Here is a 72089-nt window from a genome sequence, read left to right on the forward strand (position 1 = left end):
GATAAAATTTTCGACCTGCTTACGACATTATTACGTGCATGTTCGATAACACGGCAGGCACAACAAAAAACAACAGCGTTGAGATACTGCATTTCAGCGTATTGAAGGGAAACTAAAATTTACTCGAAAGTCTGACAAAAAAAAAAAGAAGAACCATTCCGTTATTAAGTTCGATTTCAAAAGAAGCCATCTTAGTCGAAAGGTATCCTCAGGAGGGGCCGGGTGTGTGTGAAAAAGTGAAAAAAAAAAAAAAATCCGTTCGAAAAGGAAACGTAAGGGTGGCTGAACGGGCTAGTTGGTAAATCATGTCTTGCAAAAAATCGGCTAAACTATGGGACACAGACGAAGGAGAGACCAGGCACCACAGCTCTGACCCAAATATAATTCTTTTATAGAACAGAAAACGGGTCGAGCGCTTATAGGTACTTACATTTTCAACGCTCGGTACTGAGTATGCAGTGAAACTAAGAGAAACCTAATTAGTGTTTTTCGCCTACAAAGGGCGAAACTAAGAAATTATGCAAGGGCAGCAGGCTCTGGGCACTACCGTGTTGGGATACAGCGCGCAATGAACACTAGTCGACGACATGCAGTACCTGTTTTATTCGTCCTTCAGAATGTAGGCGTTGTAGAAAACCATTGCAATCCACCAGCGCTCTGCGCATAGTTGCTATTAGTGACGATGCCCGCACATTTTTTGCATAGTAGTGTCGAAGCTAAGCGACACGCACTCAGTCACACGTAGTATCAGCCCCACAGGCAGGTGAAAACATCGAGCACCTTCATCTGCGCGCACGAGTGTTCCGCCTCCAACCGGTCGCGCCACGAAGGAAAGCCACAATTCCGCGACGACATGACAACGGCAAAGTACTTCAAAATGCCGGCGAATGAAACTTCTCAATCACAGAACAGGCGAGAAGGGGAGTGGTAGGGGGGTGACGTGTGACTGGAAATCCCTCGTGGCAGACGTTCCAGCAAAGCACGGCATTCGCGAACATCAAGGGACGCACTTGGACGGACTTCATATGCAAACATTCATCGAGCGCACGGCGCTGCTCTCGAGAAGTCAGAAAAAAAAAATAATAAAACAGAGTGGTCACTCAACTCGTTGCTTGGCTGCTGGCCGCTGCGTCGTCTTGTTTCCTCCGCGGTAAGCATGGAAGTAGAAGTTGCAGAACAGCGTGAGGAGAAGCAATGCCTGGATAAAGCCAATCCAGAGCATGACCCTGGGGTAGTTGCAGTCGTACACCATGGGCACCATAGCGTAGACCATGAAGAATGCCAGCTGGATGATCTGGATCTGTGTGAGGTACCGCTTCCACCAAAGGTACGGCTGCAGCTTCGGACCGAAGGACGAGAGGAAGTAATAAGAGTACATTACGACATGAACCATGCAGTTGATGCAGATGCAGATCATGATTTGCCCCTCAGCGCCGAACGTTAGGCCCACCCAGCCGTTCCAGACGACGATGCAGTGGTGGATAACGTGCAGCTTGGACACCTGCGAATTCTTCTTTCGGAGCACGAAAAACACCGTGTCGAGAAACTCGGCCATGCGCACGTGCAGGTACCACCAGCAACCGCTCAGCACCGTCATGGACTGCTCGGTGGGCCGGTAGTCGATGCCCGTACACAGCCAGCTGTAGTTGCCCCGGAGGTAAGTATTCCTGAAGAAGTGTATCATGAAGCCGAAGTTGAGCACCACCATGCTGATGTTGTAGAGCCTCATGATTCCGACTAGGGCGAAAGGCTTGCGGTCCTTCATCCACTCTGGCCCGCGGAACTTGACGAAGTACACGTACAATGCAAGAATGAGATGGATGGGGATTGGATTACCGGAGTAGAGCCAGCCCATGGTTCGGGGATCACGGGCTTGCTCGAGGGATCGAACGACTCCAATGAGTGGGGTGTGCTCCAGACCCATGTAACCCATGACTGCTGCAGTCGCTGCCGGATCCACGTGGCGCGCTTCGAAGTCGCGGATAACTTGCTTCAGCGGAAGACTGACAGGAACGCCGTTGGTTCTCGCGGCGATACTGACCACGGACTCAGTGGCGAACTGCTAAGCAACGTCGCTGCTCAAGTCAACGGGCGATGACGGCTTGCGCGACTGCCAGCCGCCGAATGAAGCGCGTGTGCCCGCCGTTTTTAAAAAGCCGCTCCCGCTCTCCCTGGCGGAAGTGGTGGCGCTGAATGTCGAGACAAGGTAAAGGCAAGGTCGCCTGTCCTCCTCGGCTGCGCCGCTTATGGCTGACTGTGGCGGATGCAGTTGAGATCTTCGACGACACAAAGGGGGTGAACGTCCACCCTTGCGAATACCGGTTTCCCTTCCTTTCACACTAAGCAGAATCGACGTTCGTCCTATGTCTGCGAAGAAAATGGGCGGCTCCTCACAAAGCCAGGAATGTGAGCGTATGACCTACAAGACCTCGATTGGCTGACAATAAAGAGTCGGATGGGTGAGCAGCTTTTTCTGCTCTGCCCTTTCCCTTCCCTTTTATTCCTTGCCGCACTTACTAGGAATCGGAGAACAATACCGTCCTCGAATCCTTCCGCTCGTTTCGGCCGTCGCGTATCGTGATGCCGGGATCCGGTGTTGGAGCAGTTTCTCGTCTGATGGTCCGTTGCAATCAAGGCTTCTTCCACCGCTGCTGCTTCACTTGTCGCACTCCAGACTCCAGGGCGGCGTTCGTTTTGTTATGCATTCACGTCTGGGGTGCCAAAGTGTCGAGTCCCGCAAGGTGGAACTGTGCCGTCCTTTCCGTTGCTTCTTCACGCGTGCTTTCCCCTGGAAATGAAAGGGGACACGAGGCGAAGGTCTGTTATGTTTACATACCATACAGCTTGGCACGCTGCTCTCAAGGAAAGCACTGACGCGTGAGGGTCGCCATGCCAGGCACTTAAGTTACACTACACTGCATGCATGTAGTACATCCCAGTTACCCAATGCAACTGCGCGATGCCTATAACGAAGTAATCGCAGGAATACGTGGCATGTGGCTGCTTACGGCAACCGGCGAAAAACGGTGCTTCTAGATCGGTTTCACAACGTTTCGAGCCACTGTCACAGCGAAAACTTTGTTAGAAAGTAGTGGAACCGCCATGAGGCTCCGTCGTTGTCCGCTGTTTTCTTTTTGTTTTCTTGTCAACCTTAAATATTTATGATATAGCAGTCTCGCTGTTTTGGTTGAGTATAGGAACGTTGTAACTCACAACTAAAGAAAAAAGAAAACACGTGATTCAAGTTGCGCATATTTATGACTGTCTTTTATCCCACCCTAAGCGTACGAAGTGTAAGAAAAGACGACACCAAGGAAAGTTCCCTTCAGAATAGGGAAACCCAAAAGAAAATGCCGAAAGGACAGACGCAGTTGCGCAAAAAAGTAGCGTCAAAGTGGGCGTTAGCAGTCAAAACCACCAAGAGGAGTATTCACAGTTGTGACTAAATGGGTAACCGGTGTTCGTAGTGTCAGTATTACAGGACATGCGTTACTCTTTCAGCGTTTACAAGACTTTTTACATTGAGAAAACGTGCTTTACATTTTCTGAGCACTTGATGCAGCACTGATTCCTTTTCTGACGCCTTAAGCATTCTTTATACCTCTACCGGCATGTGTTTTTTTTTTTTTTCGTTTTGTTTCTGCTAGATAGAGGTCGGCGATACACGCTTCGACGCAGTCATACGGAAATGTTTCCTCATCCTTAAGTGATCTATCGTTCGTATACATCATTAAATTACTTGATCTACGAACTCCTCAGTGATCAATGACGAACCGAGGCCAAATGAGCGCTTGCAAATCTAACCATTGCGACAGTCACTCATGGGTTTTGTTGAAGCCTGCGCAAACGTTTCAGGCGACACAGACCTGGAAGGGTAAAGCCGTACACAGCGACACAGACCCCCCCCCCCCCCCTTCCTCCTACCTGTATAAGTCCTACCACGCTTTGGGAAAAACACACGACACGTACACACTACAAGAGGTCCCAAGAAGCGCGCCAAGAACTTGCGGGCGAACATGGCGAGTCCTTGCTTGCGGTTGTTTGAGAGAAGACTGGGCACCGCGAGAGCTGTTGTGCACATCACTTAGCTCTGTGGCTTTGCGCGATGGCGTCGTAAATAACGCGCGCTGGCGTGGATGACGCGCGCGTCACAGCAGCCGTTGACATTATCATGTCTTCAAAACGAAAAGAGAAAGAAACTCAAGTGCACGGCTGCCACTTGTCGCGGCAAGGATGAAAACGACCATTATATAATGCGCGTGTCATGGTCGGATTATCATACATGCTGGCTGAATTATTCGGATGCGGGAGGTATAAAGGGTCCGGCTCGAAGCACACGCACATCTCTCAAGAAAACAAAATTGTGTTAGAAACAGTTGCAAAAATATAGAAACACGAATGCAGCTACGCCCTCGACCGTAGACGTTTCCCCTCTCTACGTGGTTTGCAAGTGGTCTCACCTCGTCAGTGCGCGGTGTACAGATGCGGAATAGCGAAAGTGCTGCCGTGATCACGTTTTTGCTTCGCTTCAGACGCTTGCCTCGCTCTCTCCTGCGACGAAGACCGCTACACGCTCGCTACGCTGGCAGCCCGTAAATAATCCCCGGCGCTCGGCAAAGGCGTGAAGGCGGGACGGACGAAACGAGTTCAAGGTGCAGTCACGTGTTGTGCGGCGCTCGACTCTGCCGATGGCTGCGACCACGGTTAGTAGTAGTGCTTCTGATGGCGATAACACTCCCGAGATTGGGCGACCCGTACGTGCAGACAACGCACGGGAAAATGGGCACATAGATCAGGCATAGCATTGCGATGATTGAGCTGATATAGTTCGAGTTAGTTCGATCCTTTAAGCTGACAGAAGACAAGGCGTCTGATTCGCGTCCGCTCTTGAGGCGTATGCGAAGCAAGCTGCAGTGGTGCCCGTTAGCCGTCTGATTTCGACTCACGTTGTCGCCGTTAGCGCTGCTTGTTTGAACGGGACGTGATCGAAAGTTGGAGGAAATAGAACGCACTGCAAACTGTCGCGCACTACTGGTGTTCAAGGTCTGCAAACCAGAGAGATGAGGAGAGAAAGCACTGCTGTAGTTGCGTTGGTTGAAGTTTTTGCACCTCGGTGCACCTATTGCGCTGACTGGGCAACTCTGGAGTGAGAAATAGTAAATCACATGCGTAAAGCCTTAGGCGGGAGTCTCTCACGTTGCAACCAGGTTTTGTTTGGTTTGCTCACGATCTGTGCACTTTGGACACCCGTGGTTAGATGGAACGAACATATCAGCCTGTCAGAAGCCAACGCTTCTTCGATACAGGAACACCTTGCCATGAAGAAGTTTCGCATCTTCTATGCTTACCTTGCAACGAAGAACAAAAGGTGAAAATTTGCCTGTTTTATGTTTCTCTGACCTGAGAGAGATGTTTCACCCTTTCTTTTTTTACATTTACCAGACCAGGGGCTCACTCTGCTTTCATCATGTTATCGCACTGAACAACTGAAGTTCGTCGACACATTAATTGAACATCTTCATTTATGACCAGTTGGCAACATTTTAATACACTCTAAATCAGAACCTTTTACTCCTCGCAATGGCTTACTCACACGTAGTTTTTTACGCGCATTATAATATTACCAGTTCACAAATCAGCTGATAAGTCTTGCCAATCAAATTACAGGCCTATTTCTCTTACTCGTACTTCCTGTAAATTGTTAGAACACATTATATTACAGAGTTCATATAATCAAACATTATTCTTCATCCTCACCAACACGGCTTCAGGTGCGGCCTGTACTGTCACACAACTTGTCGAGATTTTACACGATTTTGCTAAAGAAATAAATGACCAAACACAAATAGATGCACTCTTTCTAGATTCTCAAAAGCCTTCGATCGAGTGTGCCATGCTAAATTGCTACAGAAACTGAATGGGCCTATAGTACAATGGATCGCCAACTATTTTACTGATCGTCGCCAGTTCGCGTAACTCGGTGACCACATTTCAGATACTGTCCCGTTCCTTTCTGGTGTACCGCAGAGCTCTGTTCAAGCCCCAATTCTGTTCCTTCCCTTCATTAATGGCATTGCAAACCAGACAAAATCCAAACTAAGGCTGTTCGCTGATGATTACGTCTTGTACAGAGAAATAAAAAGCCGAGAAGATTAAATAAGCTTAATAAATGATATAGGAAAGATAGCCGAATGGTGTTCAGAATGGCAGATGACCTTTAACTTTGACAAAACAGTTTCTATGACTGTAACGAAAAAGACATCTAAATTGAGTTTTCCTTATGGCTATGGCAGCTTCACCCTCAAGACCGTTATCGAACATAAATACTTAGGCGTCATTATATATACCAACCTGGGGTGGACTACTCACGTGGAGCACGTGGCAAATAAAGCGATGCGAAAGCTCATGTTTTTTAAACGAGCCCTGCGGTATTCCACAAAGGAAGCCAAGCTTTTAGCCTACGTAACAATCATTCGCCCAATCCTAGAATACGCAAACGTCGCATAGTTTCCGCATACGCAAGATCACATAACTACACTTGAGGCTGTCCAGCGAAAAGGTGTGCGCTTTATCTACGACAGATATAAGCGCACCGATTCACCGACTCAGATGTTGTCTGAAATCGGCCTTGGTACGCTAGCTAGTCGTGCGACGTTTCACAGCCTGAAGTTTGTGTATATTGTGAAAGAAGGCCAGGTCCAGACGGCAAGGTCGTGAAGGCAAGGCAAGGTATGCCGTGTCGGCGTTTAATCTGATGGAGAAAACCGAAGCGCGCGCCGGAGCCGGCGCCACGGGACGATGATGATGGTATGTACAAGAGGAAGAAGAAGATCATGGTATGTACAAATGAAAGAAGATCCGTGGAGGGCTCACACAATCTGCCCGGGAGGTCGGAAGCAGCCAGCCTGGTCGCTACTAACCAACCGATGTACCGCGGCGCACAAACGGCTTCAAGCGAGATACATGAATTCCACGGTGGCGTCGGTCAGCTGGGGGATCAACAGGTGTGACTTGGTAGTTTACTGGGGAAGTTTGGTTGACTACCTTGTAGGGACCAAGATAGCGGCGCTCAAATTTATCACTAAGGCCAGGGGTGCGCAGTGGTGTATAGAGCAGTACTTCGTCACCAGGACAAAAAGAGACCACGCGATGCTTCGAATCGTAGCTACCCTTGCGGTCTTGCTGGCACGCTTCTGGGTTCTTGATTCTTATAGCGCTGAAGAAACACCACAGGAAGAAAGACACAAAAGGACAGAAGCGCTTCTGCGCTTCTGTCCTTTTGTGTCTTTCTTCCTGTGGTGTTTATTCAGCGCTGTAAGAATCAAGATCATGTACCAACTAACCCGTCAAAAAGTCCTGCTTCTGTGTTGAGGCGGGCAAGATGACGGCATCTGGCTACACGGGATATGAACTGGGCTGGTAATGATGAGGAGTAGTCGGGTGTAGAGAAGATGGAAGTGTCGAGGATTGTAGTGGGAGGACGGCCGAAAACGAGGAAAAATGGGGAGTAACCGGTAGTCCGCTGTACTGCAGTATTATAGGCGAATGTGACGAATGGTAGAACAGTGTCCCAATTTCGATGATCCGGTGTGATGTACATGGATATCATATCCGATAGGGTACGGTGAAATCGCTCAGTCAGACCGTTAGTCTGGGGATGGTAGCTTGAGGTTGTCTTATGGAGGGTGGATGACGCACGAAGAACTTCGGATACGATTGTCGATAAGAAGGCCGTCCCGCGGTCACTTAGAAGCACCCGAGGAGCGCCATGACGCAATACAATTGACCGCAAAAAGGAATTAGCTACCTCTTCAGCGGAACCAGTCGGTAAAGGGGCCGTCTCAGCATAGCGTGTAAGGTGGTCGACAGCTGTTATAATCCAATAATAACCCCCATTGGAGAGAGGTAGGGGACCATATAAGTCGATGCCGACTACGTCGAATGGTGTGGCGGGACAGGGAAGGGGCTGTAGAGGACCAGCGGGGGAAGAAGTAGGCCGCTTGCGACGTTGGCACAGGGGGCAGGAAGCAACGTATATAGCTACGGTGGTAGACAAGCCAGGCCAAAAGAATCGTCTTTTTACGCGGTCGTATGTTTTGTTAAAGCCAAGGTGACCTGCAGTAGCGTCATCGTGGAAAGCCGCTAGTATACGTGGGCGAAGCACACGCGGTACGACTGGGAGCCAGCGAGTTCCATCAGGATAATACATGTAGCGGCGTAGTATGCCATCTTCAAGCTTGAAATTGCGAAGCTGTTGGCGAAGCCTAGCGTTGGGTGGGCTCGAAGCGCCGATAAGGCGATCGATGATGGGCCGACAGTAGGCATCAGCTAATTGCTGTGAGCGGAGAGCGTGCTTGTTCTCAGAGTCGTCAAAAGAAACTGCAGTGATGTGCGTCGGTGGAAGCGATGATCAACTGTGGTCAGAGGTGGAAATGCATTGTGAAGAAAAACAGCAGGCTGATTCCGAAACCGGGCAGCGAGAAAGAGCGTCGGCGTCTTGGTGTTGGCGGCCCGATTTATAAACGACGTCGAAATGGTATTCTTGCAGGCGTAGAATCCAACGGCCAAGTCTGCCTGTCAAATTCTTGAGTGAAGATAACCAGCAAAGAGCATGGTGATCGGTCACAACTGTAAAATGCCGACCATATAGGTAAGGGCGAAACTTTTGAACAGCCCAGACGACGGCGAGACATTCCTGCTCGGTAATGGTGTAGTTTTTCTCAGCTGGAGTCATGGTCTGACTGGCGAAGGCAATCAATTTCTCACGTGAAGTTGCATCGCGCTGCAGAAGTACAGCACCAAGACCGTGACCACTGGCATCAGTATGCAGGATGGTAGGAGTGCTGTCGCTGAAGTGGCCAAGAACTGGATCTGATGTGAGGGCGTGCTTTAGGTCGTTAAAAGCAGTGTTGCACTGTTCAGTCCACACGAAAGGGCTGCGCGCTTTAAGTAGCTCATGAAGTGGCGCAGAAATAGTTGCAAAATGCCTTATAAATCGCCGGAAATAGGACGCCAGGCCGAGGAAACTGCGCAAATCTGTAGTCCGTTGCGGACGAGGAAAGTTCAAGACCGCGGTTATTTTTTCAGGGTCTGGGCGAATGCCGTCATGGCTAACCAGATGTCCTAATATTTTAATTTCCTTCTCTGCAAAGTGGCACTTCTTGGTGTTGAGCTGAAGGCCCGCTGAAGCAAGACGCGTGAGGACTTCATTCAGGCGCGTGAGATGGTGGGTAAAAGTTGACGAATAGATAACAATGTCATCCAAGTAACATAAACAGGTTCTCCATTTGAGGCCACGAAGTACAGTATCGATCATTCTTTCAAATGTTGCGGGTGCGTTACAAAGGCCGAAGGGCATAACATTAAACTCGTAAAGTCCGTCGGAAGCTGCGAAAACGGTTTTTTTCTTTGTCGTCCTCATGCATAGGTATTTGCCAATAACCTGAGCGGAGGTCTAAGGTCGAGAAATATTCGGCACCTTGGAGAGAGTCAAGGGCGTCATCAATACGCGACATCGGGTAGACGTCTTTGCGGGTAATTTTGTTGAGTGCGCGATAATCAAGACAAAATCGTACCGATCCGTCCCTTTTTTTAACTAATACTACTGGGGAGGACCATGGGCTTGTTGATGGACGAATAATATCGCGACGGAGCATGTCATTGACATTTTCTTCAATTACTTTTCGTTCCGAGAGAGAAACCCGATAAGGTCGTCGGCGTACAATTGAGTTACCTTCGATAAGGATGCGGTGATGTGCAACACTAGTCCTTCCCAGTGGTGGGGAAGTGGTATCAAAAATGGCTTGGTGGGCTTGAAGCAATTGCAGCAATTCTTGACGTTGGTGTGGCATGAGGTTCGGATTGATTGTCTTCGACAGCATGGAAAGAGACACTTTCGATGAATCACGTTGCGGAGGTAGCGGGGCAGTGAGCACCATCATGGATGTAGGGTGAGCATCCACTATGCATGGCAGGGAAGTTCCTTTAGTCAGCACGAGGGATTCACGGGAAGTGTTCGTGGCAGCTACTATTGCTGAGCTGCTGCGGAATCGTACAAGACTTGATGGGAAGGCGATTCCACGTGCAAGATGACGATGAGATGGTGCGATGAGTACATCCCCGTCACTGATGTGCTCGGAAACAACGGTAATACGTGTTTCGCACTGTGCAGACAATACAGTATCAGCTGCGGCAATGATGAAATGATGCCGTGCAGAAATGTCAGATGAAAAATCACTGTCTGTCATATGAATGACACGGTCGCCACAAGAAGTTAACGCTGAAGCGATTGACAAAAAATCCCATCCAAAAATCATCAAATGCGCACACGGTGAAAGCACAGCAAACTGCACATGGTGGCGAACGCCGTCTATAACAACTCGAACTGTACACTTTGCTGAAGGGTGCAGAGGGACGCCATTTGCTCCACGAAGTTCAGGTCCATCATATGGTGTCGTTACTTTCCGCAAACGGTGGTACAAATCAGCATGAATAACAAAGTGCAGCTCCTGTGTCAATCAAAGCTTCGACCGGTAATCCTTCAGCTAAAAGGGAAATCATATTATACGGGCGATGAGGAGGACTTTTTGTAAGTTCGCAAAGTGCAGTTTCTCCTCCGGAAACTGCATCGCTTAGTTTTCCGAATTACGTACAGGAACAGTTGTTGCTGGTCGAAGTGGCGAAATAGAGCGGCGGTATGGGGAAGGGGACCGGTGTCGGGATACATGAGCCCCACTTGGTTCAGACGAGGATACCGGCGGTGGAGAGAATCGACGAGGTTGGCTTGGAATTGGTCGTCGCTGATAATATGCAGGTATGTCACTTTCGAAGGCGTCATAACCACGTCGCTCGTTCTGAATGCGTCGGCGACAAAAGCGAGATATATGTCCTCGAATTCCACAATAATAGCACACTGGGCGAGAGGGGTGCCAAGGTGCGTAATAGGGTGCCGTAGGTTGAACCGTCTTCATGGCGTTGATGTGGTTGTAGGGTGGTGTTGGGGTGAGGGAACAAAAGGAGGAGGGGATGCAGCGACGTGAGCGTAGGCCGGTGCTGGGCGAGGTGCAGGAGGATCAGGTGTGACAGGGTGGTTGATAGTGGCCAACTCTTCTTTAATGATGTGGCGGAGGCCGGCGTCGTTAGAAGGAGGAGACGAATGATCGCACCCGTGCCGGCAAAAAGGGCTGAGGGCTTGGAGCTCCTCGCGGATTATCGCTCGAATCATGGCTCGTAGATCGAGGTCAGTAGAGGTCGGGGCAGTAGTGAAGCCGGGCTGCAATCGGGAGGACTGTAGCTGGTCGAGGCGTTGGCAGGTCGTTATAATGGAATCAACACTTGATGGATTTTGGGCAACTAGGGTGTTATAAGCCATTGAATTGATTCCCTTCAAGACATGGTGTACACGTTCAGATTCCGGCATGGTGGGACTGATACGCCGGCAGAGTGCCAGCACGGCCTCTATGTATGACGCATAGGACTCATCGGGACCTTGACGGCGGGTAGCGAGCTTGTTCCTTGCGATCTCCGTCCGAACAGCCGGGTCGGCGAAGTACTGTCGGAACTGCTGCTTGAAGGTGGGCCAGTTTGTGGTGTGGGGCTCACTGTTAATAAACCAATTTCTGGCGACCTCAATAAGGTAGAAAGATATGTTCAGGAATTTCAAAGCATCATCCCTCCGGTTGTAGGCACTGCAGCGTTCATAGGTGTCAAGCCAGTCATCGACGTCTTCGTTGCGATGACCAGCGAACAGCGGCGGGTCGCGTTGTCGTGTGGGCACTATCGGAGGCGGCGGTGTAGCCGAGGTAGAGGGTCCGGCCGGGTCGGGACTGCTCTCTGTTGACATGACGATGGTAGTTGTTAAACGGCGACCGGAACGTAGCTCCAGCGAGAGGCAGGGCACAAGGCAGCAAGGGGATCGAATTTCACCTCCACCACTTGTGAAAGAAGGCCAGGTCCAGACGGCAAGGTCGTGAAGGCAAAGCAAGGTATGCCGTGTCAACGTTTAATCTGATGGAGAAAACTCAAGCGCGCGCCGGAGCCGGTGCCGCGGGACGATGATGATGGTATGTACAAGAGGAAGAAGAAGAGCATGGTATGTACAAATGAAAGAAGATCCGTGGAGGGCTCACAATATGCTCTTGCATAACAAATTTAAAGTTGACTTTGATACCTACATTACCTTAAACTCTGCCAGAGAAACGCGTCACAAGAATAAACTCACACTAGAAGAATATTTCTGTGCAAATAACACGTTTATGGTTTCTTTTCTTCCGCGGGCTGTACGAGAGTGGAACTCGCTAGACGGTAAGGTGATTGCACAGCCAACAGTCGAGAAATTCTTAGAGATGGCTGGCAAAAATGTGTTGTCAGGAAACAAGACGTGATGTTCTTTTTTTTTTTTTTTTCATTCGGGGTACTTTCTGTGTATTTGTAATCTCATGAACATGCACAATGTGAAAGGGTGATGCTGTTTTATGCGTTTTCGTATTCTTTGGATTCTTTTTTCCAGTGCATTCCTTGTCGAAAAAAACTACAGACCTGTGTCAAAAATACGACAAAATATCCTGAGTTCTGTCGTAACCATCAGATCTTTCTGTAGTTCTGTAGTTTTTGTGTAGTATATTTCTGTTGTCTGTTGTTCTGTAGCACTTTTGTCTTGTAACCACAGAAATTTCTGTTGTTACTACAGAATGTTGTGTTGTCACAACAGGTTTCCCGTCAAAAACCGCACAGCAATTCTGCCGTAACATCAGAAAATTTTCTGTTTTTTTTTTCGACTGGGTTGTCATACTGCCTGAATATTTCCCAATGTTCTTAATATTTTTGACACAAAGTTATGCCTTGTCGACTGCATGTCCGCAACAATGAGCAAACTGACTCCTGTAAAAATCCCTCAAGGGATTGGCAATATTATTGAATAAAAATGGTTGGAATTACATCTTGACCCTACTCGTGCTGTACCTTTGAAATACCTTTTTTAATCTTGCGCGATTTGCAGATAACATGTTGTCCCTGTGCGTTGTCTTGTGCTTGCATTGTATCTCATATGCTGCAGATTAATGGGATTTGATTGTGCAGTCTTATCTCCTCCTGGAGTAGTTTTTTGCGGGGCTGCAGGATTATACTTTAATAATCAAAGCAAACCATGTCTACTACTACAAGCTCTTTTAGTACATTAACAACAATGAGTTACATAAAGCTTCAGATACAAACCCAAGTTAACAGTATTCTCTTCGCCGAGTACTCAGAAGGACGCAGCTGCCACAAGAACAAAGTACGGCCGGCAACATACAGACTACCCGACACCTTTTCTGTTGAATCGTGTAGATGCGCTCGTAAATTTCAACAAACCTGTTACTAACAAGTTTCTTAAAGCCCTATTGCACAAGCATGGCATCGCAATTGCATAGTTTAATTTTTGTTTCGTTTTGTGTTCTCCTTACTGTATCAAATACATGCGCTTTTCTTTATTATTTTACAGGTGCTCTATACTGTGTCACTAAATACAACAAACGGTTTCATTAATATCGCCTACAGCGGTATGTTTCATTGTTTCATTAACTGCAGTTTGCTTATTACAAAGCAATCGGCAATAAAATGCCAATCCTCTTTTTTTTCTATCCATAGTTATTTGGAGTGACTCAGTTTCATGCAACCAAATTTCTGCATCTGCGCATTGTGTTTATGATTCGGAGTGCTCTTTTGTATGTTTTTGAATACGTTCTTTAAACTGCACGCTGAACGTCAACCGGAGCGAAAGCCTTTGTCAGGCGCTGTAGCCTTTAGCTTTCGCTTCGCCTTTCTGTAATGGAAAGAAAGAAAGAAAGAAAGAAAGAAAGAAAGAAAGAAAGAAAGAAAGAAAGAAAGAAAGAAAGAAAGAAAGAAAGAAAGAAAGAAAGAAAGAAACTAATCACCTATGAACAGCTCGCTTCGACATCACAGTTAAATTGTTTATCAATAGGTAATGAACTGCCTTCTAGCACTGTGAAAACCTGGGATTTGACGCGGACATTTTCACTAAGCCAGTGATGGCTACGAGGCTCACTTTATTACAGCGCTTTTTAAACCCACTAAGTTATGTACCAGTTTTAGTAAATACCGCTATGCAGAGAAAAATCTAAGGAATGTGGGAAGATATCGACAATCCGCTCTTTCCTTCTTTCGCTCCTTTCCAGTCCCTTGTCCCGCTTTCCGATGAAAATTTTATTTTAGCAGCGGCAGCTAAAATAAAATTTTCATCGGAAAGCGAGTTGCAGAGTAAGGCACTGAAGGCAAAATGCTTTCGGATGTGCCTTGAGTGTTTTGCGAAACATTAGTGGGTACGACCAGTTTCGCGCAGCAGTGCAGAAGCTCTATATAAAAAAAATCTAAGCTTTGCTACTTAGGGCAGTGATTGCCAGATCATAAAAGTAGACACTGATCTATTTTTTCGTCACAAGATAACTTGGTGGGCAATGGCCCACGGCCAGGACGCAGCGTGTTGTCACTTAACGCAAAATAGAAAGAGAAAATACGTTACATTAAGTCAATCCAGAGTTAGGACGATGTTATGCCTTCCCAGACGTCCCAACAGGTCCCGCTCTTGCAGCATTTCGTCAGTCGTGGTCCCAAACCTAAAGTGAAAAAAAAAAAAATAAAAAATAACGGGGGGTGGCGGGGAAGGGGGGGGGGGAATCAATATTTCTCAACTTTAGAGAAGGAAGAAAAAATTATTCTATAGCTACACTCAATACCGGACAAAGTCCCAACAGAGTAGGCTTGCATCGTCGAAATTATACCGACAAATGCGTAGTAACCCATACTATTGCATTTTTAAATATACCATAAAGACGTTTTGCATAGATTCGATTAACAGAGCTTAACTCATATTTATTATAAGGTGCGCCCATCAATGCATTATTAACACGCTGAAGCTGCAATAAAAGCTTGCACATGCATGCATTACAGCAGTACTCCTCCCTAAAATAAATCTTCAATTAGCATGAGTTGTTATTCGATTCGATGAGGTCATTGCGTTACCAAACTGCACCAATTTCTTCAGATTCTACTACTGGAAATCCACGGTGATCGCGGGGGCTGCTGACGAAAGCACTCGGGATGCAACATACCCATGAGACACCCACCTGCCGAATCCCTCTCGTGGCTTCCTTGCCTGTGACAATCGGCAGTGGGTTTCTCTCAGGCGTGCCAACTCTCGACTTCTGTTCGCTTCTTGACGGGCAGACGCTTATTAGAAGGGCAGAGTCTGGTTGGATGCTGCTTTAAAAAATGCGATAACAGGAAAAGACAAGTTCTCGAGACTTCTCGCGCCCTTTCCTCCGCTTCCAGTACTTTCTCTTTTTTGTTTCAATTTTGCTTTGGGGAGCTTTTTGTTTTCCTAATGTTGTGTTCGTGTGTTCATTCGGAGGAGCCACCGCATTCAACGACCTTTCAGTAGACAAAAAAGAAAGCAGGGGCGCTCTTCTAAGCCAAAATGCGGCGTCGCGCACCAACAGAGCTTTACGCGCGACGCGCGCACGTCACAAGTTGACCGAGACCGACACCGAAGAAGGAATGCTTTTTTAAACTGCATTCATCTTTTCTTCGGGTCTTTCTTTCCTTTTCCGTATTGCTCTTTCTTCGCAAGGTTTCACGCCCTCCTGCGTATGGCGTCTGTGGACTACCTAGTGGCACTCGAACTCTGAGCACTGTCTTTCTACCCTATCTGCACGACAAAAGACCACCCACAGGAGCATCCGAAAAAAAGTGGTGAGACCAAAGAGGCGGGTGAGGCACAGCACGGTCTCGGAGTAAGCCTGCACAGCGAGACGTTTTGCAGGCATTCCAGTAGTATAGTACAACACACTCTATTCTTCCACGACAAAACGTAGTCAGTTGTTAGGGCTTTTCTAATTACGCAAATAAAAAGCTAACCATCTGAACAAATTAAGACGCCAAGAATTTCGATGGCTTTGGCTTCTTTGATATCACGAAATATCGAAAACTAATTCTGTTTACTGTTCAACAGATTCTGTTAAATACACACACCTTGTACTACTCACTTAGCAACTGCTGTTTTTTTTTTTTTTTAATTTGTATCCTACTATTGCGCTGTCGAAACTCAACGTAATTTGTTAGCTTTCGTGCGGGGCAGCAGTGAAACAGCCGAGCCTTTTCAGTCAGAGTGCTCCGTCCGTTGGTATGATGACGCCAGCAGAGGCCGCATCACCAGCGCCGCCGCACCGCACTCCCTGTGTAGTTCGTTTCCTTTAGTTTCTGTCAACCCGCAGTGACATCGTTGCGAGAATGGCATAGTGGGCGAATCAACGCCTGCTTTTATGCGGATTTCAACGAATTGAAAACCTGGATGTATACTAAAAAAAGAAAAAAAAAAGAAGACCTTGAAAACTGTAGGATGGCTTTATACGAGCAATCATGCATGTGTATGGCGGTCAAGAGGAAGCAATCGCTGCAGTTTGGCCGTCCGGTATCAGCGGCAAGTGCGTCGCGCAAGTTAAAAGTGTTGACTACGACATTCGCCTTGAGGTAAGCGAAATTCACAGCTGACAGGTAAATTTACAGGTTATTTAAAATGCGCTGTACAGCGGCTGAAATTGACTGCTTGCGAAAATTCGTCTGAGCTTCATTACAAGTATTTTTTTCCCAACTAAAATGGCTCGTTCCCCGAGGACACTCTCGCATTATTTGAAGAAGCGAAAAGAAGCAAGTTCCTCCTTCAACGTAAACCGAGGAATGTTTCTGGTCGACTGCAAGGTGACTCAGGGAGAGATTTCCAAAGGGTACAATAGTTAACTATTGTACTATTGTACCCTTTATTAGTAACATAGAGGATGAAGTCGATTGTCTAGCGCCTTGCTTCTCCAGCATGACTGGTTTCGGCCCATTCTTCACGCATCCGCCCTACGGCACGGCATGTAAGCGACTAACAAGTGCCTAATTGACCCAAACAAATCAGCTGTGTACCATACATTTACTGAATGGTCCATTACAGTTGCGTAAAACGCATTATTTCTATATGCAGGTAATGATAATGCTCTATTTACTGAGTACTGACACTGCTTTAATTTATATGTATTGTCCTCAAAGAAGCATAGCTCTAACCATAGAAAAAGACGAAGCGTTCTTGATGAGTATGTACCAATGTCAGAGGACGTTTTTTTTTTATTTATTTATTTTCCGAAAGCACTAATTAAATGAATCCCCTGCGGCATTATTATTTTGTACATAATGTAAAAAAACTCCCATGTCTTTTCATGCTATCGCTGCTTTGTATTTCTCTTCGTTATTATATTAATGCCCCCCCCCCCCCCCCCCCCCCCCCCCCCCCCCCCTTTTTTTTTCCGCCGGCCGCAGTTCGGGTGCTTTTGATATTAGACATCAATTTCCGCGGCAGGCAACCTGCTTTCCTTCTCTTTTTTTTTTTTTTAAATAAGTTATTACCAAGCCCCCTAATGAAACATTTTGGTTTATTTTCCTATTTAAATTACTTTGCTTTCAGAGATGATTTTATGATGTTGTTAAATGCAAGAACCAAATATACAAAGGTACAGACCACACTCTTTGTTTCTTTATATTGGTACAGAAAAGGGCTTAGTTATAGAGGATGTAAATAAATATGCCCCTTCATGGATCACTGCCTTGTCGTGGCGGAGGGGCTTGCGAAACTCGATGAAGTCGTGAGCTCTGCTGTGTAGGGCCACCCAAGATAGACAGGTCACGGCAGAGAGTTCTGACAAAATGTGATTCACTGGAGAAGGTAATGGCAACCCACTCCAGTATTTCCTGCCAAGAAAACCCTATGGCCAGTCACAATACCATTAATGATATGGCGCCGGAAGATGAGCCCCCCAGGTTGGAAGGCGTCCCACATGTTACTGGGGATGAACAAAGGGCGATTCCTAGTAGCTCCAGGACGAATGAAGCGGCTGGGCTAAAGCCAAAAGGACGCTCAGTTGTGAATGTGTCGGGAAGAAACCGTAAAGTCCGATGTTGCAAGGAGATATATCACATAGCAAATGGAGTGTACGATCTATGACGCAAGGTAAACTGGATGTCGTCAAGCGAGAAATGGACAGATTGAACATTGATATCTTGGGTATCAGCGAGCTCAAGTGGACCGGAATGGGAGAATTTAACTCCGGCGACCATTATGTCTTTTATTGTGGGCACGAATCCAAGAGAAGGAATGGGGTCGCTCTCATAGTAAACAGAAGAATGGGCAAAGCAGTGCTAGGATACAACCCCAAAAACGACCGAATGATTTCACTTCGGATCCAAGGTCACCCTTTCAACATAACAGTTATCCAAGTCTATGTACCGACCACTACTGCTGAAGAAGCTGACGTTGAGAGATTTTATGCGGACCTACAATGCCTTTTAGACCGCACCCCATCATCAGACGTCGTTTTTCTCATAGGAGACTGGAATGCTAAGGTAGGGAGTGAAGAAATATCCGGAATTACAGGCAAGTTCGGTCTTGGTGAGCCAAATGAAGCTGGGCAGAGGCTAGTAGAGTTTTGTCACGAAAACAACCTGACCATAGCGAATACTCATTTTCAACAGCACAAGAGGCGCCTGTACACAAGGACTTCACCGGACGGTCTGTACAGGAATCAGATCGATTATATTCTTTGCCGGCAGAGATGGAGAAGCGCTATACAAGCAGTAAAAACAAGGCCTGGGGCCGATTGTGGCACCGATCATCAGCTTCTTGTTGCCAAAATTAAGCTTCGATTGAGGAAAACGCAGAAAACTAGAAAGCCTTTCAGGTATGATCTGGATCAAATTCCATTAGAATATGCTGTGGAAGTGAGGAATTGATTTCATGAATTAGATCTAGAAGACAGAGAGCCCGAAGAGATGTGGACTGATGTTCGTGATATAATACAAGAAGTTGCTACTAAGGTAGTTCCAAAGCAAAAGAAATGCAAGAAAGCAAACTGGTTATCTGAAGAGGCTTTGCAAATAGCTGAGGAAAGGAGGATGGCAAAAGTTATGGGGGAAAGAGAAAGATACAAGGTTCTCAATGCGGATTTTCAGAAAATACCAAGGAGAGATGAGAATGCCTTCCTGAACATACAGTGCCAAGCAGTTGAGGACAACCGCCAATTAAGGAACACAAGAGCTCTGTATTAGACAATCAAAGATATCAAATGAAGCTTCTGTGCTAAGCTGGGCGTGATAAAGGACAAACGAGGCAAGGACCTCACTGAAGCCTCAGAGATAAAGAAGAGGTGGCAGGAATACACAGAAGAACTGTACAAGAAGGACCCGAATGTGCAAACCCAACATAAGACGGTTGTGATTACTGATCTCTAGCCGGGCATCCTGAAGAGTGAAGTTGAATGGGCCTTTGCCAGCCTTGCTAAGAACAAAGCTAGCGGAATTGATGGCATTTCAGCTGAGTTGCTTCAAAACCTCAAACATGACGTTGTTAACATTCTGCATACATTATGTCAGAAGATTTGGACAACCCTGCAGTGGCCACAGGATTGGAGGAGGTCAGTTTACATCCCCATTCCAAAGAAAGGCAGTGCCAAAGATTGTTCCAACTACCGCACGATCGCACTTATTTCGCATGCTAGCAAGGTGATGTTGAAAATCTTCCAAGGTAGGATGCAGCAGTATGTGGATCGGGAGCTTCCGGACGTGCAAGCTGGGTTTCGCAAGGGCAGAGGAACTAGAGACCAAATTGCCAACCTTCGCTGGATTATGGAAAAAGCAAGAAAGTTCCAGAAACCTATCTACTTCTGCTTTATTGATTATGCGAAAGCGTTTGACTGCGTAGATCACAGCAGATTGTGGCAAGCTCTCCAAGAGATGGGAGTTCCAATTCACCTCATCTGTCTCCTCAGGAACCTGTATGAAGGGCAAGAGGCCACAGTCAGAACTGGGCATGGTCTTACTGATTGGTTTCCGATCGAGAAAGGAGTGAGGCAAGGCTGCATACTGTCGCCCTGCCTACTTAACCTATATGCAGAGTGCATCATGAGGAAGGCTGGTCTGGACGAGCCTTCAGCTGGAGTGAAGATTGCTGGAAAACGTATCAACAACCTTAGATATGCGGATGATACCACTTTAATGGCAGAAACTGAAGTGGAACTCAAGAGACTTCTGATGCGTGTACAAGAAGAGAGTGAGAAGTTTGGGCTTAAACTGAACATTAAAAAGGCAAAGATCATGGCGTCTTGCCCTATCAAGTCCTGGAGCATCAATGGACAAGGCGTGGAAGCTGTGACTGATTTTCTGTCCTTGGGCTCCAAGATTATCTCGGAAGGAGACTGCAGCCATGAAATTAGGAGACGCTTGCTTCTGGGAAAGAGAGCAATGGTTAGTCTTGACCGCCTAGTAAAGAGCAGAGACGTAGAGAGCAGAGCAGAGACGAAAAGAAGAGTAGTCTGCCAACCAAGATCCGTATAACTCGTGCTATGGTCTTTCCAGCTGTGATGTATGGATGCGAGAGTTGGACTGTGAAAAAGGCTGACCGGCGAAGAATTTACGCGTTTGAATTGTGGTGCTGGCGAAGACTCTTGAGAGTTCCTTGGACTGCCAGAAGATCAAATCAGTCGATATTGTCGACCATAAACCCTGACTGCTCATTGGAAGGTCAAATTCTAAAGTTAAAGCTCAGCTACTTTGGTCATCTGAGGAGAAGAGAGGAGTCGCTGGAGAAAGATTTGATGTTGGGAAAGGTTGAGGGTCGCCGGAGAAGGGGTAGGCAGCGAACGCGATGGTTAGATGGCATCCTTGAGGCACTGCAGATGAAGTTATGTGATGTTAGGAAGATAGTGAGAGACCGGAAAGCGTGGCGTGACATTGTCTATATAGTCACGAAGAGTCGGACACGACTGAACGACTGAACTGAACTGAAATAAATATGCGAAAACACTGCCTGAATCCAGAACTCCCTCCTTTTCCGTTTCGTAGGATCTTCGAGGAAAATAAAAAATTATCTTCGGCACTTCGCTTCTAGATTTTTAATAGCTGTTATGACACTGGCAAGCACAGAAATAGGTCGAGCCATCCATAATTAGAGGAGTTTATTGTCACTTTCGGCGTAAACACCTTGCCGCGCGCTTCGCTGACTGCAAACTGAGAGAGTGGCATCTATCTTTCGCCCCTTCTCTTAACCAGATGGCGCCACGCACGCTCCCCAAACTGCAGTAACCGCCACATAATATCCCTCTGCGACAGAAAATAGCCCGTTGTTAAGGTTTCTCTGGTCGCAGTGCTAGCACACTTTAGACCCTCGTAAACACATTCATGGTTCTCACCTCCACCGGCGACGAGAAACGCCTTCAGTTTCGACAGCCTCCTGTAGTCGCAGGAAAAAAAAGTTTGTGTAGCGCAGATGGTAAGTCAAGGTGCGTCTACAGATGACACACGTCTCTCTGCGCCCTGCCCTGTATTTAAGTGCAAATAAGACCACCGCACCACTGCAAACGAAGCTTCGCAGAAAATATGCTAGAGAGCTTCGGAAACCCTTGTCCCGGCAAACGTGCTCCGCCTTACAGTCGCAAGAGGAATACATAAAGGAAAAATGTTCATTATATAGGCATCCCATAGAATGCTTCTCTCGGATAAACCGTCTTATCCTTAGAGCTCAGATTTTGCGCAAAAATGGAATTTGGTCGGTAGTATCTTATTATGTCACATCTAACTGTTCGGGGTATTTGCCACATTCGAAGAGACTAATTTAAACATTCACATCGTCTTCTCTGATGGCGCAGCAAAACAAGGCGTCATTGCGTTGCGTTTCAAGCTCAGAAAGATTTTGTTGAGACACACGAGAAACTTTTCAAATTTATGAGCTTTTCGTCAAACTAGGTTTTGGCGATGAATATATTGCTAAAACAGTTGATAAATCTCTTCAAACCTTCCGTAATGTAACTCCACCTCCTCACTTTCCTTCGCGAGATCTCTAGGGCAGTGTTACTGAGAGCAAAACGAGATAGCGTCTGCGGCGCCATTGCTATAGAGTCAGTGAATCAGCTTATCCACTTATCCCGTGACTCCACAATGCTGGGGCATCGGCTTGTTTGGCTTGATTCATATTCGTGATTCAAAACCAACTAGCCCGATCTCCTGCTCGTCTTCAGTTTCTTTCTTTGCGTTTGTTTTGCTCGGCCGTCGCCGCAGAGGGTGCGAATATACGATTTTTTTTTTTTTTTTGTGATTGAATCGTACAACTAATCTAAACAAATTTCGTTGGAAACGATATTGCCGACCAAAGTCCATTTCCGGGTTACATTTGAACTACAAGGATTGAACGGTTTAGCTGATAGAAGCTTTCTACGGCATGCGTATAATTTCGTGACACGTGTCATAGTTGGCTTCATATCCACTTGCAAAGCTCTCTGTTTCAGTGATCTAAACTATGCGTCTCCCCAAAAGAAGTCATCGACTATCTTAAATATATTAATGAAGGTCATTACCGGAATTAAAACAGAATGCGCGCAATTATTTTACAAGTGCAGCTTTTTGGGATATTCCTTTTAACTGTGAGGTAGCTACAGCTTTTATAGTAATGTAATGTAATGTAACGTAATGTAATGTTATGCTTGTAAACATTTTTCCTGCGCTCGCAACGAGCAGTTAAAACTGCCATAAAAAAAACAATGCGCGATTTAATAAATAGAAGGAAAGAACTGAAAGCGAGCAGGGAGGATCTGCGGAACTATTATGGCATTTTAACAACAGGTGGAACAATAACGTTCTAAAACTGTTGTCCTTACATTTGTTCAAAATTTCTGACCATGAAAGTCGATCATGCTTCATAAGCACATTTTTATAAAGCTGCCGAATAAATAAAAAAATAAAGCTCGAGATAAGTAAACATATAATAAATAAAGCATTATATAACAAAACAAACTGGATACCTCCTCCTCAGTTCAGTTCAGTCGTTCAGTCGTGTCCGACTCTTCGTGACCCTATGGACCATGTCACGCCACGCTTTCCGGTCTCTCACTATCCTCCTAACATCACATAACTTCATATGCAGTGCCTCGAGTATGCCATCTAACCATCGCGTTCGCTGCCTACCCCTTCTCCGGCGACTCTCAACCTTTCCCAACATCAAATCTTTCTCCAGCGACTCCTCTCTTCTCATTAGATGACCAAAGTAGCTGAGATTTAACTTTAGAATTTGACCCTCCAATGAGCAGTCAGGGTTTATGGTCGACAATATTGACTGATTTGATCTTCTGGCAGTCCAAGGAACTCTCAAGAGTCTTCGCCAGCACCACAATTCAAACGCGTCAATTCTTCGCCGGTCAGCCTTTTTCACAGTCCAACTCTCGCATCCATACATCACAACTGGAAAGACCATAGCACGAGTTATACGGATCTTGGTTGGCAGACTAATGTCTCTGCTCTTTACTAGGCGGTCAAGGCTAACCATTGCTCTCTTTCCCAGAAGCAGGCGTCTCCTAATTTCATGGCTGCAGTCTCCTTCCGAGGTAATCTTGGAGCCCAAGAAGAGAAAATCTGTCACAGCTTCCACTTCTTGTCCCTTGATGCTCCAGGACTTGATAGGGCAAGACGCCATGATCTATGTCTTTTTAATGTTCAGTTTAAACCCAAACTTCTCACTCTCTTCTTGTACGCGCATCAGAAGTCTCTTGAGTTCCGCTTCAGTTTCTGCCATTAAAGTGGTATCATCCGCATATCTAAGGTTGTTGATACGTTTTCCAGCAATCTTCACTCCAGCTGAAGACTCGTCCAGACCAGCCTTCCTCATGATGCACTCTGCATATAGGTTAAATAGGCAGGGCGACAGTATGCAGCCTTGCCTCACTCCTTTCTCAATCGGAAACCAATCAGTAAGACCATGCCCAGTTCTGACTGTGGCCTCTTGCCCTTCATACAGGGTCCTGAGGAGACAGATGAGGTGAATTGGAACTCCCATCTCTTGGAGAGCTTGCCACAATCTGCTGTGATCTACGGAGTCAAACGCTTTCGCATAATCAATAAAGCAGAAGTAGATGGGTTTCTGGAACTCTCTTGCTTTTTCCATGATCCAGCGAAGGTTGGCAACTTGGTCTCTAGTTCCTCTGCCCTTGCGAAACCCAGCTTGCACGTCCGGAAGCTCCCGATCCACATACTGCTGCAGCCTACCTTGGAGGATTTTCAACATCACCTTGCTAGCATGCGAAATAAGAGCGATCGTGCGGTAGTTGGAACAATCTTTGGCACTGCCTTTCTTTGGAATGGGGATGTAAACTGACCTCCTCCAATCCTGTGGCCACTGCAGGGTTGTCCAAATCTTCTGACATAATGTATGCAGAATATTAACAGCGTCATGGTTGAGGTTTTGAAGCAACTCAGCTGGAATGCTATCAATTCCGCTGGCTTTGTTCTTAGCAAGGCTGGCTAAGGCCCATTCAACTTCACTCTTCAGGATGCCCGGCTCGAGATCAGTGACCACAACCGTCTTATGTTGGGTTTGCACTTTCGGGTCCTTCTTGTACAGTTCTTCTGTGTATTCCTGCCACCTCTTCTTTATCTCTGCGGTTTCAGTGAGGTCCTTGCCTCGTTTGTCCTTTATCACGCCCATCTTAGCACACAAGCTTCCTTTGATATCTTTGATTGTCTTATACAGAGCTCTTGTGTTCCTTAATTGGCTGTAGTCCTCAACTGCTTGGCATTGTATGTTCAGGAAGGCATTCTTATCTCTCCTTGCTATTTTCTAAAAATCCGCATTGAGAACCTTGTATCTTTCTCTTTCCCCCATAACTTTTGCCATCCTCCTTTCCTCCGCTATTTGTAAAGCCTCTTCAGATAACCAGTTTGCTTTCTTGCATTTCTTTTGCTTTGGAACTACCTTAGTAGCAACTTCTTGTATTATATCACGAACATCAGTCCACATCTCTTCGAGCTCTTTGTCTTCTAGACCTAATTCTTGAAATCGATTCCTCACTTCCACAGCATATTCTAATGGAACTTGATCCAGATTATACCTGAAAGGCCTTCTAGTTTTCTGCGTTTTCCTCAATCGAAGCTTAATCTTGGCAACAAGAAGCTGATGATCGGTGCCACAATCGGCCCCAGGCCTTGTTTTTACTGCTTGTATAGCGCTTCTCCATCTCTGTCGGCAAATAATATAATCGATCTGATTCCTGTACAGGCCGTTCGGTGAAGTCCATGTGTACAGGCGCCTCTTGTGCTGTTGAAAATGAGTATTCGCCATGGTCAGATTGTTTTCTTGACAAAACTCTACTAGCCTCTGCCCAGCTTCATTTCGCTCACCAAGACCGAACTTGCCTGTAATTCCGGATATTTCTTCACTCCCTACCTTAGCATTCCAGTCTCCTATGAGAAAAACGACGTCTGATGATGGGGTGCGGTCTAAAAGGCATTGTAGGTCCGCATAAAATCTCTCAACGTCAGCTTCTTCAGCAGTAGTGGTCGGTACATAGACTTGGATAACTGTTATGTTGAAAGGGTGACCTTGGATCCGAAGTGAAATCATTCGGTCGTTTTTGGGGTTGTATCCTAGCACTGCTTTGCCCATTCTTCTGTTTACTATGAGAGCGACCCCATTCCTTCTCTTGGATTCGTGCCCACAATAAAAGACATAATGGTCGCCGGAGTTGAATTCTCCCATTCCGGTCCACTTGAGCTCGCTGATACCCAAGATATCAATGTTCAATCTGTCCATTTCTCGCTTGACGATATCCAGTTTACCTTGCGTCATAGATCTTACATTCCATGTTGCTATGTGATACATCTCCTTGCAACATCGGACTTTCCGGTCGCTTCCCGACACATTCACAACTGAGCGTCCTTTTGGCTTTAGCCCAGCCGCTTCATTCGTCCTGGAGCTACTAGGAATCGCCCTTTGTTCATCCCCAGTAACATGTGGGACGCCTTCCAACCTGGGGGGCTCATCTTCCGGCGCCATATCATTAATGGTATTGTGACTGGCCATAGGGTTTTCTTGGCAGGAAATACTGGAGTGGGTTGCCATTACCTTCTCCAGTGAATCACATTTTGTCAGAACTCTCTGCCGTGACCTGTCTATCTTGGGTGGCCCTACACAGCAGAGCTCACGTCTTCATCGAGTTTCGCAAGCCCCTCCGCCACGACAAGGCAGTGATCCATGAAGGGGATCAAAAAATAGGTCTGAAGTCTCTGAAAGCGTCGCATGCAGACACGTCGCGCGGAAAAATACGAAAAATTCGCTCGGTCGTTGGGAAGGTAGGGGAACTATTGTCGGCCAAGGTTGCAACGATTTAAGAAAGGATGGCGCGCTTTCGTGGAGTGCGAGAGAGCATGTCCCAGCGCCTCCGCGGCCGAGGAGAGTGAACAGGACATATGTCACTGCACTCCAGGGTTGACTGCCAGGAGAAACAGAATAGAAGGAAACAAGAAAGGATAAAACAAGTTCCTATCAAACGAGATACCTCAGGTATGAAAAACATCGTGCATAGCCCCTCACTCGGGACAGTTTCCTGCACTTACTTCCAGGACAGTTTCAATTTCTATCTTTTTCTTGACAACGTAGTGGGAGGTTTTTTTGCTCGAGCCGAACTTGAGCGCACTTTAAAGGCGTCGGGCGAATGGGTCGCTTTCTTTGTCTCGGGAGCCTTCCAGCGCGTGTTTGCATACGGCGAAGACACAGAGAGATGCATTAGCCTCTACGCGGGATTCGTGCTACTCGGAGAAACGCAAAGGCAACACGAGCTTTGGCAGAGTGATGGTTCTGCGAATGTTCGCTCAATCCTTTTCATTTGCGTAGCTGTTAGGCTGGTTCGCTATTACCCGTGCGAATGGATTGCGTAGAAAGACTTCGGCCGAAGAGAACTTCTACTTATCCTGCACTTTCAAGCTTGTAAACATAGGCATGTGAAAACGAAAACCACGTGGGCATGAAAGGTGCATATGGAACCTCCACTGGTGTTTACTGTATAAGGTGCCTCGATGTTAGCGCCGCCGTTCATCGATTGGTTTGGTTTTGTTTGGTTTTGTGGGGTTTACCGTCCCAAAGCGACTCAGGCTATGAGAGACGCCGTAGTGGAGGACTCCGGAAATTTCCACCACCTGGGGTTTTTTAACGCGCACTGACATCGCACGGCACACGGGCGCCTTGCTTTTCGCCTGCATCGAAAAGCGGCCGCCGAGGCCGGAATTCGATCCCGCGTTCTTGGGAACAGTAGTCGAGCGCAGTAACCACTGCGCCACCCCGGCGGGACGCCGTTCATCGAGATACCCTAGTTTACTGCGTACAAAAGCGCTGCCTAGTGGCCGTTGATCCACTTACTTAGTAGGGCGACTGCGAGTACAGTGACTGGAGGCAGATAAGGGTGGCTAGAGTTGTCCCATAACTGAAGGAAGGCTGCTGAGTTTACAAGTACTCGGCTACGACAAAAACGTTGCTCTGCATTCGATTCCTATGGAGCCGTACAAAAAGGGGTGATGGAAGAGTTGTATTTATTATGCTGGACGAGTACTGCAGATAGTTCTGCTTCTCGTTTGTGCGCTGCTTTATAATAATGCGGCTTCGACTGTCGTAGGGCACGTATAATCACGTTTTGGTTATTCTCTTTTACCATTTGCACAATCTGAGGTGAGAACGCGGAACAAATTAAGCGTTCGTGTATGAACTGCACGGGAGCTCGACCTTCGCGCTCGAGCATCACACCATTGAGAGCAGATCGCACGTTTGCGTGGGCCTTTGCGAATGGACGAGAAAAAGTCGCAGTGAAAAACAGGAGAGTGATGTACATGACATTCTGGTGTGGATGCTGAGACAATCTTTAGATGGCAAACTGATGCAGTCAACGTCATATTCGAAGTTCTAAGAGCGAGGTAAGGAACTGAACTTTGCTTTGTTCAAAGCTGTAATGTGGCCAGCTAGTGGCACATGTATTTCTGTAAATAATGTTTGGCAAACCATAGTAATGCGCTGCAGAGAGAAGCGATTGCTGTTCTCCGGGTCGAGGTTCGCTTCAAAAGCTGGTTTGTGAAGAAAAAAAAACAACAATCGCTACCAGATATATTTTTTAAGGTTACCTAAAACTTTTGCACTGACTCCGCGTTCCTCAAGCCAATAACAACAACAACAACAACAAAAATTTAGGTAATTTGTCTTTACTAATTTATTGACATCGCAGGTCAAAGAAATGCTGCAGACTAGGCCACGCGGCTCCCAAGTTCCAACAGCCCTCAGGTGGTCGCATTGGGCTACGTCGCTCCGTCTTAAGCCCACTTGCATTTAGTTGCGCACTCCGCCTATTGACTCTGTCTAAACGCACTATAAAGCTGAAGGAAGCAAGATGATTTTACTTCTCGGAGTTTTAATGCGTAAGCGTTAAGTGGCTTTCTTTGAGGAGTTTGGGATCGGAACTTACGGCAGGATTGCGTCGAAGTGGGGTGATAGAAAAAAGCTAATGGTTCTATAGAGGATGAAAAAATACCTCCAGGGAAAAAACTTGGGGCATGCGGAGTGTTAATCAATTAATTTTAGTCTATGAAGTCAACTAGACGTCGAAATATACAAACGGGGTAATGTCGACGTCCAAAGTGATCACGTGGGACCTCGCTTCCGGACACGTGACCTATGAGGGCGTCGGAATAGTGACGTAGTTATGTCGACGTCGGATATGACGCCAATGTGATGTCGCAAAACTGGAAATGGACGTGTTTGGACAAGAAAGTGCCGAATAAACGAGTGAAAGTGATCAGAAAGTGTGTCAAGGGTGTTATTTAATCAAAGGAAGTAATTAAAGCATTTATAAGAAAAAAAGGCGCCAAAAAGTACTTAACGAATATACGAAGCTGCCGCCGTGTCGTCATGGCGCAGCTACGCGTGACGTAATTACGATTTTCTTCAATGCGGGTGGCCGCAATGATCTCAAGCTTTTTTTCTCACCACTTACAAATATTTGGAACAAGGTAAACGATGCGAAAGTCAATAATATTTGGCAAATCTAACACTGTGTTTTGGAAAGCGGTAATTAGTCTTTTCCTTAAGAAATAGAGTTATGGGCACGAGATCTATGCAATTCACTTCCATGGTTCCACTGTACTTACCTTTGCAGCAAGAAAGGCAAGCTCAGCGGATGCGCTAGACAGGAAAAATCAGCGCGTCAGCGTCTTCTCACAGGCGACAAACAAGGAAAATGAACAAAAACACGACACTGCTCGCGCATATCGACCCCCCCCCCCCCTTTTTTTTTAATTTTTACCTGCACGCGTTTTCCTTTAGGAGGTCTTCGTTCCTTTATTTTCGAAAGTGCGCGTCCTTGCGTTTCTACGCTTCAGAGTATTCGAATATTTTCTGTTTCCGAAAAACGTATTGACGCCCGAGTTGAGTTAAATGGAATTAAATGGAGTCTTCAGTGCGGGGGGAGGGACATAAATGAATAGCTAAAGTCACGTATGAAAACAAAAGAACTGGGCACGGATGCATTCGTCTGTTTGAGTACGAGGTAGCTCCACGAATTTTCGTAAAAAAAAAAGAAAAAATAAAACAGATGTGACACAGTGTATGGTATACGTGTTGCCCCAGTAACCTTAGATGCGCGCGAATAGATGCGTCAGACAGTGCTAGCGATAGTAGTTACGTGCTATTACTGATTAGTGTAATCCTATATTCGCTACATAAAAGTGCAATCTAAATCTAATAAGCAAAGTACAGGGCCCTATGAATGTTCAGAACAGCAACAGGATGTTAATAATAGCGGCCCTGCCACAGAGTATACATGGTGACAGCAAGGGGCTGTGCTACAGCAACGCTTCACAAAACTGTGTAGGTATAATTTGATCACGTACTGTAGCAACAGAACGACAACGTGACGGCAACGGGAAGATCCCGAGCCGGCCCACAGTGCGTTTCGTAATGGGCGTCAACATCTAGAGGACCGCCAATTTGTGCCTCGGCGGCAATTTTCTTGTCTAGTTTGTAACTCAGGCACTTCAGCTAGCGTACGCCATCCTGTCCTCCATTCTAAAAGAGCGTCACTCTGGCTTCAGGTAGCTCTAGCAGAAAGTCACAGTTGTATGCACAGTGTTTGTTACAACTCACATATGTCCGAGGCATGTGCTCTACTTTGAAAACTACATCAGTAGCTGTATTTGAACATGCATATATATAAGGCTGCAGGTCGCGGCCTCAGTAGGAGTGGCCTATGGGGTCACTTATATGGCCTTTCATGGGGTCCCCGGATGAAGGACACTTGTTCACCAAATAGCGGTGAAGAGAGTAGGAGGCGGTGTTATACGAGAAAAACCGCAGGCACCGATGTAGGTATTCACAAATAATCACGATGAGGACATGCGAAGGTCCGCGTTTCAACAGCCGAGCGCAGGCGGAAAAGCTCCCCTGCCCTTCGGCGCTTATCTGCCGTCTCGTGTGCTGAGCTGTGCAGAAAGGAGATGTCGGGCTTCAGTGACTTTTGCGCCGACAACGGAAGGCCGAAAACAAGTGTAGACACCTTTGGCCTCTAATACGTCTATACGAAGTAGGCACTTCGTCTGTAGGCAAGGGCTCTATGGGGCACAATTTGTGATCTTGGAATATGTAATAACTTTTTACGTTTCTTTATGTTCATTTTTTTACAACACAGATATTATGTTAGGAGAGCAGTGGCCAGGCCGGTCAGAAACCGGCTGCCTTTTCTCTTTAACAAACACAATGATTAAAAAAAAAAAAACGCATCATTTTCCTGCAGAGCTTTTTCTCGGTGAGTGCACACTTTGAAAGTAGATTGCAGTCGTGATTTTGACTGAAGATACTGGTGGAAAGCTATTTGTGGCGCGTAAATGTTGTTCCACGAAGATATAAAGGAACCAGGCGACGGGAGCTGTATGGATAGACTGCCCGTAGCTGTCGAGACGATAAGCTTGCCCACGTGGGTCTCTCCGAGCGGCGCAAGCTGCTAACCGGAGCCCGAGACGCAGCCAAAGCCATATCGGTCCTGGACTCACGACGACGGCCACCGGCGCGATTCCGGGAATGCCAAATGAGGTTTATTCTCTCTTTCTATATCGGCGCATAATGATTAACCACTTACCCTCATGTACAGGACGGGTTTCAGTAAAAATGTCTCCTGTAGAAACGTCCCTGGAAGAAATGTCCCCGAACGGGTGCCGTCAAACGTACTGTAACGCCAAGCTTTGCCTTGCCTGATGCCTGGATTACAAGTGATAAATTGATTTACCATCACATGCTTTTACTGATTTTGCTTTACATGTTTAATGGTGTCAGCCTGAACCTAGTTTGTATTTCGTTTCACCGTTCTTTGTTTTTACTTTTCACGCCCTATAATTAAGGTGCCGCTTAATTTCCCCGTGGCGTGCCGCAACAGTGTCCCCCCCCCCCCCCCTGGTAATTTCCCCGTGGCGTGCCGCAACCCATCTGATTTAAAGTGACCAAACGGCAAAACATCATACTGATGCGGAGCGTTCATAACAAAATTAATGATGCTAGCAGAACATTATTGGCAGAGAGCCCTTGGATATTTCCGTGCTTCAGCGACGTCACTGGTATAAGTGTTCAGTAGTGTGATGTCTCATGACATCACCTGCCCTGTACTGTCATGGTGTGATCTGGCATTCCAACATCGACAACACCCTCGTTTTTTTTTTTTTTTTTTGTTTTTTTTTTGTTTTTTTTTTGAGATTATGGCTGCGCTGACTGCTACCTTCGGTCGTCCGGACGCTGCGAACAGTGCTTCAAGTGCCCACGGTGAACCATTGAACCACCAGTTAGGGCTGGGCTTGCCGTTCCCCGTACAGCATCGCAATCACCACTGGAAGTGAAGCAAGAATTCTACACTGTCGCCATAGAAAGGTTCGACGCCCATAACCACAACATCTGCGGGGTTCCTCCAGTGACCATCCTGCCCTCGGTGATTCTCGAAAACTACCAGTTTGACAAGCCGATTGTACGTTTCTTAATAAGTAGCATTACCCAGATAACGAGACCTGTGTTAATGGAGTGCTTAAAGAGCTAGGGAACTGGGGACCAGACATTTCTCATATTTTGGCGAAGTGAGTCTCAAAACAATTCATTGAAGTTTTGGCTTGGTGACGTTTTTCTTCTTTTTTTTTTTCTAGGGGCCACTTTCTCAGGGACCTTATCTTCAGGGGACATTTTTTTCGGAGGTATTTTTACCTACACCCGTACAGGACATTTGGTTAGTTCACAGAAAGGGTAAGGCGCAGCATCTTTCACACTTGTTTTTTGTGGACACCTGACCCACGCCGAAAGGGAAGGGAGGAAGGTTTGAGTGAAAGTGGAAATAGAGAAACAGGAGCCGGTAGTATAAGGCTACGGAGTAATTTCGACCATCTGGGCATTTTTAACATGCGCTGACATCGCACAGCACACGGACGCCTCTTCGTTTCTCCTCCATCGAAACGCAGCCACCGGCGGTCGGGATCGAACCATGACAGTTCCATTGATGCGATTCCGGAAATTCCCAATTAGGTTCGTTCTGTCTCTAATTCGTCGAATAATGTTTAACCAAATACCCTCGTGCACAGGACAGTTTCATCGATACCACTGCAGGCCGTCATGGTATTCAAAGAGCGCACCTGTTAGCCGCGCTCAACGAAAGGCGACCGGGCCTCGCTCTTCTGGCATCGCAGGCTCTCCATACACAAAAGAAGAGGAATTCCTCAATACGTTCGCAACGTTATTGAAGTTTGTAGCAAAATACAGTTTTGCCGTGAGACCGAGGCTAAAGGTTTAAGTGCAAGTCACCTGACTGGGCCTTCGGCACCACAGTCGACACGTGCTACACAACGCAGCAGGCACAGAGCAGCAAAAAATAGTCAGTCAGATGTCGGGATGTAATACAAATACAAGCCAGGAGTAAAGCACATAAAATGCAAGGTTTAACATACATGAATGAAACAGTTTCAAGCACAGCAATTGCTATAACACAACGGAAATAGTTGTTTTTTTTTTTCCTTCTTGATCCTCGAAATACCACGCTCCGAGGGGCCGTCTTTAATTACGGATCACGCAAATGGGTTTTAACATATCGGAGACGTGCCTGTAGCAATTTGCTTACTTCTTTGGACTCCAACCCACGCGTCGCTCAGCGGAAACGCCCAGGCGCACACTCTCGCTCGAGATCTCAGTTGCCGAGTCGAGAGTATGATCAGCCACCCGGCTTCCGCTGACACCAATATCTCACGCGCTTCTCTACTCACCACTTACACGGACATACTCCAGTACTGCCGACCCGAAAGATGCTCATATCCTTCCGCACACCGCAATCTAACAAGACGCGAGGCCGTCCAATAACGCAAACTACAAACTGGCAGCTTCCCACATCCCCTCTTTACAGCAGGATCTTTCCGGAACAGATAGCCCCCAAGTGCAAATACTCCTCAACTCCGGCCACTCTCATACACATGGCGTGGACTTGTACACACTACAACACAGACAACTCAAACACCCTAGAGACGTGGGAGCCTCTCCTGCGTACTTCCATAGCCAGCAGACCGAGGTCGGCTTATCCAGCGCGCGATGGAAGCCGCGACATCCCAAGGGATCCTCGCCGATTCTCGCAAGGGAGCCAGCGCAACCGGTCCTTTGACTGGTCCCCTGTTTTTGGGCGTAATAAAAGAGTTCACCACGACCTCCACCAGACTGGTAAATCGCTACTAGTACCTCTCTGTCAAAGAGAAAGAGAGATTTATCATATACCGGAGTGCGCGCGCATTGACACAGGTATGGCATGGTGTGTCGACTGAACGTGCGTAGCCGGCGTATAGTGTACTTGAACTGGCTTCCTCGAAAAACTTCATGACATGCTGAATGGGAGGATAATAGTAGGCACACTGGTGCGTCACTGGACTGGGAGTTTCCTCCTAATCTTATTGTGCAACAGGTGAGAGTTGGGTGTGTCTCAGGGACCTAGCCGGAAACATCATTTGAGAGGTGGTTGTCAGGAATGACCGGGGGGCACTGCCACGCTAAATGTGTGTGTGTGTGTGTGTGTGTGTGTGTGTGTGTGTGTGTGTGTGTGTGTGTGTGTGTGTGTGTGTGTGTGTGTGTGTGTGTGTGTGTGTGTGTGTGTGTGTGTGCGTGCGTGTGTGTGTGTGTGTGTGTGTGTGTGTGTGTGTGTGTGTGTGTGTGTGTGTGTGTGTGTGTGTGTGTGTGTGTGTGTGTGTGTGTGTGTGTGTGTGCGTGCGTGCGTGCGTGCGTGCGTGCGTGCGTGCGTGCGTGCCGGATGTCCCAGCTAACTTGAACCAAAGGTTAAAAATAAAATATTTGAGATAGGCCAAGGAAACCAGTTGTTTACAACTACCAGTCGCCATACGCACCACAGGCAATATTTCATTTTTCAATTACGTAATTAGCTAATTGTGTTAATTTTTATAATTTGCTAAATACTCTCTTCAGACCATGAATGTGAATTGGAAAGTTGGAGAGCACCTTCAGAAAGCTTCATTCTATTAATTGCGATAAAGAAAACCTCGCGTGCATCTTTTTATTTTTTTTCCGGGCTTCAAAGAAGTAGCCCGCGAAATACGAATCTAATCACGTGACTGGCGCATTCGCGCGCCATGATTGTGCTGCTCTCAGTTCTGGTTTGAGTGAACCAAAATCAGCTGCGGTCGTGTCTCTTCGACCCAGTATTTTACACCAGCACCCAGTGATAGCGGCAGGCCTATTTTTACCTGCGACGGTTTCATCTCCCGCGTCAGCCAGGGGGCGCACGTGACGGTGTTAGTAGCAGTAGTAGCAGCAAGCGCGGCGAGCTCGCTTCAACCGTCGCCAATATGTCAGCCTGCCGCTGCAACGGGGCCGTCGAGTCACGGCTGCAGCTGATTTCGTTCGCTCAAATGTTTCATCAAAAGGGCGAGATTAATTTACGGCACATTAAGATTGCGTTTCTCCTTGTCTCTGCTATTTAGCGCCTTCGGCATGCAGCTCGTGAGTGACAAGCGACTCTTGGCAAGAACCTACTATGACTTGGAGGTAACTGCGCGTATACCAGCTTGTCGCAGGTTTTCCTGTTGTGGCCATGCAGGTCGTCGACGCTCGAAGAGGAGCGATACTTTCAATGCGGCTCTTAGAAAGAAAAAAAAAAAAAACCAAAACAATGGACGGCGCCTGCTGACGCCGCGGTTTCCGACCGAGCCTTTTTATGAGCGCGGAAAAGACCGAGAAGCGGCCCCCGAAGACGAAGGGAGTGGAGCATTGATGCGGAACGCGGGGTGTCGGGCGTTTAGCACGTGGCATCCAAGGGCGCCGGCAAGCACGTAACTGCGGTAGGCTGAAGATGCGCGTTCTCCTACGCTACCGAGGCTAGTGCAGCATGCGGACGCACGATCCGTTCGCAATCCTGTCGACGTGTGTGTCCGTGACAGTGTGACTGTCATTTTGATTATTTTTCTTTATCTCTTTAATCATTAATCATGGGTAGAAAGTTTTTCGAACGTGTCTGAACTTTCTTGGTTTACAGACTTTATTTTTGCCTATCTCCACGCGAACTCTGTGCCCTTATGTCTATTTAGGTAATGAAAATAAACAATAAATATGATGTAAACTAATTAGTGCTTTTGAGTGCTAGCGCTTAATTCAAAATAATGACAGGCATAAAATTTTGGACAATTGAATGATCATTGTGTGTGTGTGTGTGTGTGTGTGTGTGTGTGTGTGTGTGTGTGTGTGTGTGTGTGTGTGTGTGTGCGTGTGTGTGTGTGTGTGTGTGTGTGTGTGTGTGTGTGTGCGTGCGTGCGTGCGTGTGTGTGTGTGTGTGTGTGTGTGTGTGTGTGTGTGTGTGTGTGTGTGTGTGTGTGTGTGTGTGTGTGTGTGTGTGTGTGTGTGTGTGTGTGTGTGTGTGTGTGTGTGTGTGTGTTGGGGGGGGGAGGTGATGGAGCGGTGTTACTGAAGTTTTGGTCTGGATGGGAACGCACTTCGATGCGAGCAGGATGTTTTGAGGGTGTTGATGTTATAACACCAGCACACGACTCATTTTTGTTTCGAGAGGCTAAAAAGGAGGAAGAGCAATCGCGTTTTGGCGGGCCTCAAATATACGCCTTGGTCAAGCTTAGTGAAGAACTCTGGGTTAATTCCGACCACGCTCTTTATTTTTATTTTATTTTTATATACTGCAGCCGCAGTGAGACTATTGCAGAGTGGAGCACAGTACAAAACAAAGGAACACAGAAAATAAATATATAACGTTATGAACAGGCTAAGAATTCATGCACTGATGGGTGAATCTTGCCCGGTGAATCATTGCAAGATTATTGACATGGAGAAAAAAAACTACTTAAAAGCATTAGTGCGCGCGAAAAAGAAAAATGGGGAAATGGTTTAGGACGTGGTGGCTTCTTGTAGATGAAAGTTTGGACAGTGTGAGATAATTATGTAGCGAATAAAGAAGCATTCGTGAAGATCTCGGCACATGATTTTTATTTCATTTCACGGGGTAAACGTGCCTGCACACGTTCTGAGAAGGTGGAAGGCACGAAAAAGCTCAGTTTTGTAAAAAAAATGTTTACGGATAGAAGACAGATACTTGCATAGTGCACACTTCAACTTGAGAGCATTTCAAAGGCAGCACGACATACATATAGCGCGTGGCAGCTATAACAGGGCATTATCTTATTCCGCCTCCACGGTGGTGCCACCGCGCTGCTGCCGGGAAACGTAACAAACCTAGCTGCGTACACTAGGGATGTTTGGTTTGCACTACGGTTGCAAATTACCGAGGTTCACCCCTGCTCATAAGACGCCGAGCATTTTGTTCAGCGTCAGTTTATCGCTGGTGTAGCTTGTGCTTTGAATTATTCACGCCTTGCTGACGTGATAGTGAAGTCTGCTTGATTGTGCTGATAAAAAGCTAAGGGGAACGGACATCGCTTCTACAGTTTGCTGATAACGACGTGTTATAGCAACCACACGGTATACAGGCAGAGCTGTGCGTGGATAAAAGCGCTGGTTACTTCACAACTTCGTACATAATTTGCGAAAAGCGTACATGAAGTGGCCTGTGCTATATTGGAGGTAATACCCGAACATGAACTTATGTCACGCGAAATAGAGGCTCAGGCTATAGTTTGGCGATATCGATGGTTTAGATATAGTCCATTGGTGTTCTACTAATGCTCGAGGTTTTTAATTATTTAGTGGATGTGTCTGTTTTATACGAGCACACATATTGAATTAACACTTTACACAAGAGAGCGAGGCTCAGAACAGGTCATGAATCGTCGCCCTCAGTGTGCCTTCCCTCCATGATCTTAGCTGGGGCACAATATGTGGAACTTGAAAATCTCACAGAAAAAGGCACGAAAAATGAGGGGGCCCGTTATGAGAACCATGCAAAGATTGCCAACAGCCGCTGGTTCTTAAGCATGGTCTATATATATATGTATATTTTTTTGAGGGGGGGGGGGGAGGGGGGTATTAGTGTGAGCCAATAATTTATGCATGAAGATGAGTCTTTAGGAAGTTTAAAGCAGGATCATATTGAAATCACTTTTATGGCAAAATATTTCTCTACAAGCTGCTAATGTAAAAAAAATATGGTAAGCGTGTCTGTGCAGTGACTGTCATGACAAATTGTGTAAGGGGCAAACGCCAACGTTAGGCATTACACCTTTCGCTCTCGCTCCTATTTCTTTCCCAGGAAGAGACAATTAAATTAGGTATTTATGTGGGGTGTAACTTAACCTTGCGAGGGTTCGCCATCGCCACTCTCGCCAATAGCGGCGGACGCGGAACGCCTTCTGTTACCGCAGGTGTCACGTGGAGCGTGTAGTACAACCGCGGTAGGGTGGGAGCTCTGGGATAAACCTCTTACGCTGACTATGACACCAATGCTTGCGCGACAGAAGGCACATAGGTCACATAGGCGTTATTATTATTATTTATTTATTTTTTCATCCCAGCGAAGTCCAGTTGATTCCAGACAAGTGTAGCGAGAGATAAAAAGAAGACCTAGAGAGCAAAGAAGTGATCTCTCTCTACAGTTGAACGGTAAAATATGTTTCCACCCTCAGAAGTTAACGTCTCATCGTGTTCCTAAAGAAACAGCCTGCTTGTTAGCGCTGCGCGGCTGCTTCAATATTAAGATATACCACACAAATTAACCTGGCTCCAACCGTTGTAACACACGGCACGTGCTTAGGTACCAGGTACTCGGATCCGCTAACGACGATTTCACGGTGAAATGTTGAGAATATATTCGACTTTTGGTCTAAATTGACGAAGCGCACCTGTGGTCAGAATTGTTATGAAGGCTACGCAGAGGCCTTCGTGGCCGGGGTGTTAAAACCAGCGTATAAATCGACAACGAAACTTACGCGCAAAACTGCAGGTTGCGTGTGCTTTTCCCGCGTTGCCTGACGGTCAGCTTCGAAGGCGGGCTGGCTAGAACGCAGCAGGCGAGTGCGAGTGCATGTTTGCTGTGCAGAGCGCGTATACGCTGCAAACACGGCCCACGAAAGCGCAGCTGCGAGCGCCCAAGAAGAAAGCGACGACGGCGCTTTGACCTCGTTCGGCGACGCCGCAGACGACGGACAACTGTCGCTGCATCTGGGAGCGGGCACACTCGTCTGAGCGCCGACGTTGAGACGAAGAATGATGAAAAATATAAATAAAAAAAAAATAAGCGTTTTTTTTTTTTTTTTTTTTTTTTTTCTGATGCGACAAGAGCGATCCGAGGTCGTTATACGCGCCTGTGGGCTCCAACTGACACTACCCTTGGCACAATATACGCGCCTCGCGATGCTTGTTTAAGGGAAGAGTCTGGTCACTCTCTCTGTCAGGTATATGGCGCCTACCTTGACACACATAGTGATTCTACCCGCTCGCTGCCCAGTCAGCGCATCGCGAGCTGATCTGCAACTTGCTTCCGTGTGATATACGTCAGAGCTGGAAGAGCCGAGCCGCTTCACATATGCGGCACAGATCCCAACGTTCGTCCAGGTGGAAGTACCACCAACATATATGTCGGAAGACCACCATATCGTGTCGACCTATTGCGCTGTGTTTCGCGAGGTATTTTTTTTTCTTTTTTTTTTTCTTGTCTGCCCTGCTTTACTCACTCGAGCGGAAGTCTCGCTGCGGTACATCAGGACGTATTTTCGATACTGCGTGGTCCTTGAAGAAGGGGGGAGGGGGGGGGGGGGGGTCGAGGATGCTGTGGCTCACATATTGACTCGCGCACTTCTATAATGTACAGAAGTCGGACACAGTGAAAGAACATGCATGCAGTCGAAAACAAAAATCAAATATGAGATCAGTGCGACTAATACAATACCCCATGATCTCGTTGGTGATTACTGAAGATTCATTCGTGTAGCGAAAGAAACAGAATTTGCCCTATTTCATCTAATTTACGTTTCTTAGGTGAATGCCTACCAAGTGATTGACCAGCTTACTGACTGATCAATTGGTTGGGATTGATATGCAGGTATTGCGAGGGACGAAAATAATACGCCCCGCGGCTTCCGAAGATGAGAAACGTTCTATCAACAGATATAATAATCTTTCCATATATTACGTGTTTCCCGGCTTATAGAGGATGCCACCAGATGCACTATATGGCACGCAACTGGATAAACGCGGACACCCCAAACAGGTTCCATCTATTCGCTTCTAGCGCTTTTCTGGTTCGATGTCAGCTGCTCATCCGTTTGTCTCTCTCTTTCTCTCGCTCGCTCTCTTTTTTTGCGAGGTTAGGTGTTGCGCTTCTCGATAAAAGCAAAAGTGCTTGCAGAAGTCAATGTGATGGACAGCTCAACTCCGCGCAGGCATAGTGACAGTGAGCGACGGAAACCGCTTGATCCCCCTCTGAAATTTTTTTTATGAAGACGAGTTTACCGCGGCGATGACAGGGCAGCTATCAACCGTTTACAGAGAACAGTTTGATTAGTGCATAATAGGTGGCGCTAGTAGGACTGCTGCTATAATTCTGCCATTTCGAGCCCTTGCGTCGCGAACTCCTGCTGCGCTGCTTGTGTCGCATGCCAAATGTAAGTTTAGACAGGAAACAGCTAGTGGTAAAGTTTCCGCTGATCTCGCAGTGGATTGTTTACTCTAGGTCCACGACGCACGGATGCCGAATGAGGTAAAGAAAACTAAAGCGGCTTGTCCGCGGCGCACAGCATATATGATTGTTGTCGCAGCCGCATAAAAAGACAAAACGTTTCGTCTTGTTCTTTCCACCGTGCCTGTAGCATATCACTAGAGATTGTTTGGTCATGTTTATTTTTATTTGGAAAGCCTCCTAAAGGCTTTCAGCAGATATTGCCGCAGCGGAGCGTGACATAGAAAAAAATAAAAGAAATGTATTAGTCTGTGTGTGGCAGGGGCTCGTTCTCTTATTGTGTTAAAAAAAAAACTGTTACATTATTATGTTAAAGGAGATACTAACAAACAGCCACGACGTTGATGTGAGAGAACGCCGATACTGTCTAGGTCCCCAACAGTGTACACGGGAAGCTCCACAAAGCACAGCGACGACCTTAATTATAGGGCTCTGGAAGATTGCGCACTATACATTAATCAAAAGATCGAGTTGTAATAGCGCCTGTGCGTGCATTTCACTGTACTCTCGAGGGCAAGCAGTTTGTATTCGTGTGTATTCATTATATGACTAGTTATAAACACTGGCGTTTTCCCCGTCAATATGGTAAGACGCTGCGTATAACGTATATCATCACCAATAACTATAGATTCGCTGAAATTCGCAGCAGGAAGGCATGGTCGCTGTTAAAAATCGAGCTCTTTTCTCAATGTAGTCGAGCACAATGTTCTTGCGGTCGGATCGCTGCATACTTTGGCATGGTTCTTTACGTATGAGCATCTGCAGGGCTCAAATTGGTTTGGTTTGGTTGTGGGGTTTAACGTCCCAAAGCGACTCAGGCTATGAAAGACTCCGTAGTGGAGGACTCCGGGAATTTCGACCACCTGGGGTTCTTTAACGTGCACTGACATCGCACAGCACATGGGTGCTTTTCATCGACAGGGCTCAATTTTTTTTTTTTTAAAGTTTTCATGGTGTCTATCCTAACATGTATGTTTCTGTGAAGACACATGCATGTTGTCGAGATTTCTTTTTTTTTTTATTATTATTATTGGACTAACTTGCCTTAAGGCATACTATAGAAAGTCATGACTCGTTTTCTGCCAGAAACTGGAGAAGGCATTTAGAGTAGTATGTTTTCCACTTGCGGCAAAATCCTCCTGTCTCGTGGGCGACAGTCCCACTTCCTGAAGAATCAGAGTCCTTGACGCCCTCGTCCCTGCACATGTCCACAGCAGGTGGCGAACATCCACCTCTGTAGCCGGTGTAGAACATTTCGGGCAGGTGGTCGGTCCTGTCTTGGGAGTTCCATTGACACTTGACCGACGGGGTAAGGGCTGCTGCCGAGTTGGTATTGCTAAATAAAATTATACACAGAAGAAATACCATAATTCTACCTCGCGAATAATTTCAGCGCTGACAAGATTTTCAAGAGAGAGAGAGAAACACTTTAATCAAATCAAAGTATTGAGCTGGCTTTTAGAAACTGCTGGCATGTTTCTTTGCGTACGTGCGAAAGAAAATTGAGGATATAAATCGGAAGAAGAGTGGTGCAGAGAGACTAAATAGATTGAACAAGAGAAAATCAAAGGCAGTTATTAAATCCATTGCATCCAATTAAGCCGATGTTCCAGGCACTATGATTCCAGTCAAGCAGAATTTTATGAAATTCATATCTAATTTGAAACAAAAAGAAAAATAAGCTGAGCTGGCTTTTAGAAACTGCTGGCATGTTTCTTTGCGTACGTGCAAAAGAAAATTGAGGATATAAATCGGAAGAAGAGTGGTGCAGAGAGACTAAATAGATTGAACAAGAGAAAATCAAAGGCGGTTATTAAATCCATTGCATCCAATTAAGCCGATGTTCCAGGCACTATGATTCCAGTCAAGCAGAATTTTATGAAATTCATATCTAATTTGAAACAAAAAGAAAAATAAGCTGAGGTTTAGCTTTAGTTAAACCCGGTAGGTTGCGTAAGCAATGCCGACGTAGTTTTCTTCTTCTTCTTCTTCTTCTTCTTCTTCTTCTTCTTCTTCTTCTTCTTCTTCTTCTTCTTCTTCTTCTTCTTCTTCTTCTTCTTCTTCTTCTTCTTCTTCTTCTTCTTCTTCTTCTTCTTCTTCTTCTTCTTCTTCTTCTTCTTCTTCTTCTCATCCATCTTCTTCATCTTCTGCGGCGTGGCGTGGCGTGGCTACCGACTGGGTTTACCCGACGGCTTGAAGAGGGGCCCCATATGTGGTCGCTCTAAAGGTCAAACGTAGCTACCGGCCGGGTTTACGCAGCGGGCTGAAACCTGGCGTATAGTATTGCTTACGAAATAAAAAAAATATATCTTGCATTCACTTGCGTGCACAGTGAAACTAAACTAAGGCAATGATAAAACAGAATGCGCAATTTTATATGCACCATGCAAATAGGCTATTTACGTCATCATGATCTAGAAATGTGCGGCTATGATGCGTTAGCATGGCAAGCTTCGAAACTGTATCATTTACGAGATGAGAGTTTCTTTACAATCAACGCCTAACCTAATTGATAAGTCAGAAAAAATAGACTGAATTCATACCGCCATTCTGTCCTCAAGGTAGAACTGCCCATTAAAACACAAGAAATGAGTATACCAAACAGAGCTACAAAAATGCTCCGGTACTTGAAGGCCAGACCACTTTCCTCAAATAAAGCTCCTGCAACAGTGAGCAGCTGAAAGACTTTTGACTGGCTTCGGCATTTTTTCCAATAGATATATTAAGTGTCCACCATGTGAAGAGTATATTTCCGTCTCTTAGCTAAGAGGTCACTAATATATACGCGATGTTAAAACAAGCGCTTCACTTTTATTGTAAATAACAATAATTTGGCATTTTTCAAGTGGACCGTAAAATTGCATCGTTCACCCTTACAGAGAGATACAAGCCCAAAGCATGCCGGTGTGCTACATATACAGAACAGTGATACAAAAGCAAACACGGACCACTTGCCGTGCTGGAACGATTCAGATGCCATTGTCTTTCTTTTACTCATCGATCTGTTATACATTTCTAATTCTATTATATCCCCGATTCTATCATATTCAGTTTTTATTTGTTTTTGTTTCTTTGTCATTTTGATGAGGCTTTGTTAGTCCGAACATAGAGGATTTCCTCCTCACCACATGCCACCTTCCATGACTGGCAGGTGCAAGATTGACAGAGACATTGGACAGTTTTCGCCGAAATGATAAACTCGTAATCATAACACGTAAAAACGGGGAAGCACATTTCCACATCTCGTCTGACATCATGTCTGGAGTCATGGTTTCCCCACCCTCGATTACTGGAAGTACTGTTACAGTATCCATGTTTTGTGCGGCTTTGGCGACCTGAATTTTACAAAAGGTGCGACAGCTTACATCCGAGTTTCGGACCTGTCATGCAGACTGCCGAGTCCCAGTATACATGGGCCTTATGTAAAGTTTAGCGACTATTGTGATCTTAGAATTCTTTCGATGTTTACCCTAACGTCACGCTCACTTATTCTTGTCGTAGTCGAGCTGTGATCGAGACGTCAGTCAGGACGACTCTGAGTAAAAAAAAAAAAAAAAAAAAAAATCCGGAGAATAAGCGTTATGGGTCTTTAAGCACGCGCCATACTCGTAACGCGCTCCGCTTCAGCCTGGGCCACATGACCCACATATGGCATGGAGCCCACTGACCACGCTGCCCAGGCCTATGTCAAAAGGCTGAGGGTCGGACCATTTATTGCCCCTCCGCCATTTCAGTGGCGGAAGGTCTTGCTCTTCCTTTCGTGCGGAATGATATAAAACTTTGGGCTGTTGAATTCGGCGTAACTTTTCGCCACCTTTCTGCTTTCGTCGGAAATGCCGGGTGCTAGTTGTACGCTATGCCGGTTGTGTTACCTTGAAAACCTTCATACGTGACCAAGGCAGAGGGATACATTCACCCTGACAGCTCCTAGGCGAGACAAGGAAGTGGAGTAGGATGTCTTTTGCTTACCGGCTACGTCTATGTGTCCTTGAGATGGCATGTCAGCTATTGCACAGCCTGGGTGACACATTTCCCAAGGCCCCACCGCACATGGTAGAACGAACACCAGAGGTTGTGAAGGCGGGCTTATCTTGGGAAGCCAGCTTTATGCTGTCATGATGGCGCCACGTTTTGTGGTGGCTACATCGACTACGCTGCATGTCGACAGCATAAAACAATTACTTATGTAACACTGCGAGACGCGTGAGTAACTGGAGACACCTAATTTCGCTCGCGCCACTACCTGCAGATTTGACATTTTTCGAAAGCGTTAAAACAACACGGACGGAGAAGAAACAGACAGGGACGAGCGCTCGTCCCTCTCTGTTTGTTCTCCGTCCGTGTAGTTTTAGCGCATTCGAAAAATGTCAAACTTGCACCAACTAGCCCGATCCAGCACCCTACTGTACCTGCAGAATAAAACGCCTGTGGTTCATGATATCTCATGAGCGAGGCTCTGGACCCGATCCGCAGAGCCTTTCTTAAATGCGTAAAAGATATTTGCCAATTGTTGCAACAACTGTTCTTTCTCTACGCGTGCGGAATTGGTCTAGTAGTGTGCCTTGTCTGAAAACGCGTGTAAGACCTGTATAATGTATTGGACAAGGCAATCTGCACACTCCAAGTTGCACAACTTGTGCTTGTATGTTGCTCTGGTTTGTAGAAATGGGTGAACTCATAGAGTGCTATGGTGGGCTATCGCGTCGTACAGGAAAAACGGGAACGCGAACTGACAGGGCTGACGAGATTGGGTCAAGTCCACCCAGGAGAGCTCAGGTGTTGCTACTCAGCTTTTATGAAAAGTACTTAATCACAGCACCTCCAAGACCACAAGGAATATATAAGTGCCCCCTGGACAGACGCTCTTCGCCAGCAGAGCCAGCAGAAATGCAAACACCATTCAGGAGTCCTCCAATACTTCCGTGTAGCTTCAAGATCGAAGCCGTGACATGCATGGATAGAAGAGCAAAAAGGCGCAATCGAGAAAGCTGCGTTGAGCACACGACGGGCTTAATAAGGCTGAGCCGTCTTGCGTGAAAAACGCTCCAGCCCGCCCACACTATTTACGAAATCTCAGCCTTGAAATACATACTCGAATAGCGATCTGTGTGTCGCTTTTCGCTTTCCCCCACATCCTGTCGCGCTTGTCAGATGTCCGTTACGGTTGACTAATTTCCAGGTTGGGTGCATCTCCTCGTCAATGCAAAGGTGTATAAAAATAACTTCCGCGCTACTCTCTTTCCTTTTTTTTTTTTTTTTTTTTTGTGGATTCCGCAACGTAACTCCTCATATCGCTTGCAAAACTGCCGGAACTCACTTATCTGCTTCTGAAAAAGTGAAATAGGGCCTCGAGCACAGTTCTTTTTCTTTTTATATGAGGACGAGAAGAATGTATCCTGCTGATCTACGACTGGCCAAATATTCAGTGGTCAAGAAAACAAAGCCGGGAAATGACCTTAAAACGAAAGAGAAGGAAAGGTGGCAAGCAAATGAAGAAAGAAAAAGAAAAAGAAATAATTGTAAGGTTTAAACGTACTTAAAACAAGTATAAACGTGCTGAAGCTTTCGCGTACAGTTGATGGATATTTTTTAAATATGATATATAACGTTGGAGGCAAATCCAAGGTGTGCGACTATCCTTGTTTCGGAAAGAATGCTGCAGCGTTTAAGAACTGAATTTGAAACTTTTGTGGAGCCCCTGAAGAAAGTATGCCTTGTGCGACCGGGTAGATTTGCCGGTCCTAGTACATGCAAGGTGCGCGCTGATCCTATTCTTTGACGATATTGCAGTATATTGGTTGTGCAACGTCTATTAGAACTGTAAGCGTAATAGTCTTCCCGAACCCAACACGACCCAGCGCCCTCACGCTTCTTCGCTGGAGTCAAGACTCGAAGCTGTGCATAAATGCCTTTTAAGGCGAAAACCTTTACTGCCTCATCATTGTTATCAACAAAAGTGTCACGCTTTTGCGGCTGCTCTGATTAGTCGAGACGGGATGCCGTCATAGAGGTCTCGACCAATCGCAGAGCACCATCACAGTATGCGTGAATGCGTGCCTTATATGTCCATATGCCAATCAATGATCAATTACTAATCAATGAGTAATTAATTATTTCTCATTTCTACTCACAAATTACTGATTACTAGCTAGTAACTACTAATCAATAATTAATGACTAATTAATTATTTACAGAATAATAATTGATAATTACTATTTGATTATGAATTACCAATTTGTGACTGTTGCTAATTAATTCAATAATTACTCATTAATGCCGCACACTCGGTAAAATCAACCACACAACAGTAAACGTAGAACAATTGCGAAGATACAAGGAGCGCGATCTCGTCGCTGCCAAGCAGATGTCAGCGAATAAATGCACTCACAGAATGTGAAAGAGTCGCTCGCTTTACTCGTAGCAGCATTCATAACTACATGCGCAACAGTCGCGTAGCAGAATGCAGCACTCAGGCTTTCTTTCGCCTTTCATCGCTTTAGTCGCTAAAATGTCCTCGAATTTTTATGTATGTAATGTAATACAAGAAGCGGGACATCAACCTGCAGTTCACTGGTCGTGTGCTTATACGCCTGGTTGCACTGCAGGAAAGCGAAAAAGACGGGCACTTGTCCCCTTCCGCAAGAAGTGGGCTACCTTTGCCCTAACGACCACGTTCTGCGTGACTAAATTCAGTGGTGATTAATCGTTGGTGGTTACTGTGTATGAAACCCACGTAGCAGACAGATGGCTTGAGGAGTGTGTAACAGCCATGTGGCTATAGTCATGAATCATGATCCCGCAGGTCAAGATCACGACTGAGCAGATGCTTTCGGTATTTATTAATGGGCGAATCAACACTAATTCTGTCGTTCTGATGACGTTATCGTAAGACGAGATCACGCTGTAACTTAATCTAGCGGTTCTGCCGATATGGGCTTTTGCATCCGAAGCTTGTCTTGGAAGCTGCTGATAGCGTTCGAAGCTTTCTTGCCACACTTCAGCTGGCGTTCGGAGCTTTCTTGACGCGTTGCAACTCGTATTCGAAGCATGCAAAGTGTATGCGGTCGCGGAAGGTTGTGATTTGTCCTGCTCGGCGAACCCAATGGCTCCCTGCGGTAAACCAGACTAGCCACCATAACCAGACTAGGCAATGTCTGGCGTAGGCTAATTTTTCCTGCTTCTCGCGGACGATGCTATAAGTCCGCACGACAGCCTTTTGACAGTTGATGCCGAGAAGCCCACATAACAGCGTGCAGCTCTCTTGTAACGCTCTTCTATAGAGAAACCAGAAATGAGGAGATAGAGAAAAGGGCAAGGAAAGATACACGCAAACTTTCTGCTTTGTTGGCCGAGTATTATGCAAAACGTGAGTGGCTTCTCTTCATAGCTATTCAGAGAAGTGTAAACAAGGCCACAAAACTTTTCAGAGCTTTTTTCCCGCCGAAAAGAACGCCGCGCCTCTTCTTTTCAAGCCGTTTTCCTGCAAGGAAGAAAAGCAACGGGCACAAAACGCTTCCGCGCCTGCCTTGCTCAAGCATGAAGACGTCACAGCGCACGCAGTATACGCGGTCTCGAGGCAAAATCTACTTCACTATAAGCCTTCTTACAGCATCCTACAGATTAGTTGAAGGTGATGTCAGTCGGAAACATCCGAGCAGAAGCGGATTAAGCGCCATGCTGTTGACAGGGTTCCATGTCCTGTACATGGCGGCCGCTATGACGCTGGTACTGATCGGGTCTTGAATATTTGGGGGCTGGGATTAAAAAAATTCCTATGCAAAATCTACTAACCCATTCGAGCTGAAATAACGTTCACAAAGTAGCAAAATATAGTCTACGTTATCTGATAAGTGATTCAACATCGGTACTTGCCTAGATTTCTCGAAATTGAGAAAAAACTGCTCTCGGCGGCGTGCGCAATTTTCGCAGAAGAGAGTCGAAAAGCTATTTTAACATGATGCGTCATCTGTCGAGCAGTGAGACAAGCTCCATCCCAGCCATTGGCGCGCTTGCCTCGCTGCCCGACAGATGACGCACCATGTTAAAATAGCTTTTCGACTCTCTTCTGCGAAAATTGTGCACGCCGCCGAGAGCAGTTTTTTCTCGATTTCGGGAAATCTAGGCAAGTACCGATGTTGAATCACTTGTCAGATAACGTAGACGATATTTTGCTACTTTGTGAACATTATTTCAGCTCGAATGGTGTAGTAGATTTTGCACAGGAATGTTTTAAATCCCAGCCCCCAAATATTCAAAACCCTATATATATACTAGAGCTTCTTGATCGCTACTCAGAAAAACACGTAATTCTCACGACACTGGCGACTACACAATTGGTCGCGTGGTTGAGGCTGAGGTTGTTGCTCACTACAGGTGGGGTTAGCAATGTTCCATCGATGAAGCGAAAAGCGCCAGAGTCTATTTTGCGCCGGGAGGATAAGCATGCGCATATGCACAACAGCTATAGCTTCTTCGGGAGCACAGGGGATTGAAAGAACTGCAGCGTTTTGAAAGAGGTAGGTTGCGTTATTCTGTTCATTTCTTCATGCCTGCGGCTTCCTGCATTGCACATTATGACCCTGTGTCGTCGTAGCACCAGCGGTACGTTATTATCGTATTTCCTTATATGTGGGCCGGCCTGAATTCTAAGCTGACAGCCGAAATTTGAAGGCCCGCGAAAACGGACGTTTCCTTATATGTAAGCCAATCTGGAGATAATAAAATTGAGAATGAAAAAAAAAGAAAAAAAAATGCAAACGACATATATTTGCCACGAATCTGACCTCGTCGTCTCGTCATCGTCTCCGCTGGTTTCCTTGTCACTGTCCTTATAAACACATAAACTCTCTGCTGTTCAAATGCATTCGAAAGGCAGCCATTTCCGAGTGCAACCAAGTCTTTCAGGGTGTTATCGCAGACTGCAGCAATCCAGCTCGTTAACTACTTCTAGCGACATGGGATTAGCACCCTGCCTCTTGTGGTTATAGCTCGCGCATTTCAGTCTGCATGAAAGTTTAGCGGCCGATTCTGAAAAGGCATGTCGACGTAGACGTCAAGAACCTGCTTAATTCAGATATGAAGGAGACAGCTGACTTAATGTGCCATCAGGTGGGATCGCGACATCTGTACCAGTTTTGGTGAGCCCAGCTTTCACTCCGTCGATTTGGGCATCGAGAACAATGAGCGGGAGCGGACTTTCAAGAACCGTTTATATCCAGCGCGCAGGCTGCCAGGCTATGCGAGAGGACAAAGTTTCACGACCCGTGTAACTCCTGCGTAACGTCAGAGCAGCCCTCTGAAGCATTCCTCCATCATCTCAAGCTCTCCCGTCTGCTACGCTAGGAAGTAAATGGTTGTAGTGGCGTTTCTTTATGGAATTCAGCCACCGCTTGTTTCATTCAGCTGTGAATAATGAATTCTGTTACCGGGTGTTTACTTCTTTAGGAGGGTCAATATATTTGATGAAAAGGGCACCCGTTCCACGTTTCTTTTAGCTATAGCTATGACAGTTGCCTGACACAAGGCCTTAATTATTTGGCTAATTAACCAAACGCGTTAAAATTAGCCCAATATTTGTATTCGGGGTAAATACGTTGTATTTGTAAAATCAAATATCGTTCTCAAATCAGTATAGCTCATAAAAAAAAAGTTTCCCAAAAACATTTTATCGCACGTTACGAGACGCATAAATGTCGTCCTCTATAGGCAGCTTCACTTTGTAGCCCAGAGGCAGAGCGTGTCTGACGTAGTTTGCACAGCCCAGCTGTCTGCGTCGCAAGGCTGAAATCACTTGAGGCCCAGACTGGAACGCGGCGGTATCGTTGTCATCTTTCACTCGGCTCTCGGCGAACCAGAGGTTCAACACCGCAGTCCAACATCACCGTTTTCCGCAGGCTACGAAGTCCAAACAAAAAAAAAAAAATAAAAAATAAAATCATGTCATAAGAATCGTCATCACGTTTAGTAGCCACAAGATACCCTACAATTTAAAAATTTCAAAACATTTTCTTTAGCGTTCATTGCAGCACATCCGAGCGCAAAATCACCTAGTCTTGATGTTAATAAAACAGTACTTAATGTACAATGCGCAGAAGACAACTAACAGAAACTAAAAAAAAAAAAAAAAAATGTTTCTCTCATATACAGTCACGTGGAAGCAGGTAGAGGTTTAGTGTGTAATTTAAAGAATGACGTACATTAGAGAGAAGAGAAGTAGGACTTTTGGAGGGGCACATCCACGTTAGTATGTCAGGGGAAAAAGCATCGCTAGCAAATCTCTAAAGAAACACGTATACGCAACACAGAATATATGTGCTCACTAGAAAGTGGAACTGTCAAAAACTCCACAGGTTCATAAATTTCTTGCATACAGTCTAATAAAGAGGGACGCTCAGTAAAAGTTGAAGAAGCCACTAAATTTAAAAGCGGATTTATGAAATTAAGTTCCAAGAGTGCTTTTTAATCACTATCGCCTTGTATGAGGGGGCTGTGAGCTCTTGTCAAGCTGCCGTTTTTTTGGGCATCTTTTACCAACAGCTTCCTCAATCTCTTTGATGGAAAATAAAATTATTATTATTATTATTATTATTATTATTATTATTATTATTATTATTATTATTATTATTATTATTATTATTATTATTATTATTATTATTATTATTATTATTATTATTATAAATCAGACGCGAAAAATCACGAAAAAACAAACAGGCAGCATACACATGCACATGCAGAGGCACTGAGACAAATTTTCCTGCACAAACTGGCCTAAAATTATTATCATCCTACATGTGCTCTTAATTGGACGCCGAAATAAGTGTTGCAAATAATCGATAAAAATACTGAATGTATTAATGGGGGCCGTGGAGTATTCAAGGGAATCGCCATAAACAACTGCAAGAAAATGATGGGCGCGAAGAGGGCATGCACCCCTCGTGTTTCAATGCCACACGAGCTGCTCATTACACGTCACGTCGTCGTAATCAACAACCTTCCGAGTGCAATAGATCCAGAATACACCGGTATCTATAAGCCGCGTAAATCGTTCCCGAAATCTTTTGGTACGCTACCGCTAAGGTCCCTAATCGTTGAATTTGTCGATCTTTGTATGAGGCCTGAGCTTGAAAGCCCAACCTCAAACCGAAAGCGAAGTGAAACGCGACGAGTTGGTGCACATTTTCGCAATTTGCCAACTAAGTTAATTTGGCTAAAATTTATTTTCGCATATACTATTTGTTTATCGAACTCCAATTCTACAAATACAAGTGAATTCTTCTTCTCTCATGGGGCCTGACGTAGCCGCAATAATGTCTTAGGCCTAGAGTAATTGTGAATCAAGCAACCGCTTTTTTTTTTTTTTTTAATTTAGAACCCTTTGCTTAAGAAGAGTGTAAATTTTCGAATCCACGTCTACCTTAGAGTTTCATACCTTGCGTTGATAAAAAAAAACATAAACTATCAGCTTTGGTTTGAATAAATACAGTACACGCTTTTGTCACGATGTTTTATTAAGGCCCTGACATGCACTGTGGAGCTCACTGCTACAAGCTGCAATTTGGGGTCCGAAATATTGAAAGCTGCGTATACCCCAGTCATCTGAGAGCTGAAAATGGGCAAGGAAAGCGAATTCGCGCACTGTTGTGTGCGCAGCAACCACTTCAAAGAGAAAGGTGCGGTCATGCAGTTGAAGTGGCTCAAAAGCGCGTCTGCAATTGAATAATTTCTATAGCATGCTTAGTGTCCTTCCAAGGCCAGGCGCCGAATTACGCAACGATCACTCGCAAAAAACTGCCACAAAAAGTTAGCACCACTTCTATTGGTTGACCTTGACCATACGATATCGACCAATAGGAGGGCCTAATTGACAGCTTTGTGACAGTTTTGAGACGTGATCGCTGCGTCATTATGTGCCCCTGGTATCATGCCACTACCATGCTATGAGCATGGTAGTGGCATTACCCTAAAGTAATGCAAGGGAGCAGCTCTGCCGCGCACATCCACAGGCACAAATCGAAAGTAAGTATCCTGCATCTCACTTGTAGTGCATCGGTATTCCCGTGCGTTGTGCAGATATCCGTACCTGAACATATATATTGTCAAGGATGAAAATAGAGAAGCAGTAACGGTCGATTATTATTGCTGTTCTCCTCTAAATTGAAGGTTAAGCCGGTTAGGCTGCCTGCGGCACAAACGCACTTCGGTCCCTTCGTCTTCCCACGAAGGAGCCACTCCAATGGCAATGACTGACTGAGTTGCTCAGACAGTTCCCATAATTCATGTGTCATTCCCCCTCCTTAAGAGAAGAATCATCCCGATTCCAGAAGGATAGAAGGAAAAAAAATGAATGAAGGAGGAACAGACAATGTAAAAGGTAGAGAAAGAGCCGCACGCACAAACACTACGCTTAACACGAGAGATAAGGCTTCAGTCTGCTGACCTGCGCAGTGTCAGATTGAGGAGCACGACGCGAATAGCGGACAGCCCCTTCAGGAAGGACCTCGTAATCTTTGGCACTAACCCGGTGGAGGACCTTATAGGGGCAAATAAATAATGACGCAGGAGTTTTTCGGAGTGACCACTCTACCAGATGGGGGTCCATTCCCAGACTTGATTATCGCGATGATATTCGACGTCCCGGTAATCTCTGGGCATCATGGCTTTGCTGCTGATTAATGCGAAGCGTGGGTATCTGGCGTGCTTTCTGAATAAGCTGAGCGGAGACGGAGGCGTGTGTGCCATCCTGAAGCAGCATCGCATCTAATGGGGGATTCACTTCGCGTCCATGAATAAGCCGTAAAGGCCATTAGCCGATAGTTTCTTGCACTGCAGTGTTATATGCAAACGCGACGGTAGAACAGCGTGCTATTTCTTGTGGTCAACGCCTACGTACATGGAGATCATATCGGTCAGGGTTTTGTTTAGGCATTCTGTCAGTCAGTTCGTCTGGGGTGATAGGCGGTAGTATTCCGGTGAGCTGCGCAACTGATCCTGCATAGCTTCCTGCACTAGCTGAGCATAGAATGCGGCTACGACGTCTGTGGTAACAACAGCTGGAGCGCCATGGTGAAGCACGCTGTTTTTTACACACACAAAAAACAAAAACAAAAATAAAACAAAAACAACACAAAAACAAAACAACAACCGAAACTCAGCGATTTCAGCATAAGTGTCACACCGGTGGGCTTTTGTTTAGCAATAACGAGATAAATAGCCGGTGGCAACCGCAATCCACCTATGCCCCAGAGATGACGTAGAAAACGTCCCATATAACGCAATATGGACTTGGTGAAACGGAGCTTTCGGGGGATGAACAGGCTGGAGCAAACCAGCAGGATTCAGGGGGATTGTCTTTCGGCGCTGGCAGTCACATCAGAATTTAACATACTATCTCACTATGGCCGCAAGTTCGGAGCAATAATACTTCTGATGAATTCGTGCCAATGTGCCACTCAAGCATGTCCAGACAAAGGTTCATCGTGGCAGGTGGGCAGAACTTCGGCACGAAAAGCGACAGGTACGAATAATAGGTTTACATAGGCTGAGAAGCTGCTCATACACGTTTGTACAAGACGTCGTTGCGCAGGAAAAAAAGAGGCCAGCGCATGCGAGAAGCAGCGAGGTGGTTGTGACTTGCGGTCTTCAGGTAATCAATGAGCGGGAAAAGCTCAGGGTCATTACGCTGCATTTGAGCAAGGGTTGACGGTGTGAATGCTGCAAGGAAGGCGTCGCAGTCCAGATCACCGTCAGCCATGTCGGGTGGTAGCGGGCGCGTGAGAGACAGTCTGCGTTGGTGTGTTTTTGGCCTGACTTGTATGCCGCAGTACTATCGAACTCCTTTAGCCGCAAACACCACCGAGCAAGGTGTCCAGAAGTGTCCTTGAGGTTCGCCAAACAGCACAGGGAACGATGGTCACAGACGACCCTGAACGGTCGTCCGTAAAGATGCGTCCTGAATTTAGAAAGCGCCCTCACTACTATTCTGTCATCAGCATCATTCTGCAATTTGTCAGCGAGGGGACTCAGGTGCGCAGCCGTTTCCGGGAAAAGGCCTTGCAGGCTGAAAATAATAGCGGCGGCGGCGACTTCTCAGAGAGGCGGTAGGCGCGATGGTGACTTTGACTACGCTGATCGCTTTCATCCGGGATAAGTGGCATATTCTACCCAGCACCTTTTTACCAACTGTCACGAGTGAAAATAGAGAAGTAGTAACGGTCGTTTAGGCAACCTTCGGTCATAAACGCACTTCGGTCTCTTCGTCTTCCCACGATGGAGCCGCATCAATGGCAAGAACCGATGCAATTCAGACAATTCCCACAATACATGCGGCAATATGTCCCCACACCTCCATTTTAGCGGTGAGTAAAACTTCTATTTTAGGCCTGCTCGCTAGCTCGATGGTTCGCTTTGTTCCCGAAGAAGCAGATTTAATGATTCACATTGATTGTGGTCAGGGTTACAGGGCCATACACGTGAAAACTAAAATGACTGAGACGCACTGCAAAGGAAAGCGACACACGCGAACCTCCTTCCGTCGTCCCGTGAAATTTTCCTACAGATGGCGCCACTTGATGTCCTCGCGCCATATTCTTATATGCATCTGGCGCGAGAACACGTGGTTTAACTCCGCGGGCTCTGAGATGGAAGGAACAGAATTGATTTTGACCACTTGGGGCTCTTCAAGTGTGCCGGCCATTTAACAACATTGCACAGTGCACAGACGCATTGCATTTCCCTTCCATGGGCACACGGCCACCGCGGTCGAGATCGCAGCCCCGTCGTAGCATAGGGCTCAGCAGTGGAGCGCTGTAACCACTGAACCATCGCGGCGGGATTACCAGACATTCGTATTTAGAAGAACAGCGTTGATACGATCAAAGGATATCCCACAAACGAGATGCGGAGATGCCATGAATGCACTTCCAGATTGAGAGCCCAAGGAATATGGTGATAATGTAGCGATAAAGAAAGAGGTACAAATGCAACCTATTAATGCAGTGCCGCGCTACTTCACAAGCCAGTTCGTAAATGGTGTCAGCGGCACGAAAAAATATATTCACTAGGCTTTTAAGGCGTGCGCAACTGTGAAACGTTCAGAGTCTAGTGCGTTTTACCTGTATCATCATCATCATAACCATCATCATCATCACCATCGTCATCATCAGCCTGATTATACCCACTGCAGGGCGAAGGCCTCTCCCATATTTCTCCACATAACCCGGTTCTGTGCTAGCTGCATCCACTTGACCCCTGCGAACTTCTTAATCTCATCCGCCCACCTAACTTTCTGCCGCCCCCTGCTACGCTTTCCTTCCCTTGGAATCCAGTTTGTTACCCTCAGCGACCATCGGTTATCCTCTCTTCGCCCTACATGTCCTGTCCAAGTCCATTTCTTCTTCTTAATTTCTACTAGAATGTCGGTAACTCAAGTTATTTCTCTGACCCACTCTGCACGCTTTCTATCTCTTAATGTTACGCCTACCATTTTTCGTTCCATAGCCCTCTGGGTTGTCCTCAACTTAAGTAGAACTCTCTTGGTTAGCCTCCACGTTTCAGCCCCATAGGTGAGTACAGGCAAGATGCAACTGTTGTATACTTTCCTCTTGAACGATACCGGTAAGCTGCTAGTCATAATCTGTGAGTGCTTGCCAAATGCGCTCCATCCCAATCGTATTCTTCTTGTTATTTCCTTTTCATGGTCCGGGTCTGCGGTTACTACCTGTCCTAAGTAGACATGTTCGCCTACTACTTCCAGTACTTCGCTACCTAATGTAAACTGCTGTTCCTTCCCGAGGCTGTTGAACATTAACTTAGTCTTCTGCATATTGATTTTCAAGCCTACCTTTCTACTTTTCGTGTATAATGTTACTCAACCGTATTCGCTGCGGATAGTTTGACGATCTTTTTTGACAACGCAGAGAGGAAATGTAAGATCAAGCCGCACGAGTACTTATTTGCAACACGTGCGCTTGTCGGTTTAAATTGACGTGCAAGAACAGAAATAGCAGACAGAATTAGCTATTTTGCTCGTTCTCAATCTTTCTTTGCAGGCAGCACTTTCCCTAACTGAAGGCCGTCAGCCTCAGGCGTCACTCGTGCCCAAAAGACGAGGGATAAACATCGAGCTAGCGTCAGCGGACTGATGGGGTGGCGTCAGAAAAGGACTCATTATTCATAGGCGTCACCTTCACAGGTTCCCTTTTTTTTTTTTTTTTTTTCTGGTGCACCATGCCTTTCATATTTTTCCCCATTACCGTCAAGTTGTGCTTTGCGGGGCAAGATTGTGGACTGTCTGCTTATGCATGTGTGTGCGCGTGTCATCTTAAGGTGTTGACGCATTTGAACAATCGTATTCCTTTCTATTATACAGCGTTCAGCCGCCACCAAGGCTGGTGCTCCGCCTCACACTTCAAAAGCCTGACAGATAGGAGTGGAGCCGGGCTTTTCCACTAACGCCCAAAGAAAGTAGGCAGGCCACAAGACCTATATAATGCTAAAAGCCAGTCTGTACAATTTCAGATGAAAACATTATTAAAGAAAAAATCGATTCCTTTTGAAGATAGCGATGAACTGTTCAACTGGGAACTCAAAATCTTTACCACCTTTTACCATTTGTGATGTGAATATTTTTTGAACAAAAATACTTTTGAAGACAGCAGTGAAGTGTCAAATGCTTATGAGAATCCCACAAAGCACACTGATATGTAATGAGAGAAAAATATTCATTCGCATCCCAACTCGAATATATATAATGATGTTTGTACGGGGTTTAGGAGGTTCCCCTAAGATGGAGTAGATGTGTAATATTACTAGCATTCTCCCGAACGCAGCCGTAAAGAAAAGCTTTACATCTTTCTCAGCACGTTCTGGGCGGCGGATCACCAGCACCACTGCAACCGTTCGACCGTCCGGCTGTACCAAAGCTTTTGAACTCAGCGCGCATGTAGTGACATGGATATTTTGTCTTCCTTATTCCTTCCTGTATTCCTTTGTTCACGTGGAGGGAACACACTTTATTTGCAAGGTAGTGGGCGGACGAAATGAGAAAGTTTGCAAGTTTCAGATGGATGCAGCTGGCACAGGATCGGATTAATTGGAGCATCATATGGAGAGGCCTTCAACCATGCGGTAGGTAATGGTAGGATGATGGTGGTGATGATGATAATATAATCGAAATATGCCTAATAATACAATGCACATCGAAATAGTGAAATGGGAAGAAGAGTGGCCAGCAGCAATCTGGCATAGGTATCTTGTGCCCGCAAAGAGCACTGATTCGTCTCCACTTAGCCGTAGGGCTGTTTCTGGCACCGCTATATTTTCCCGTACGGTGCACTTGCATCAAAAGGCAGCAAGCAAGATTCCAGCTGCCGGCTCTGAGGTTTAGCCAAATTTGTCTACTGAGTAACAGCCTGAAACAGCGCGCTCTTCATCTCCTGCCTGCAGACGCCGCCATAATGGCCAAGGCAGTGTCGTATATCCTTCACGTGAATGTTTCTACGTGCCGGCGATGTTTCACTCTCTTTTGCCTGCACACCGAAATAGTAACGGAAGCAGGCGGTACAGCACGGACAGGAGTCCCGCTTTCGTAAACACGCTGTCACCATGTTTTATGCGCGTGGCAATCGAATCACAGGAACGAGGAAATGGTCGAATCGTTGCTAAACAGCGGAAAGCATAGCTAAAAATAAGGCCAAAGCAACAAACGTTTGTAATCAGAGCTTCCACGAGGTGAACGGCAGAAGGTGGCCAAAATTTCCCTAACACTTTTAGATTTAGAAGGCACTGGGATTTCGGTATATTTGCAGAGACATATTCTTTCTGTTACTGAGTCAGGTGGAGCAGTTGGTGACATACCGCTGTAATGCTCCCTATCCCCTACCCCTTGTTTCTACATAAAGACCATCATCCACACCACCATGCCCCATCCAGAATGCTTTAATAATAATAATAATAATAATAATAATAATAATAATAATAATAATAATAATAATACTAATAATAATAATAATAATAATAATAATAATAATAATAATAATAATAATAATAATAATAATAATAATCAATCAATCAATCAATCAATCAATCAATCTTTATTTAATGTGCGCAGGAACAACCATGTGGTCTTTGTGCTGCAGCACAAAAAAAAAAAAAATGAAAAAGCACAAACATGTTTACACACACAGAGATGACACAAAAAAAAAGAAATAAATAATACATGAAATGAAACTGAGACGAAAAGTATCACGGAAATTAAGCAAACAATGAGTATCATCACTTATATACACAGTGAGAGAATTTTTTAGCACACCAGGAAATAAAGAAAAAAAAAAAAAAGAACGGTAGGTAGAAGAGAAAAAAAAAAAAAAACAGATAACTGACATTGATTATAGTAATATAGAAATATACATAAAATAAACAACCATTCCAGGCGCAACAAGTGCATGGTACTTAAAACACAGGCTAGAAATACAGAATAATACAATAAAGAAGTAAAATTGAACAAGGGACAGTAAGATTCGAATATAAAGTTTAAAGTTGAAATATAAGCAAGAAACGGATAAAAAGTAGTTCAAGATACAGACAGCATTGAACAGGAGAAAAAGCAAAAAGTGAAGTAAATACAATTTAAGGCTAGAAAGTGGGAGTTATATGTGATAAAGTACTATTTAGAATACAACGCTACGAACATCCAATGTAAATGAACAGAGCGAGTTTTGGAAGATGTCAAGGTGAGGACAAAAAGAGTTAAATAACCACTGCATCCTGTCCAGAGGGGAGTGGGAATGAAGAGGAGAAACCTGAAATGGTCTGAATTCCCTCATGCTCTTTCGCGGAACGCGCAGTAGGATGTACTCTAAGAGCTGAGGGCACATAATGTGGCCATGAAGGAGTTTGTACAGAAATATGATATCAAGTCTGATACGACGGCAGTGAAGGGAAGGAAGATTCAGTTGGGCGCTCCTGGTGGAGCGAGAGGGGGAAGTTGCGAAAGGAAAGCGATAATGAAATATCCGTAAAAATTTTTTTTGTACTCTGTCAACCTTGTCCAAGTTCGATTTGCAAGTGCCATTCCAAACAACCGACGCATACTCCAAGACCGGGAGGCATATGGACAGGTACAGTTTTAGGAACGGAAGTGGAGTATGGAACTCTCTCGAAAGTCTGCAAACGAATCCGAGTGTGCGCATAGCCCGCTGAGCAATGCGTGTAGTGTGAGAGGAGAAGCTGAGGGTGCGGTCAAAAAGTACACCAAGGTCATTAATTTCATCAACCCTATCCAACAGCACAGAATTGACAGAATAATGGTAGAGAAAGCTATGTGTTTTACGAGTAAAGGACACAACCCTAGTTTTGGAAGAATTGAGGGTGAGTCGATTCATCGCACACCAATCACAAAAAGCAGATATGTCCGATTGCAACAACACGCAATCTTGAAAAGAATGTATTACCTTGAATATTTTTATATCATCAGCATAAAGAAGAAACGAGGAGTTCTTTATCGCCGAGGAAACATCATTAATAAAAACGGAGAAGAGAAGCGGGCCTAGTACTGAACCTTGAGGAACTCCACTCGTTGCAGGGTAAACGAAAGAAGTCTGTCCATTGACACTGACAAAGCAGAAGCGATCAAGGAGATAGTTGCGTAGGAGGGCTACGAGAGAGACTTCAACGCCAGAGAGTAGAAGTTTTTCAAGAAGTAGTGAGTGAGTAACAACGTCGAAAGCTTTGCTCATATCACAGTACACAGTGTCAACCTGACCCCTCTGAAGGACTGCTGCAGAGGCATACGTCATAAACGTGACTAGGTTGGTGGAAGTAGAGCGACCCGACATGAAGCCATGTTGATTCGGTACTATGATATGTTTGAGATGGAAGGAAAGTACGCTGTGCAAAGCTAATTCGAAAAGCTTAGAGGTTGCACATAGAAGAGAAATCGGACGATAATTGGAAACATCAGTTTTGTTTCCAGACTTGAAGACAGGAAACACGCGTGCCATTTTCCACACGCGAGGAAAGGCAGCATTTTTTAAACAGTTATTAAATATGGCAGTCAGTACTGGTACGAAGATATAACTGAAGGCTTTTATTATGGCAGCTGGAATGCCATCAGGTCCAGGAGACAAAGATGGTCTCAGACGCTTAAGACTCTCAGTTATCAACTCCTCGTCAAAGAGAATGGAATTAGATAGTGCACCAGATGGGAGGCAAACGGAATCACAATGTGGATGTTTGTAAACGGAGGAAAAATGTTGTGCAAAACTGTCGGCAACATCCCGAATTTCCGAACCCTGAGAGTCAACTAAGCTGATACTTAAATCTGATTTAATGGAACGCTTGCGAACGTAACGCCAGAACTGACTAGGACGATTTGAGGCATACCTCTCTAAAGACTCAAGATAGGAGTCGTAGTCCCGCGTGTATAAGCGTTTGCAAAGAGAACGCACACGGCGAAACTCATCTGCCCAATTGTGAAACCCAGGGCGTTTCGCTTTACGATGGGCCCGTTCCTTGAGCTTTAACGCCGTTATTAGTTCCCTTGAAAACCAGGAAGGGAACTTCCTACGCGTAGGAGTATGCAAAGGTATGTACCGACGCATACCATCAAGAACTATTTCTGTAAAGCGACTGACTTGTCCATCTGAATCATTAATGTCATTTAAAAGGGACCAGTCGACGGAAGAGAAGAAATTGAAAAGACCGACATAATCACCACGTGCATACGCGAAACGGGGCGAATTCCCCACCCGATCTGAATTAGTAGAAGGTGAGGCAGAGACAGCAGTAGTAACTAGAAGCGGAGGGTGAAATTTGTCACAGCGAGTCAGCGGTATGTCCGAACTCGAGACTCGAACACTTTCAAAATTCGATAGACAGATGTCAAGAATATTACCGCAACAGTTTTCAATGAAATTGTGTTGCTGCAAAGAGTTAAAGGCTATGAAATCAAGTAGAGCGTTACACTTACTTAATATGTAATGATTGTTGTGAGAAGAAATAAGTGAGTTCCAGTTGATACCAGGAGTATTAAAATCACCTAAAATAAGAAGTTTGTGTTTGCTATGACGGGTTATAACATGTTCGATTGAGAGCAGAACATCATCATAGGCTGAAGGAGGTAGATTCGGAGGAATGTAGAAAGCTGCAAGTAAAAGTTTTTCATGTCGATTTAAAGTGAGCTCGAGCCACACACATTCTTCAACAGTTTCCAGATCGGAACGTCGAACACACTTCACAAAACTGTCAATAGCAATGAGCACTCCACCTCCTCTTGATTTGGGACCTGTTTCAGGGCGGTCGCTACGAAAAACAGAGTAATTATTTGGAAAGAAATCATTGGAAGGAATATCACTTGACAGCCAGGTTTCGGTAACCACAACAGCGGTATAACAAGAGGACAAGACGCTAGAAAAAAATTCTGATCCCTTAGTCCGAAGACCTCGGGCGTTTTGATAATAGATGTCCAAATTAGGGGCCACTGCAATTTTGCGTCAGTTCAGAGGGATGAAGCATATCGTCGTAAAGCTTCCCACGAAAGTCCTTGTATATGCAACCCATCGGCCACATCGAAGGCTCAACAAGCTTACTGTAGGATTCTTCATCAACTTCAATATGGAAGGACGAGTAGGAGTCGTACCTTGTTTTCAGCTGCCGGCAGGAAATGGGAGTAATATTCACTGATTTTAGATGGTTGGTAAGGTCTACCGATGTAGTATCGGGACTGAGTTTAGAGACGAAAATAGTCTTCGGACGCTTCTTTTGGTAAATGGCAACGTTCAGGACAGATGAGCTCGATGCGCCAGTAATGGCTCGACTTCGGTGCTTCTTCATCTCACTGGGTAAGTCAACCGCACGGCGAGGAGCAGAGGCAGAAGATGAATAATAATAATAATAATAATAATAATAATAATAATAATAATAATAATAATAATAATAATAATAATAATAATAATAATAATAATAATAATAATAATAATAATAATAATAATAATAATAATAATAATAACAATAATAATAATAATAATAATAATAATAATAATAATAATAATAATAATAATAATAATAATAATAATAATAATAATAATCACAGGAAGGGAAAGGCGGTGTATCCGTCACACTTGTTTTCTGTGGACACCTCAGCCGCGCCGTAAGGGAAGGGAGGTAGGTGGGAGTGAAAGTGGGAATAGAGAAAGAGGAGCCTTAGTGGAGGGCTACGGCGTAATTTAGACCACCTGGGGATCTTTAACGTGCGCTGACGTCGCACAGCACACGGACGCCTCTTCGTTTCGCCTCCATCGAAACGCAGCTGCCGAGGTCGGGATCGAACCCAGGTACTCCGGCACAGTAGTCGGGCATCTTACCACTGCACCACCCCGGCGGGGCGAGGGAGGGAGGAAGATAGGAGTGAATGTGCATAGAAAGAGAGAAGGAGGAGCCGTAGTGGAGGGCTACGGAGTAATTTCGACCACCTGGGGATTTTTAACGTGCGCGACATCGCACAGCACACAGACGCCTCTTCGTTTCGCCTCCATCGAAACGCAGCCGCCGCGGTCGGGATCGAACCCAGGTACTCCGGCACAGTAGTCGGGCATCTTACCACTGCACCCACCCCGGCGGGGCCCAGAATGCTTTCCCTGATTTTTTTTTGTCAGGTTTATTGGGCACTGTGCAACGAGCAGCGTATACATAGATGCTCAATAGATAGAGATACCAGAGCAAATAACCGAAGCGAAGAGTCAGAGTGGCTGTCATCTATCACTTCATAAACGAAGTGCGGTCATATGTACAATGAGGAAATGCACGCATGCGCAGACCATTTTGTCAGCCATTGTTAGGAAGTACTAAGCTCTTGCTTATGAAGGCATGAGGAGGCAACACCTAAGTACTTCTCCACGAATTCTTGCACGTAGTGATCACCTCTATGCAAAATGGTGACCTATACTCATAACTTGAGCGCTTCTGGAAAGAAGCATGATTATACACCAAACAAACCCTAATGATTCATCGCGGTGGTTTAGTCTCTGTGATGTTTCGCAGCTGCAGTTAGCAAACGGCGTCGATCGAAATTCGGTATAGGGGAACCGCAAACATGCTCCTGTCCTGGGATTGTGTTGCGCGTTCAACAACTCAAGACGACTCTCCTACAGCGTGCCACTTGCCCACACTGCAGCTTTGGCGCATAAAAATACACGTTATTTTGGTCACGGGGGTATTTTATACAACATATAGATAAAAGAGATTCCATACTTAAAAACACCCGGCGCCTGCAGCGATGAGTGGTGAGCGTGTTTGGTTCTCCCGTAAGCACTGTACTACCGAAAACGGCTTTTAGCGGCTGTATAGTTGAGCCCGTAAATAAATTGGGGCTGAAAGTACAAGCTGAGCACTGAAATATCGCGGCATCTCTAAGCCTCAGAATGCTTCTACTAAAGCCTAAATTTACGCAATCTACTCAATAAAGTTAGAGGTAACGCGTCACGCCAAAGTAGAGTTTCTGTTCTGGTGCCACCGAACCTAAGCAACGCGCTCGAGATAACCACGCCGTTCTCAGAGGCTGCACTCCGCGACATAGCGTCACACACACACACACACACAAAAAGAAAGAAACGTTGTTTCCAGATGTAGGAGGAAGTTTTTCCCAAGACAATGGACATGCGAGAAAGGCTAAAACCGACGCAAGAGGTCCATGGGCTTATATACACCCACGCGACGGAAGGGCGTTGGTACAGGTACTTAACACGGAAAACTCCGGCCGAGGCTTTTGTGAAAGGCTGTAAGCCGGAAGACAGCTAGGGGAAATGTATGGGTACTTTACCCGACTGAGAAACGGCAGAAGCGGCAGAGCAGAGTTGTGGGGCGGGTGTCCTTTCAGAGCCTTTATGCGCAAAAAAAACCTTGCGAACTTTGTTTTTAGCAACTTTTTCCTTTTACCCTCGCGCAGTGAACGTCGTCGTTAATTACCCTTTTATCACGCCTGCTCGCACAACACGTACGGTGTACTGTAAATGTTTACAATCCACAACGCCGTTCATTGCACACTTTTGAAACAGAAGGCACATACGTCTTTCACGACATAGAAGCCGCTTAGTGTTTTTACTGGAAAAAAAAAAATGTAAGGGCATAAGACATGACCCAAAGCGCCCATCCGCCTGCATCATTGAACTTTACGAAGACTGTGAGCAATGAGGCGTGTCGTATACTGTAGGGTCCAGGTTTATTCCAAATTTTGCGACCACCTGTACTAGCGAAACCTACTTAACACCTAGGAGCACGACCTCCTCCCACTTTTCAACGGGTAAGTTTTCTCATCACTATCAAACTGCGGTCGGCGCGTCCAGGAGCGAACCCACGGCCTGTTGCTGTGAATCCGATCGCCATACTTTTACAGCAAACTGGACTTGATTCGACAACTGGAGCACTTTTTACCGTGTGCTGATCTGCAATGCAAATTCACGTTTACGTTAAATTTACTCTCGAAAACGACATAAGCTACATTCTTTTCTGAAGCGCCATCAGCAAAAGTCTAAACATGGAAAGGCGTAACCTAGAAAGAACAATCCTCGTTCCGCTTTAGCTGAGTGGCACAAATTGCTTTCAAATGTCGTATCATCTTCATGCATCATTGAACACGTCCGCATGTGGGTGGTCTTCGGCACAGAAGCGTTCAAAAATGCATATCCTGTTAAGGACGACATAGAAGGCATTTATAGTGAAATGATGGTGGGATGTATTATCAGAGCTCGTAGTGAACGAGGTGGATGGATCGCTCGCTCGCGGTCACGCTGGATAAGCAGCATGGCGGAAGGCATGGGTGAGCCTCTGATCTTCGCGCATTCGGCACTTTGCGTTGCACAAGGAAGCGCGCGTGGAAGAGGCAGGACGGATAGGTTTTTAACGCTCACGAAAAACTAAAGCACACAGGCAGAAGCATGTATCGCGCAAGGGTTTGAACGAATCGTGTGTTTGCTGGGCAATATGAGGAGGAGGGAAAAACTTTATTGACTCAAGACCCCTGAATGACCACCGCAACACTGAAACGTTCAGGTGTCTATGACATCGGCGATCAGCTCCGTAGTTATCTTCAGAGTGTCCTGGTCTGCGAGCGCAGTATAGCGTCTCCCCTTCCTCCCAGGTGGTCAGGTGCTCCAAGCCCTGCGAGTGAGGATCCGTCGGGCATTAGAAAAGAGTGTGGTTGAGAGTGGCGGATTGGTGGGTGCAGAGAGAGCAGGTGGGAGTGTAAGCTCCAAGGGGAACCGGAAGAGGATATAAGGTGATGGAAAGGTTCGGGTCTGAAGGATACTCCAGAGTATCTGGTAGTAATAACCGAGGGAGATGTTGGGAAATATGAGCTTGCTCCATTGGACAAAGGAGATGCGTTCCAATATGTCTATCTGGTAAATTATGCCTTGGATAGATGTACGGATATTTTTTTTTCTGTACACATTTTCGTACATCTTATACATATACATCTTTCCGTTTCGATATAAATCTTTCCGTTAGAAATTTGCGGTTATGTCGTTTTCTATTGTATCAGAAAAGGCAAAGCAAATTCCTAGATGCATGGAGGTGAATCGATCGTTCTATGTATTACATGTAATTTTGAACCAGATCGTGGACCGAAGGGGCGCTTTTGCCCAAATTAATTTTAAATCTGGAAATTAAGGCCGGAATTCAAACACCCGTATTTGGGCACAGCAGCCGAACTTCAGAACCACCAAGTCGACGTACCGGGTGCTTACTGCGCAAAGAAAAAATATTGGGACACACTTGAGCTGCGCTATTACATTAATGGCCCCCGTTTGCAGGCTCTCCTTGCGGACCCACGTTCAAGAACATTCACTTAGCTACTCGTATATTATTACTCTTTGAATTTATGCCTCCATTTGTTATAGAAGAGTGGCGCCGAGACCAAGTAGCACACAATACTTGGCCCTCCTGGGGCCCATATAGACAAGTTGGGCTTCGGCAACCACAACAATACCCATGAGGGCTCCTTTTAGGAATCACGCGGCCAAGCCCAAATTGGCCTCGCTCTTGTTTTTCCTATCTGGGCATCATATAGGCGTTGCAAGGGCTAACTGAGCCCATATGCCGACATCTGACCCTCGTGGGGAATTTTAGGGCTGGTCCAAAGCAAATTTAGGTTTTATGCTGAAAAAACCTGGGCTAACCTAAATGGGGCTAACCTAAAAAGCCCATTAGATCCAACATGGGCCGTGACGGGGCTAAAAACGGGCATGCTCGAACATTGCCTACGTAGAGGTTACTCGAGGGAAGATGCGACAGAACTGTGGGCTTCATGCAGAAAACTACTGGGCTAACCCAAAAGTGGATACCCACAAAACTTGATAGTTTCAGCATGGAGTGTGCCGCTCCTGACCACGTCAGTCTATTGCGGGGCAATTTATGGCAGATGTGACGCAAATGTGGGGCTAAAGCAGATAGAAGATTGGGCTAGCACAAATGGGGCTGCCTACCGAATAGGTCCTGTATGGGAAGCGGCCGGGCTCAAAAGAGGGCATGCCCCATGTTGCGCACACGGGCTTTGATTGGGGTACTTGAGGGCAAATGCAACATATATTCGGGCTCTAAGTGGTAAAAATAAGATTAGCTCAATTGGGGCTGCCCATGAAAGGCCGCAACGGACCCCGAATCGGTCGTAGCTGAGCCTAAAGCCAAAAAACTTCTCCATCCTATATTTAAGGGTGCCATTTTATTTATGCAATTCATATCATACGCACTAGTATTTGTATTTTCTGGAGGTTTCGCATAAGTTTTCTAAGCATATTCATGCAGTTATTAATTTGTTATTCTGGCAACTATGTCAATTAGGCAGTACTGGCAGAAAATAGGTAGCAGTAACTGCCCCGCTTTACGAGTACGTACTAAACTACCTCCGAATATTCCCTAAGGCGATTGGGCGGGTAGCTGCTCCTGGCTCTACGGGGCTGGAACTGGTAGGTCGCCGCCGCTTGCAGCGGGGCTAGCCAGCCACCGGATTTCTATCTGTTGTAGGCCGTCATTGCACCCGCCACCGCTTCGGTGCATGGTGGCTGTTGCAACGCGCGTCTTTCTCTACCTCTTCTTTTTCTTCCTTCTCTATTTTCTCTTCTGTCCGCAAGAGGTAGCGGAGGTGGCTCAGCTATAGCGCCAGTAGCAGGCCCATGAATTTTCTTTTCCTTATTCCTACAGTCGCAACAACAATTATTATTCGACACAGATCATCAGACGAACATTTTGGGGGCAATGTGGGCCAGCCCATATTATTATGATGTCAGGAATAAATTTCTCTTTGTTGATGAGTATAGAATACAAGGCAAAGAAATAGTGCTCAATGTTTCACACTTCATGGTTAATGGGACTTGGGCAGCCCCTAAAATGCCAACTTAAACCCATGAGGGCAACACGAGGCCCAGCCCAAAACGGTACTTGTGGATTGACCGACATAAGTATTAAAACGTTGATCAATGGGGCGTCACGTACATGTACAAAAGTGAGGCCCATTAGTGATTTTGGTATGCTGCCCACATTCGGAGCTGGGCCGAATGCGGAAACCTCTATTTGGGCTGCTCACACAGGTACGAATTTGAATCGATCGTGGCAAAATTGGGCAGCCCACGCGAGGCCCTCCGCTGCAAAGCCCGTATGGACGACGCCAACGGGACCAGCACGGGCCCCAACTTCATAGCCCACTTTGTGCTAATTGCGACGCTTTTTTTCTTGTCCCTTTAAAGCCTTACTATACTCACTCATTCATTCAAATACTAATTAAAACAAATAGTACAATAATTCAAATACTAATTATTAATTAGCACGCAGCCGTAAGCTACCAGATCTACGGAAGGCTACCTGAAGTAGATATAAAACGCCTCTTTGGCTATGCCGTGCCAATGTGCCTGTGTGGCCGAGGGCCTGCGTGGCAGCCTTTCTATGACTAGGATCTGAGGGTTTTGCAAGGCTGCATTCGGATGACACCCTCCCACCTCAAAGGCAAAGCTCGATTTGGCTGCGCTTGCCTAACTGACCACGTCACATGGCCTCGTGACGTCACACGACATGACAGCCAATCAGTGGGTGGCCACGTCACCAGCCTACTACCATCTGCCAGAGCCCTGCCCGTGATGTTCCGCTCACAACGCCGATGTTAGGATTTCTGAGGAACGAGGCCTGTAACTATACATATAGCGTTAAAACGTTGGTCTCAGTTTATGCTACAAAATCTCGTGGAATCTGTCACGATGAAGCTGATGTATTCAGGTATTGCACGCGTATTAAAACCACCCTCATCCAATCTCCGCCTGGGGCTACAGATACATAAAATGAATAAATCGTCTAATTTCGTGGGCGAACTATCTCAATCCATGAGCATTGCTTTCATGTCTTGTTTTCGTTCATCTCATAATTTACGCATTAAAGAAATTCTCCCTTTCTCCCGAGCACCGACGACAAAACCCGAGCACGCTCCAAACTTAGGCTCCGAACGGAGCCAATTGTTTCCTAATTGTCCTACAAATAAGATTATCCCTTCTCACCAGGCTCCTAACTTAAAATCGATATTTCCCTGCTTGTGGCCAATTAGGGAGAGTTGTATTCCACTCGTATTCGAACTGGGACCGGTTGCCAGATATTCTCGAAAAGAAACCAGTTTCACTCACATAAAGTCAATTAATTACAGCTCAATTTTCAGTTGAAAGCTGTCACTCCAAGGAAGCAGTCCCAATGAAGGGGAGGAGGGATGTGGGAAGTGATGGGTGGTGGTATGAAAAAGCGTGAGCGTGGAAAGCTGTTGACCATGCAGTGCAGCGAATATATTGCAGTTTTTTATACAACATGTGCTTTCATACTAATCTGTGACGTCGCAAGCTTCGTTTGGCAACCTGCAGCTTAAATTGAAACTGAAAAGGTAAAAAATCAGTTACAAATCATTTATGAAACTCTGGGGAATTCCTCCAGCTCGTGATCACGTTTACAGATGTTGTACGCTCTGTTCCAAAGCATAAGTGATACTAGGAAAAATTTTGTGTCTCCACTCCTTTAAAGGTGCATTTATTGGATTATGGTGAGTAGCGGTGGGTTAAGAGTGGATTTTATAAGGTTAAGCTGGATTATGAAGGATTACGGAGTAATACTGGATTTCGTTGAATCAAGTTGCAGTAGGCTCAAATTAAGTTGAGAGGAACCAAAGGGGGATTGAGTTTGATTAAGGGTAGATTGTGGGATTAAAATGGGATTACATATTAAAAGGGGATAACGTCGATTATGGTAGAATGAGGTAGAATAAATAGGGATTCCGGCTTATTTCAGTGAATTAAGAATTCAGCATGTTGGAATAAGTTGAACTAAGGTAGATTCCAAAGGATGAAGTTGACTTACGGTAGATCAACGTGGACTGAGCGTGTTTTCCTGTGGATCGCAGTGGACTGAAAGTAGTCAATGCTTTCGTCATTAGAACACATACGAAGTCTTAAGCAGACTCCACAATTTCCCCCACCCCTCCACACCCCGCTTCCTTGCTGTAGAAGATTGACCTGCGAAAAGCGATGTAGAAACGCTCAGTGCAAGGATTCCTGCAGAAAGTGTAATGCAAGTCGTGATACCCTGAAGCTTTCCTGTTATGTGCGAGAAAGGAAGAAAAAAAGATCAATGTGGGTGGCGATTACGGCAGTTAGTAAGAATTAAACATGGTACCGGCAGTATCCAGATACTGCATGGCCCCGCTTACCTGCGTGCCTTATTTGCGCGGCTATTCGCATCCAGCTGGGGCTTCGAACAACACCGATATGGAACACATTTCTAGGAAAGACCTCATTAATTTCGGTGATAGACAGTATACCTTGGGGTGCCGTTCATTTCTCAAGTGCTTGCGCGAACCTTCGGGAAGCTTAAGCTAAATGTGCAGCGAAGCGGCCACCGAAAGCGATTAGCGGCACTCATCGCCGCCGAGTGCCAATCAATACGTGAACGTTGCCACTTGCGCGCAATGATGGTGGCGTTAATGAAACTGGCGGAATTAGGGAGCAGTGAAGACAGGAGAGTGTTAAAACTGTGCGCAACTTTGCGCGTGTTCACGAGGCAGAACGCATGCAGCGCCGACCGCGAGATTCTTCGTCGGCACTTACCTCGATTAAAAGCGACTCCGACCAGCATGCGCTGCCTAGATCGTAATATTTAAATTGCCTGCGCGCGCGTAGTAAAATAGAGTACCACGGTAAGAGCGATGGACAAGGCTGCTTCTTCGATATTATAACGGTGCTTCTTGTGTCTGTATATTATAAAGTCGCCATGACCTTTCAGATGCGCGCAGCTCGTTATTCTTGGGCGCAAACGCAGGCTTTGGGCATGTTGCGCCCCGCCGGGGTGGTGCAGTGGTAAGGCGCCCGACTACTGTGCCGGAGTACCCGGGTTCGAACCCGACCTCGGCGGCTGCGTTTCGATGGAGGCGAAACGAAGCGGCGTCCGTGTGCTGTGCGATGCCAGCGCACGTTAAAGATCCCCAGGTGGTCGAAATTACTCCGTCGCCCTCCACTACGGCTCCTCTTTCTCTCTTTCCACTTTCACTCCCATCTTCCTCCCTTTCCCTTCCTATAAATCAATCAATCAGTTTTTTTTTTTTTTTTTTTTTTGGGGGGGGGGGGGGGGGTGGCTACCTTGTGAGTGCCGTAGGTTTCTCGAAAGCGTGGCAGCCAAAAGTTTCTAAATAAAATTAAGATCGTGTGCAGATTTTAGTTGGGAGGGCAGGAGTGACTACCGAGGGTACAGGAGAAACCGGGCAGTCGCTTTATTCATTTTTTTTTTTTCATTTGTATTTCTAAGCGTCCCGCGTAATACGTACTATAGAAACTTTTAAAAATTCTGATCTTGCGAACTTTACTTTGTCTGCTGTGTCTGCGCTGATTTGGGATTTGTTGAATGCGGTGTTCATGCCTTAAGTGCACACCGCGCAAAACCTGATGTTCTCACAGAGTTTTGACTCCTCGCAGTGAAAAGTTTGGTGGTTTACGTTTTGTGTGGCCAGCGCCACAAAAAATAACGCAGAAAAAACGATGGGCGCAGAGGTGCAATTGGCTCATACACTATATGTAGAGTGCGCTGAAGGTCTTAAAAGTCTGGAGGTCGTGGGTTCGGTCCCCACCATCGGCACGTTGTTTTTCTTCTACTTTGTGTTTAATTCTCTGTCCCATAAGCAGATTACATTACTCATTTCTGTGATTATCCAAGTAAAAATTAAAAAAAAGACATGAAACATAATCCCCAATGCTTTCCTTGGCCTCGCCGACTGTTGGCTTCTTTCCTCCAGCTAGTCATGTAATATTTGAGATCTGAGATATTAGTGCGTGCGCACTTTGCCACCGGCCTTCTGCCACCTTCTACGGGTGGCAGATAGCAAAGGGGTTGCGGGAGGGGGGGGGGGGGGAGTAGAAATCCCCTACCCATATTTTAGGGAGAGGGAGAGAGCGCAAGAGGCAAAGGGTTCCTGGGTTCCTGGGTGGTCTAAGGGTTGGGAGAACGGAGACATGCACAGCCGCAAGGTGACCGGCACGCGGTCAGAACTCGGATGGTGCCTGCGGTGAGAATTGCCGAGCAGTGCGAAAGCACAGGGTGGTGCAGGAAGTAGCAGAAACGTAACTATTCGTAAAAGGAGGAGAGTATGGCGAGAACGTGAGAGCGAGAATTAAAGGCGAAGGAGGAAAATACGGTTGGAGAGAGAGAGAAGCGTAAGGGGGAAGGTAGAAGGGTGAGGAAAGCGTCGGCAGACGAAAGGGGTCGGACTCAGTTGCGCCGTCTGATGCGTAAAGTGCTGTAGTGAAATATGCTCGCGGAGAGGAGAAAAGTGCCCACGCCGCATACACGATGCCCGAGACGAGGTCGACGAGGCGCGGAGACTCCTCCCACTGCTTTGACGACCTCACGTAACTCTTGGATAGATCTCGCCTTTCAGAACCAGGCGTCGGTTTGGCACCTGAGAGACAGCTGCTACTTCTCATATCAGAGGTGTCCTTAGTAACAATCAACGACCGGGAAAGAAGTGCCAGTTGAAGGATTATGATTCGTGAGAAACAAAGGAAT

General features: G+C 46.0%; 1 pseudogene across 4 annotated transcripts; it reads right to left on the bottom strand.

Moving 5' to 3' along the window:
* Window positions 1–590: 590 nt before the first annotated feature.
* Window positions 591–15216, bottom strand: LOC146191113 (very long chain fatty acid elongase 4 pseudogene; annotated as a pseudogene). Of its 4 annotated transcripts, XR_014706604.1 has the most exons (3): window positions 15123–15216; window positions 14519–14612; window positions 591–2788 (listed from the first exon to the last, which is right to left on the bottom strand). The product of XR_014706604.1 is annotated as a very long chain fatty acid elongase 4 pseudogene, transcript variant X2 (transcript). The 4 variants fall into 4 exon arrangements; XR_014706606.1 differs by lacking the exons at window positions 14519–14612; window positions 15123–15216 and adding an exon at window positions 6370–6516; XR_014706605.1 differs by lacking the exons at window positions 14519–14612; window positions 15123–15216 and adding an exon at window positions 6352–6516.
* Window positions 15217–72089: the final 56873 nt, after the last annotated feature.

This window comes from Amblyomma maculatum, chromosome 4 (genome assembly GCF_055883805.1).
Source record: "Amblyomma maculatum isolate TAMU_Amacu chromosome 4, ASM5588380v1, whole genome shotgun sequence".
In the NCBI taxonomy this organism is placed as follows: Eukaryota; Metazoa; Arthropoda; class Arachnida; order Ixodida; family Ixodidae; genus Amblyomma; species Amblyomma maculatum.